The sequence below is a fragment of the Tinamus guttatus genome, unplaced genomic scaffold (assembly GCF_059628265.1).
Source record: "Tinamus guttatus ecotype Peru unplaced genomic scaffold, ASM5962826v1 Tinamus_guttatus_pri_ptg000045l, whole genome shotgun sequence".
In the NCBI taxonomy this organism is placed as follows: Eukaryota; Metazoa; Chordata; class Aves; order Tinamiformes; family Tinamidae; genus Tinamus; species Tinamus guttatus.
The window spans coordinates 1,033,314-1,099,474 of NW_028288579.1; the positions used below are offsets into that span (position 1 = coordinate 1,033,314).

Consider the following 66,161-nt stretch of genomic DNA (forward strand, 5'->3'; position numbering starts at 1 on the left):
AGGGGAAAACCATTTGGAAGGCTATGTTATTCCTCAGTGCTTCATATTGGAATTCATGTCACTGTAGAAGTTATTATTGTAATAAAAAGTAAAAATGAGCTCTCAAAATACACTATAGCATATTATTCCGGACAGCCTGTAAGCACAGTCTTAATGCTAAGCACATGCATGGGTCCCTCTGAAGTCAAACCAAAGGCTTCTGCTCTCAATAGGGATGAATTTAAGCTAGCTCTTTTCCTGACTCAGAACTCCATGCTGACCCTCCTGATAATATAAACAGACAGGCACTAACTCCTGGGGAAAAAAGTCCTAATCATATTAAACCAATGGAAAATTCCCCTTCACCGTCCTGCAGCCCAGGCCTTATCATTAGCTGAGGACAGGATAAATTTTTGAATTTGTTTTCAGAAATATTTCTTCAATGGTGCTTGCAGAGCCCCCATTGCCACAGCGATTAAACCCCACCTGAGATTTGATGAAGCTGATTTGCCTTCTCCCGCAGTATCCCAAGGATGCCTGACACCTCTCGGTTCTGATGGTGGGAGACCTTCCTCCAGCACCCGCCATCACTCCCATTTTCTCCCATGTTTTCTATCTGTCTGTATTATTTGAGGTGTCCTCCTGCAGTACTTTCATTCCCTTTCAGCTTTTCTTTTCCTGGGTTAAGCAAAACTGACACCTTCCAGTTTCCTGTTACAGCAGGAGTCTTAAGGCCAACTAACAAACCTTCTCTCAACCCATTCTGTTTCCAATTAATTTTACTTGAATTCAGTCACCACAACTGCCCAATTTTTCAAGTATGTCTTTATCTAGACTTTGCCCAAGGACAAGAATAGCCCCTTATCTCCTTTTGTGATTGGGTGGACACATTAGGAACTGCCTGTGCTCTGTTCATCAGAGCATAGTGTCCATCAGAGCATCAAGTTGCAGTGTCATAACTGTGTCATAAAAGTCTAATGCTCCATTTCCTCCTCTCTGATTTCCAGCTGATGAAATTGGATGGTCTTAACCCTGTGTCTGTGATTTTGTTCGACCCTTTACCTGTATCTGCATGGCTTCCTGGCATTTTATTGCCCATTCACACAGAATGATGTGCTTTGTCCACAAACTTTCTCAATTATTCTGATGAAATGGGATGAAACAAGACAAAACAAAACCAAAAACAGAAGGAACTTCAAGGGGATCATTAAGTTACCTGACTCTTTAAGGAGAAAAGAAAGAGAACAGAGTATATGGTTAAAGAAAGGTCCCAGAGACCCAGAATCTACTTATTCAGAAAATGTACAAAAGAAAATGATAATTCAAGCAAAACATTTTTAAAAGCCCTTTCCATTTTTCATCAAAAAAAAAATCCACACATATTGGAATCAGCACCATATATTTCATCTCTCATCTGGTTTTATTTCCATTGTCTTGAATTGAGAGGAAAAAAAAGTGTATTTCATTGGGAAGACTTACCAGGACAGACCTTTTGTGAAGGGCATGTCCCGGCATGCAGCATTTAGGGTTACTTGATACCACCAAGGCAGGAAGTTGGTGCTACCAAGGCAGGCACCAAGCAGGCTTGGATAAATGTAGCAGTCAGGAGACACATTTCGTTAATAAATCATGAAAGCATCCATACCAACTTAAGACTCTGACATTAAGTGTTAATTAAAATATTTCATTACCAAAAACGCATTGACTCAATGAAACAGGAAAGCAAAGTAGAAGTAGCAAAGTGTGTATCAGTGGATCTTCCCGAACAGGCAGCTTCAAACCACTGCTGACCAGTGTTTGTGTATCTTGGGATATTTTGCAAGATCACTGCCTTGTTAAATTCATAACCTGTTCTAGGTTTATCAGGAAATATGATGTGTAAAAAAACCTCACTATTGACAATTAATGTGATGCAAAGATGTAGTTTTCATCCTTTACATCCCCTCAAGATAGTTGCTCATTACAAGAATTTATTCAGGCAAATGTCAAGAGCGAGGTGGCCTTCCTTCCTCCTGTGTAATTTGCCGAAATACTTAAAGGAATTTTAGGAAAGCAGACGAGCACTGAGATTACGACTGACGGAGGCAGCGAGCTGCCAAGTTATTATTACAGCATTTTGTTATTATTTAATAGGAAGCATCCCAGACATCTTAACAAACAGGAGTCCCTTGCGGCTATTTTGCACAATATTGCTTGGATCCTGTGACTCAGCACTTCATTGACCAAGTAGCAAGAACAAAAATAGGATCTGAAGAAGCAGCAATTGCAGCAGATCACAGGCGGCTGGCAAGGCTGGGGGTGTCCTGCAGCAGGACCATGGTGGCCTTTGGCCCCTCTGCACTCTTCCTCCCCAGCAAAGAAGCGTCTGTCCCAAAAGGAGACCCTGTCCAGCAGCAGCTGGACAAGATATCGTATAGAAAGGGAGATTGAGGCACACTCATGCGGTTCCTAATCTCCTCATGGTGGCCATATGAGGGATGAAAACTGGTTTCACACCAGCGTTTGATGACAGCCAAATATAATGAAAAACATTTATATGAAACAATGTAGACCACATACTAATTGGCATTTTATGTAACCACCCTGAAGATCATAAGATTTCAATTTAGCATGGCTAATCACGGCATCGATCGCGTTCCCCTGGAGCTGGGTGTTACTGCGAGGCTGTGCGCGGCTCCACACCACATCCATGGAGGCTGGTCCTTGCTCTCCAAAGTGAAATGAACACAGGACACAGGTAGCCAGGCAAAGAACTGGATACAGAAACTGCACATGCTGTTGGGGACTGACCATGGCTCCTGGACTGGGCAAGAAAAAATGTGTTTCTCTTCAACTGTGCTTCAGCTTTGAGAAGCAACTCAGTCTTCTGAGCCATTTTTTACTAAAATATAATTTTGACCTTTTTTCTGAGATGGAATCAGTGGCCTGGAGTAAGAGAGAACCAAGGATTTTGATCTTCCTCAGGGATCTGCATGCCCTCCTGGTTTCATCAAGCACCGAGCAGCTTTTGCAGTTATGTGACAGTCTTCTCCATCATGGTTGGTGTCCAGAGGTCTTGGAGATAGATATAAAACTGAAATTAAAAAAATTTCCGCTAGTTTCCCTTGCATTGACAGGTGACTTTGCAGTGCTCTCCCCTGCTCCAAGCATTGCATCTTCCTTGGATAAGAGAACAGCAACAGCATCTCGCGCTTCCTGGACCCCAAAATTACCCAAGCTGGGTTTAATCCCTCCCCTGCTGGCCCAGCCCAGCTCAGGATACACCAGAATAAAAATATAAATAGTCAAGCAATTAAACCACTGAAAAACCCGGTACCGCCACAGCGACGTGCAGAGCCGTGCTGGGCCAGGCTGATGCTCACTTGCCGGGCAGGAACGCGGGTGGCCGTGAGCACCATCAAGAAAGTAGGTCCAAGGTAAGCAAAAGGAAAAACAAGCCCACTGCATCCCCATCATGTTGTTGTTTTCTGGCTGGAGCTGGAACGGGAAGTTTGCCGCCGGATGCACCGCTGAACTCCGCTTGCTGCGGTCACGTTAACACTTCACTCGCTTTTTCTCCCACAATAAACCTGTCGCTTCCTCCCTGGCATAAGAGCCGCACACTTCCAGGAAGGTGGAGGAAGAGCGCGGCATGGAGGCAGAGTGCAGTGCATCCTTTGCAGGGGCTTGTCCATGCTGTCCTGTGGTGGCCAAGGCTGGAGAAGCCCCTGAGGCAGCTCAGTCCAGGAGCACAGCTTGGATGAGCAGCTGGAGCTCGTGAGCTGAGCAGGGCAGGTGCTGCAGCAGCATGGGAGGACTTAAAAGGGCCTTTGAAGGGCAATAAACCATTGGTGTCTTGGAGGAAGAGGGAGAGGATGAAAGGAAAGAGGCAGTTTTAAAAGAAATTAGGGCTGGAACTCTTGGCTGATACTTAGGTAAGATTTAGGGAGGAAGCAAGTGGTTTTTCAGACTCTGAAAGGAACATGATGGGGCAGCAGTGAAGGATGAAGCATGCAGGGCCAGTAAGGCCTGTTGAAGACCTGCAGTATAAGAAATGCAACAAATAGAAGCAGGGCGATATCTACTGATAACCCAAGGGTCCTGGGTCAGGGATGTAAATCTGCTCCCTGTCACCAGTGAGCAGCTGGGCTTGGGCCACCTGGGGCTGGGGGGAGCTTGTCAGAACACATCCAAAAGTTTGTGAAGTTGCAAAAACTCTTCGTTCTCTTATGGACAAGTCAGAAAATACATCTGGGAATGCATCGTGTCATGGCAGGTGGGTGCTAAGAATATCATGGGGGAGCTTCCTTGATCTGAGAGACCTGTGGCATCTGTACGCTTGCTGGCCCAATGTACCTCTCTAGTTGAACCCCTTTAGATAGCACAGTGGTTTGGACTTACTTGCTACCAGCAATGATGCATGAGGTTATCCTAGTTTCCTTGGAGGAGAGGAAGGAAAAAAAGAGTGAAAAAATAGAAATTCTTTTTAATGAACAAAATGATTTTTTTTCCATTTAGGGCTAGACTGCAGCTCCATACATGCATTTCAGCCATAATGAAATTAGATATATACTGTCATAGGGCTGGGCAACGCACAGCTGGGGACACCTGCTGCTTCTGTGGCCACGTCAGGGGACAGTCCAGTCCCCCAAGGCTCATCCAGCTCCCACTGTCTTGTTTTAATTGTGCTTCCTGACAGGGGGTATCTGCAACAATTGTTCAAAAACAGGCGCTGGAAAGAGCGACTCACTTGCTGAGCCATTGAGGATGTTGTTTATATGCGAGATCCTGTTTTCTTCCTTGAGCACAGCGCTTCTCCTCCCAGGTGCATCTCCCACGGCTTTCCCTGCCACGCCAGCGTGCACGGGAGCTTCCGGAGGCCGCGGGGAGCAGGGAGTGATACAAGAGCCAGCAGGGCACCGAGTAGAGGCTATTGCCCTCCTGATCCCTGCTCGCTGCCCTTGGTTGGTTTGTGGATCTGGGTGAATTGCCCCAAGTGCTCCCACCTCTGCAACCCTGGGCCATTCCCATAGCCTATCTGGAACTGCAGCCCAATCAATGGGCTCGTCTCTGTGGTTTTGAATTCAGGACCTGAGTTAAGCATGATGCTTGCTGCTGTTTGACTTGGGGTGTTTTGGTTCATTCATGTACTTGTGTAGCACTGAGGCAGGACGTTGTTCATCCTCAGCAGGGGAATGAAGGCCAGCAGTGACAAAGGAGCAGTAGAGCTTGAGGTGGCAGCCCCACCATCCTGAGAGGCTTTACATGGTGGCGTGCTTGGGGATAGCAACCACCACCATGAGAGTCTTCCCCAGGACCAGGGAGTTGGAGATGCCAGGACACTAGCTGGGGTGCCCAGGGAAGAATTAACCCCTCTTCAGTGAAGGCAGATGGGAACGGGGACCAAAGTGGGGCGAGCTGCCAAAAGGAGAACGTTTGAACCAGGAGAGAAACCTCATTTAAACAAATAAATAAACACTCTAACATCCTCTGGGTACAGGTTTACGATAATAAAAACAGAGCGCACAGCTTGCAAGAGGAAAATACATCGTGTATTTTCACATCTCCCATTTCCTCCTAGACCGTCGCAAGAATTTCCTCCAAGCCCATCACTTCCTTCTGACATTTCAGAGCCCAGAAATCCCTATCAGAGCCTGGTGCCCTGGGCTCGCCAAGTGACGCAGGACGAGGTGGCTTTGAAGGATTCCTCTTGCTCAGGGCTTTGCGCCTGATTTCAACCAGTGCTGACCTGCATTGTACAAAGAGGTAAACTGAGGCACACACCAGGTGAGTGACTTGTTGTTACAGAATCCAAGAGGAAGCCCAGGGCTTTGGGTGTTATTTTCATCCTAGGGTGCTCAAAGCTACCAAAAAGGAGGGGTGAAGGTGTCCTGGCCTCCCATTTGCTCCCATCACAGCTAACCCAGCAGCTCTGCTCAAGCTGGATAAATATCCTTGGTTTGAGGACCAGGATAATGTTGGACAAATATTCCTCGTCTCTAAGCAATGCAATAACATCACTATCTTCCTGGGATCTCAGAGCTGCTTACACTCTAGCGGCATTTAGCTATTTGCATTCTGCCAAAAAACTTGCGTTTAATATAAAATCCCAGCTGTTCCAAAAAGGAGGAAAAAAAGAGAAAAGGTCACAAGCTAGTGGCAGAGTCCTGCAGGCTGCAGGGAATTTGTCCTAGCCCTGGTAGGTCCCCTCACCCAGCCAGGGCAGTGGGTTTTTTTTTTTTTTTTTTTTTTTTCCTCCTCCCCAGGAGTTCTTAATTTGGGCCCCTTTGCCCTGACGCTGTGACCTGCAGCTGTCACCTTGGGGTTGTGTTCCCAGGGCAGGGCCGTTCATGCAGCCCCAGGCTGGGCTTGGGAGAAATCAGCACTTCTATCACCAGGGAAAAAAACCACTGTCACCTTGGGAAGCGAATGCTTCCCAGTTTTTGGCTCTCAGAGGTGTCAAAGGAAGCAATCTGACGTCGAAGGGCCGGAAAAAAACAGCTTCGTGGCTGATGTTGCTCATGTACAGCGAGGTCATTTAGAAAGCTATCAGTGGCTTAAAAATAAATCCCGCATGGAGGTTGCCATTCAGCAATATCCTGTATCCGAAAGCTGCCGGGGGTATAAGCAGGAAGAAACTGGAATGACCTTCCCTTCCCCCCACCCCTATTCCCACTTTTTTTTTTTTCTTTTTTTCATGGTCCTGATAGTAAATCATGGAAATTTCTGCATTCAAGTGATTGCTTTAAAAATAGTCTGCTTGAGGCTGCCCGGGGCTGAGCGCGCGCCTGCTCTGCACGCAGGCACGGGGCTGTGTGCCCGCATTGTGCCCAGATTGTGCTTGCTGGTGGGCCGGGAATGGAAGGGGAAAGTTGCTGTATCCTGCTGCTTCAGCTAAGATGATAATTGCCTGATGGAGGTAGTTAGGCACAGCAAGCTCAGGGACATGTACATGAAAGCAGAAACTCCTCTATGTAATTATTTTTCTGTCATTTTCCATGATTTTTTTTCTACCAATTCCTTCATATCATCAGGAAGTTGTGTCCCCGCCGGCAGGTTGTTTGATGGCCCATATTTCTACTCTGTATCCTGGAATTTCCTGGCTGTAGGATGGCACTGCTCGTTTGCAGCACCTGAGCCCCTGGCAAAGAAGTAGCCCAAGGAGGGCAATGCTCATGCACTCTTGGGACAGATTACCCGGGTTTATCTGGGCGGCATGGAGACCAGGAGGGTTTTTTGGGGTTTTGCACATATTGTACGTCGAGTGATGATAAGGATCACTGGGACAAAATCCGTAGGCAAATAATCAGTTAACAAACTGGCTTGAATTTTCTCCTGGGAAACTTCCGAACACAGGAAAGCATTGACACCCAAACAGAGAAAGAAAGAGGAAGAAGATTGATGTCTCCTAGGCTGAAAGGATCAAAACCCGCTGTGTGGTAACGTGCAGCCGGGCCTGCAGGCCCCTTTTGATGTCTGCAGGAAGGAAAGAAGATGCTGAGAACTTTCGCAGCTCAGTGGAAGCCAGCCCGCACTTCCACGTCCAGGGTCAAGAGGTGGTGGAAAGAAAAATAAAGCCCAAGCGGGAAATAAAAAGTTAAAAAGAGCTCTTTCCTCCTTAGAGGCACTTGGGCATGGGCTGGGATGTGCGAGGAGAGTGGCGGGTGCTCTGGGCTGCAGGTGCCCTGTGCTGAGTGGCTGCTCCAAACAAACGATTGCAAAAACCTCCCTTAAAAACCAGCCCCAGCTGTTCCAGGAGCTTGTCCAGCTCCATGGCAGCTCCTGCATGAGCTGAGCTTTGCTCTGTGCTTGTGCCTAACGCATTGGGCTGAATCTCTGTCCTTCCAGTCAACACTGTGGGAGCTCATCCAGGAGTTTGGGAAGATTTAGAAAACTAAAACTAACTCTTGCACCTTCCATCCCTCTTGTTGGCCAGGTCTCCTCAAATGCTAGTCTGTGCACTGGGGCCACGCTGCTCGCATTCAAGGGGACCATAAATTTAGATATACTAGCTATGAGCACTATGCAAGATATTTAAGGGCCTATAATTTTAGACTAAGCATAATTGTGGGATGTATTTAATCATGTTATATCTGGGACTGAGCAATGCCAAATATTTTCCACAGTTATTCACATAGATCAGTGAATTAGCACAAGCCATGGACATCCTTTTCTGGAGGGAGAGAAGGTGAACCTGAGTTTTCACTTCTCAACATTTCATATTTGTGAGGAAAGTACTCGGGCACTTATCAAACCAGGAAAAATCCCTGGGTTGCATGGGATGGGTCTCATGACTGAGGCTGGAGCAGGCTCCGTACACCATCAAAGTAAACAAAAATCAATGAGTCAATAAAGGGGATTCATCAAATAAGCCAAGAAATGTTTGGAATTTTTTATCTGCTCATAGATTTTCCACAAGCAGAAAATGGGCTGTTGGGCCAGGTCAGTGACTGGGGTAAGTCGGCGGAGCTCCCTTGAAGTCAAAGTGCTAATTTATAACAGCTGAGCAAAGCTGGCTTGGAAGTCCCCGTGAGTCACCCACATCGTTCTGCTTATAGAGCCGCGCTATTCCCCCTCCATGCCTATGAGCAACAAGCACATGGTTGTGTGTAGGGGCGGATGACCATCCCTGGAGGTGAGAAGCATCTCAAAAAAATCCTCAGAAAACCTCTGACCAGCAGCTGCGAGGAACTGTAGTTGTCTTCAACCAGAAGAGTCATTTCTTGAACCCAGCTGGCACCTTCTCTTGGAAGGAAGATACAGGCATGACTTTTCCTCTGCAGAGGTGAATAACATGGATATTCCTCTCTCTGTATTTTTTTTTTTTCTTCTGGGCAGCTTGGCCAGTGCTCCAGGATTCCACAGCGCAGCTCCATCCAGGTCACCTAGGAATGGCAGGATGACACCTCCTATGAAGATTCATGAGCTGGAGTCCAGCAGCAGTGTGAGTTTGGTCAAGGGCCCAGTGCTGGACGGAGGATGCCACCAGTGAAGCAAGAGGCGAGTTGTGCCTGGCCATCACCTGTGAATTCAAACTGCTACTCAAGCCTTGCAGGAGACTTGTGATGGGCCCTTGGTGCAATGGATTTGGGGACCTCTCAAATCATCAACTGTCTTGTGTATGCTTTTAAGGACTTTTTTCAACACTTCCAAGCATTTTCCTAGACTAAGAGGTCCAAAAGAAGCGTTTCAGGCCCTCACTCCTTCAATTCTCCTTTTCCATGTTTCAGGCTTTAATTTTTTTGCCAGGGATACCTGGTTGCAAAACCCAGAGCGCCTCTATTTTTATAGACTGCTCCAGGATTGTTCCAAATCAAAGCTGTTGGTCTCAGTTACCAACCTTTCCAGACAGTGTTTTAAGTTATGTCATTTTTAATAAGTCACAGCCAAAACGCTGACTAGATCAGTTTTGTTTTGCTGGCCCGATATCCGTGAAGTCGCCACCTTTAAACGCCTGCAAGTTCTTTTAGAGCTGATTGCCTGTGTTTTCTTAAAGAATTCCGTCGTGCCAGGTTGAATTATCCCAGACAATGGAAAAAACACTCAGCATATTCCATTGTATCCTGCTTGGATTGCCCGGCATGCGCATCAGAGGCAGGGAGGTTTTACAAGCTGTACCTACAACACATGTTCAGATATACTGCAGCAACTAGAGGAGGAAAAATAAATAAATAAATAAAACCCAGCTTTTTGAGCATAATAGGAAAGATTGAGGCTGTACCTGTGGCCCCATTGGACCAGGACTCCCTGGACTCAGCACTGAGCAACTGTAGAGGAGAAATGCCCAGTGTCGCGAGCGAGCTTTCTGCAGATACAGAGGCAATTTAGGAGAAATGTCGCATTGGAAAAAGGTGGGATGCCTGGAAGAGCATCCAGCAAAGCTGGTGCAGAAGCCTTCGATATAAGAATGCCCCTACTGCTCTTGATACTGTTTGGAGCTTTTTTATAGAAAAGGGAAGTCTGGAGATAATGAAAACATTGTTTTGTTTCTTGGTAAGGATGCTCTGGCTTGACAGTTATGTCAAATCCAAAACCCTTGATGCTGCCCTGGCACTGGCTGCTTCGTGCTCGCTGCTTGAAGCCAGCCTGTCCCTACACCAGGCACATCATCCATCGTGATGGCAAGGGATCTTCTCCTCCTCCAAGTGTTTCCAGAGTTTAATGCTTGGTAGGCCAGATGCAAAGTCCACTGCAAGGTACTAGCTCCCAAATTACCAAGCCCCTGCTTGCCTTCCCCTTCTTTTTATCTTCTAGTGTTTCATGAGGGAGAAGAGCAGGAGGGAGAGGATTGTTCTGAAGGATGACGAGGTAGCGGCTCATACTGTGGCCAGCTTTTTGTCAAACACTCAGCACCCAGGCTCGTTTTTCACCATGCATCGGGAGGTTCGTGTTACCTTCTACTGCCTGGTGGGGTTGTAATAAGCTGTGCATGTCCTCTGAGCAGGTCCCATTTTTCCAGCACAAGTTCTCAAGCAAGAGCCAAACTCTGGCTGTTTCCGCAAGGGTGTTTTATTCTGTAGGTTGTTTTGTTTCCTTTTGCTTGGACAATGCTTTTTGGATACGGTCGCGAAAGCCTTTTCAGAACGCCTCGGAGGCAGCCACGGCCACGGGGATGCTGCCACCGTGCGGCCCTAGCCACCACGTCAACCCTGATGAGCCAGATGAAGCCTCCCCGCCCCAAAAGGCAGCAGGAAGGGCACAGTGCCTAGAAATGCAGATTGCTACTGGGGATGCTCAGCATCCTGGGGGCTCTCCCTGTGTGGGACAGAGCACAGGGTGGCTGCAAAGCGGGTCCTGCCCTGCTCTTTCTGCCTCATAAGGGCTCCTTGGTGCCCCCCCATGCCATGGGAAGCATCTTCTAGCATTTCAGAAAAAAAAAATCCTAGCACATGGACTTAAAAGCCACGAGGTCAGCCTCTGTGTTGAAATATCTTTGGAGTTTACAAAAGGGGGAATGTTGGTCTGTTAATGTGCAAAGGGCTGAGGCATCCTGGCAAAGGGCTGTGTCTTCCAGATTATGACCAGGTAGGAGATAGGCAAAGACTGGAGATCCAGGACTGCCTTATTTTAGGAAGCAGGCTGTGGCTCAAAGGAGGAATTTGTGTAAAGCACAAAAGCACCAACAGTGAGAAGTGGCAAAGTCTCCATTTTGGTGTCCTTGGCCTCAGCTTGTGGACCCTCTTCCAGCTCCCAAGTGTCAGCATCGTATAGTGATGGTGGCCAAGGAAGAATGGGGAAATGTCTCAGGCTTCAGGAGGAGGGCTTGCTTGGTTTGTAACATCATAACTGCACAAGGAAGCGGGAAAAAAAGCTGAAACACCTCAAAGGAAGGATAGCCAAAAGCAGGAATCCTTGCTAGCATATGAATCACAAGTACAGGCAAAGACATTTATCCACATTATGGATAACAGGCCTTCCTTAGCTGACTAAAAATGATTAACTTTGAAAAATTTGACTGCTTCTTATTATTAATGTTCAACCTCAGTGCCTGATATTTCCAAGTGAAATACATTTGGGTTGTTTTCAAATTTATCTTTCATCGTTTTCTCTTCAAGGTGTTAAGGATGAAAAGGGGGTTGCGAGTAAAACAGAGATTTTGCATATACTGATAATAAAATGATTTAATAGAAATATGATTCCCAAGCCATAGAAGATTTTTCTTTCCAGTTGTTGCATTTTTATATTTGTTGGTTGCTTTGAATAAAGCCTAATCTGGGTTGGGGGGAGGTTTGTTTGTTCTTCTGATTTAGGATGCACTAAAGTACACAACATCTGCTGAAGTTGTCTAAGCAGGTGGTTTAAACCTGCCTCAGAGCAGCTGCAAGTGTATTGTGCATATTTATCATGGAGAGGAGGATTACAATATAATTATGCACCACTAGTCAATAAAGCAGGAATTACTGTAACAGTTTCCATGTCACACATGGGATCACATTCCAATTAAGCAGGGCGAACACACAGTTAATCACTATAAATGCTTTCTGCGTGCTGTAAATGGTATCAAGGGAGAAGCTACAACCCAAAGATGCCACTTCCTGAAGGCCACCCGCTTTCTATCTGCTCTCAAGAGGTCACAACCATCTCCACCAGACATGGAGGCAATTTCTCAGCTGGCCACATTTTGAGCTACTACCACAGAATGGAAGAAGCTGTAAATGCTATTATTAATTACAGAGACAGCGAAGGACTTTTGACTTATTTCTCTCAGTTTGCTGCTCTGGTGGTTCCCGGAGAAGACATTCTGTCATCACCCAAGTTCATTTCCTCGTACTTCAAGGGAAAACTGCACTCATTTTCCAAAGCGTGCTCTTTTCCTATCGAGAAGTGTATCTAGCCATGGATGTGATAACTGTCATAACTGCTGTTGGCTCCGTGTTAGTTTGCTGTTGCTATAATAGAAGTTCAGTCCCCTTCCAAGCACAATAAATGTTGCAACCACCAGGCCCAGAAGTCTCTGTTCTAATTAAAGGCTTCAAGCATGGATATTCCAAGAGCTGCTGAGATTCAGTGGAAGCGAGACAATGTAAACACCTTGGAAAATGCCTCAGTTTCCAAATGGGCTGCCCACATAAAAAGAAGTGAATGTCTATCCTACCAGAACAGACCAGCAGTGAAGTCAGTACATTAGACCTCACTGTACTAAGCCATCAGTGAGATAAAAACTTACAGCATATTCATCTATTCCTAATCATTACTAATCAGGAGCAGTCTTGATAATGGATAGCTGTTATTTTTACCCCAGATTTTGCATGTAGGAGTGTCTATTGCTGTTAATGAGTCCTGTCATATTGCACTGAATTTCATGCTAGGTGATGGATTATAAGGCCTAAAAATCAAAAGCCTTCCTTGCTCTGTAGGCAAAGGGAACTGGAAATGTCTTATTCACCATTTTAATACCTTCCATGCACAGAATCTAGATTCAGAGAAGGGTTGAGGTTGGAAGGGATCTCTGGAGATCCTCTACTCCTCCCCTGCGGCTGAAGAAGGGCCACCTGGAGCATATTGCCATTGACTTGTGTGTCTCAGCTACGCATCCTCTCCCTGGGGACAGGGACCATCAGGAGTAGTAAAATCTGTTTTGCATACTCTACATCATCTTCATCAAAGAATCTCTGAGGCCTTTATACTGTGCCTTGACACTCACAAGCTGCCTGGGTGGTAGACACAGATCATCCACCTCAGGCCAAGCTGGACCAGGCAAATTGGCTTGCGAGAGCTCATGGAGCAAGGCCAGCAGGTGCCCTCCTGATCCCGACCGGTCCTTGCACCAGCACCATGTCCTCCTGCATCCTGTCACAGATGACACAGGGGAACCAAGGGAGCAAAAGCAACTGAGAACTCCTGCCTATAGCTGTCGCCTGCTTTCCCTCTTGCTTTTCCTAGTATCCGTAAGAGAGAAAGAAAAAAAAAATTTAAAGGCAACATGAAACCATTCCACATTCCCAATGAGAAAATAAAAATGGATGTTGCAGGCTCATGTGTTCTATACATTTCCAAATATTTCCATCTGCTCCTGAAATTTCCATGAGAAGTTGCCAAAAAGTCTTACAGAATTGTTAACACGATGGTAAATTTAGATTCTTTTTTATGGAGAGACGTTTCCCCACCCTCTTAAAAGTCTGGTATCAATTTGTCCTGTCACCGATAAGCCAAAGGTACTGCTGGAATTGCCCTCTTGCCCTTCTTCTGGCTCTACCAGTGCAGTCACTGCGACAGGCGATGAGGGAGAGGATGCAGGGCAGGGAAGTCACCAAGCACCACGGTGGCCACTCTCCTGCGTAGCATCTTGGATGACGTTGTGTCTCCAGTCTGGTTCATCGAGGAGGGGTCAGGCAAAGGATCGGCACTTTCTCAGCAAAGCGGTGCACTCTTTTCTTTTGGAAAACGCTTTCTGGGGAGTTGGCTCACGCACGGGTTCCTCATGATGAATTAATAGTTGCAGCATTCAGGGTTGATCAAGCCATGATTGGGATAACCCAGTAAGGGCCTAGCAAGTGCTCCCCCGTATTATTTTAAAGCAATTGCTCTCTCTGACCATTTAATAGCAGCTCCATTTCCACAGTGTAGAAAATCAGAGCTATTTTCCGTAGCTTCACCTGCCTTCTCAGCTATCATTGGCTTTGCTCAACGTCCTTTTGAATGCGATTTGTTATGAAGAGTATCCTGCCGCAACATCTAGTGAATAGGGATTTCTGGAGTGCTTAAAGACACTGAATAATAACTTAATACATCCAGATTTTACCTTTCCTTAGGAGGGAGCACCTGTGCACTGGATGGTCTGGGAACAAAAGCTCTCAGCTCGCCCCGTCTCATCATTTTCTCAGTTCCTTTCTTTTGTTTTGCAAACAGCACAAGTAAATACTTATAGGAATCTGCTCTGGTATACCCTGACTCAGCAAAGATGGGCGAAGAAGGCATGTTTATGCTGCCATGCATTTAAAGTAGTTTTATCTTAAACTGTTAATATTTCATAACATTCCTTCTTTTTAAGTATTAGTGACTATGCTCTTATCCAGATTTTTTTTTCATATTTGCATATTTGTAAGCAAAAAAAAATAGTATTTGCCTGAAGAAAATGTCAGAATTTGAACAGATGGGAGTTTGTACCAAAAGACGACTGTTTTGCTTCAGAAATAATTCCACTTCCAAAACCTCACATAAAGTTTCATATCTTTCAGCAAATCTTGGACTGGGATTATAAATTCAAAATAAAAATACAGAAATTTCCTATCTTGAGCTTATAAATGCCAGTTTACAACATTTTCTGGTGTCTTAATGAGAGCCATGTGACTCAAGTTGCATATTATAGGAAATAGCCAAAAGGCACATATTATTTTATAGGTATATTTTTAACCATAGAGCATTGCTTTTTAAAATGTTAACATAAGATGTTATTATCCTTTTTTAATTAAAAAATTACTGGGGTATTTTTTTTTCCTTTTTACTGCCCACAGCACCTTCGGGGGAGGCAAGAGACAAAGCTCCTGTCCCTGGAGCCATCAGAGCCCCACAAACCTTGGCCCCGCTGCTATTCCTGCTAACCTCGGAGCTTCCCAAGGCTCCAGTCACCCTGTTTGTCCTGCCATGAGTACATGCTGCGTGGCTTCATAAGGGTTTTCATGAGCATAAAGGTTTTCCAGCCCCACCACTGCTCCTGGATAGTAACAGCATCATTGAAACAAGTTTGTTCTACTTAAAAACACAGAAGTGCTAAGAGCAGGGAGTAAAACGGCACGAAATGGTATCAGAGGGGAGTGAATCCAGATCATTACTGAGCCTTGCTGGTTAGATATTACCCATTTAGTGTCACAGGAGGAGGAAATGCTCTCTGCTTCTCGGTGCTTGGTCCTTGCAGTTGTCCCTGTCAGCAGCACACTCTCTGCATCTCAAATCTCCATATCCTACCAGGGGATCAAAAAATATCCCTAATACAGTCCACAAAAGCCTTCAGTGGCACCAAATTTGCTGTAAAAATATTTGCATGTTTTCGATTATAAGTTACTCCAGGCAGACCCACAAGGATCTTTGCAGCACTTTTAATCTTTATGAAACCAAGAATGTGTAACGGATGCCTTATACAGCTCTCCGAAGCATTGCTTGGTGGGCCAGCAAGATGCTGGGTTTACAAGAGTTAAGTCTTGGGGGCTGGGGACTAATTGACATCTTCCATCTTCATGTGAACTCAGGTGGATACTTTATTTTTTGTCTTAGGAGGTTTATTTTCCTGCAGACTGATTGGATGAATTGTGTTCCCGGAGATCAGAGAGTTCAGATGGCAGAGGATCCTCTTACCAGGAGATGAAAGCCAATATAATCAACTGCACAACTTCAAAACATGCAGCTTGTTCTTGTTGGCTGCGCCTAAGTTTTCCCTGCAGAGAGGCTGTCGACAATGATTTGATATCAATCCAGTAACAATCCCTGGTTTCTAATAATAATTTGCACTTCAGTAGAAATGTTCATGTGAGGCTCTGAGAACATTTAGCAGATGGTCATTAGTGAAGCTCTGCAGTTCTCCTGCGAGGAAGAGATAACAATTATTAGCCTTGTTTTACAGATGGTGACACTGAGGTGAGGCACTGAAAGGTAAAATAACTCTCCTAATTTTCCATAATGAGCCAGTGGCAACAGATCTATGAATGAAACCCAGGCATCCTGCTGCAATTACTCTACAAATCCCCTCTCCTTATCTCTTACAGGAAAACACGGTCAAAGAGGTGAGCCTGGAAAGCAAAAAGAGAATGACTCAAAGGCAGGATTCATGACATATTTTTGGAAATAGGGAATTAGGTCTAGGTCAATAAATAACTGGAAAACCAAGGGGATGCAATTTGAGAGGCATGTGAAATAAGGATGGATGGAAAAGTAAGAAGATAATGGAAGGGAGGGGAAGGAAAACAGGGAGTAAATCTGACTTTTTATTTCCACTCGGTTTCAATCAGCATTGTAAAATTAAAAGTTAGAGCTATGAGAGAGAAGCAAGGGAGCTTCATCTGTGCCTGTGTGGGTACGTCTGGTGGGTGCGGCCTCAACCACGGTGTGCCAGTAACAAAATCCTCATTCCTGTGCATCATTTGATGCTCACAACAGAAGTGCTGGCAGGGACAAACAGCCAAACGCTGCCAACAGTCCACGGATCAGGAAAAATACGGATGTGCTCGTGGTGCTGGATGTCCACATGCCAGGGTGCTCAGTTGAGGAACACAAGATCTCAAGATGATATGAAGGCCCTGCCTCTCCCTGGCCTTGCAGGAGAACAGAGACAAGGAGGGTGGAAAAGGGGCTGGAGCTCTTGGAAACGCCAACGCTGTCTGGGCATACATGGAAAACAGCTGGGAAGCTGGAGGGATCTGGTCAGGCTGGAAGCCGCTGCCCCAGGTGCTCCAAGCAGTAGGTCAGTGTGGAGCTGGAGGTGCAACAGCGGGCGCTTCGGGGACTAATTTTAGCTTGCAGTGATACTGCCTTTTTCTTTCTCACCCAGAACGTCTGGACTGCTAATACTGATCAACTGGCTGATAGTACAAGCTGTCTCTCTAACATCACACACAGAAGACGAGGGGAACCCAGCCCAGCGAGCTGGCCCCGTGGTGAAGTTTATAAGACAGCCAAATGGAAGCCAAAAGACTCGAGTTTAATCCCTCCAGTTAAGTCATCTAGATTCCTTCTCGCCACCAGCCATCTGATCTCAATCAACAACTCTTGGCCTTCATCTCTTAACCTAGCTGAGGAGCGCAGTGTTCAGGCTTGAAGTAATCTGCGTGCGAAATGCTTTAGTAATGATTCCTTCAAGAGGGATTTTTTTTTATTATGATTATTCTACAAAAACACTTTGATGTGCAAGCAGCCTGCAAACAAGAAGGTGACAGAAGTTTATCAACATGAAGCTCTATCACTGGGTATTAAAATGGCATGATTTTTGTATGGCAGAAAACATTCCAATTTGTCTACTCTTCTCATCACATGAGCTATAACATTAGGATTGGCAAGCAAGTCAAACATAGAATTTGAGTGCCTACATCTATAAGATTTGTAAGCGACATCATTTCTATATTCAAGATATTCCAATGAATCGTTGCAATAGAAAACTTGGAGTGTAACCCTATGTACCTACGCGATGGCAGAGCCACAGAGCCTCAGTGGTGACCAAAGGCATGACGAAAGGGTGAAACGTCGCTTTGTGAGGAGGGATGTATGGGTCATTCTAGAGAGCAGAAGTGACATCTCCCTTGGAAAAAAAGAAAAATAAAGTTTTAAACCCCAAATTGTGCATGTTTAGCCACAAGGAAACCAATCAGCACTGGATCCAACCTCCAAAGCAAGGATTACATTTACTTGGGTACTGCCTCCTAGAAAGAATACTAAAGGTTCCCACTTGGCTGTGAGGAACCAATTTCCTCAGTTTCTTCTTTCCCTCATTTGAATGTAACCTTAGTTGTGATAGCGTATGGTGTTATCTCACCATTTCTTTTTCTGTACACATGTGAAATCCTATCTAGTAGGCAATGGAGACAGCAAGAACAAGATCTGCCATTTTGCCAACTAAAATAATATCATTACAAAGCTCAGCATGGCTTACATTACTGTGCTTTGTTCAATCAACAGCAGCCCCAAAGGTGCACACATATCGCTCGACCATTTTAGGGGTTGGCAGCTGCCTCAGCACACTTACTTCTTTTTATTTTTTCATCCTGGGGCTTTTAAAATTGATGGGAGGCTGAAGGCAAGAACTGATGCATTGTAGATGACAACAAAAGAGGCTCTGTAAAATTGCTTTTGGCATCTCATGTGCGTTCCCTCTACATCTTATAAATTACTGCCGCATTTCAGCGATAAAAATAGTTTTGTATTTGGAATTGATTACAGTGAGATAAAGCTCTAATAAAAAAAAAAAAAAAACCAACGCATAAATATTCTGAACATACTAGGGTAATTTGATTTGATAAAAGTACAGTTCTTAATTTCTTCCTTTTAAACAGAGCGCTCACACATACCGCAACGCAGATAAGACCTCGGCAGCTGTTTTGCTCAAGATTCCCAGCAATGGTGATGTGCCTCTTGCAGCTCTTGAGACGTTTTTATGGCAAGCTTCATACCACCACCAGCGCCAGGTACCTTCTTCAATCTGCAAACATTGAGGCCAGAGCACAGTGCTTTCCTCTGCGCTATGGACATGGATTCCTTTCCTGTGCCCCAAGAGGTTATCGCATTACCCAGGCTATTTCTGTTTGACTCATCCCTTAGTGCATCAGCTCAGCTGCTAGTGTTTTTGCCGGAGATGGGACCAGGGTCAGCAGAGGGAGCAGATATATGTTGTTTTCAGCAATTCTGATATAAATGGAAGCATAACTTCATCTGCATGAGCACTGGGGAGCAATTCCTGTTTTGGGATGACCCAGACCAGCCTACTTCACTCAAGCAAAATACCTTTTGACTGAGCCCAGTGATTTAAGGGCAAAAACTGGCTTTGCACCATGACAGATACACAGCCTAATGCAAGGCTTAAGTGAAGGTGATGGGCAAAAGACGACAAGCTGTTACAAGTCAGACGATCCTCAAAAATCTTCTATGCAAATAAGACAAGCAATAAAACAGGTGCTCCCAGCAGTCCTAGGCAATGTTTCCACCCTGGTAAACACAGATAGACTGACAGAGTGTTATTTTTAAAGTTCATTTATTCATTCTTGTGTACATTTTTCTTTATTTGACTGACATACCATCGCTATAAAGATGCCCTGCTCTTTGAATACTTAAACCAAGACCACTAGTTCAAGTGTGGTTACAAAAAGTCACGGCAAACATACGACTGGAAAGAGGTGGCTGGTTTCGACTTCCAGGCAGTTGTTTGAAGCGCTTCGCAGATGCACACGCCATCCAGCCGAGCACACACACGCACGCACGCACGCGCACACCCACACGCACATGTCTGCACAACGGCTACAGTGGTTGCAGTTTCCAAAAGGTGTAACTGTCCCTTTCTCTCAGCAGCAGTAAGTAACCTTTGGGTATCCTGAGAAATAAAATCCAAGCAGAGTAAAGAGCATTAACTCAGCCCACCAGTAGGGTACTGGGTTTTTTTGTTGTTTTCTTTTTCCTCCCGGGGTTAAATATATTCTCACAGCAATTGCTCGGGGTGGAGGGATGGAGTCGGGGCACCAGGGTTTAGTGACCGGTTCAGTTGTCACAAGGATGTCCCTAATCCAGCATGATGCAGAGCCTGAAAGCATCCCATTAGCACAACAGTGACCTTAAATACAAGCCTATCTGATAACGTTACACACAGGGCCCTACAGCCACGGGACCCTACAGCCACAAACACAGCAGAGAAAAGCAAGCCCGAGCCATGAAGAGAAGAGTGGGAGATGTGGCACAATGAGCTTCTGCTTGGAAACAAAGTCCTTAAGTGTTGATTTTTCTTACATCTCCAGCCTGGGTTGGCTTCTTCCCTCCACCTCCAAAATATGCACAAATACTTCCACCGGATTTGCTTCGGAGCAACTTTCTGGTGTACTTTGCTGGATTGCACCATGAGGAGCTTCTCAGAAAAGCTTTGGGAAACGCGAGAGCCAGCAGGGCCAAAGCCCCCATGCCAGCAACCCAGGGCTGCGCAGGAAGCGCCCCCCAGCATCAGCAAAACCTCATCCCCCCTCCTCAATGCCCACAGCACACTAGGTCACTTAAAACAAGAAAAAAAAAAAAGAAAATGGAGATTTCTATAAATATAATTTAAAATAATAAGTTTGCCGTCTACTGACATTTGCCATTCCAGCTGTCAGAAGATACCAGAGTGATTAAACGCGGCTCCAGAGCAGGCTGGGGAAACCTTTGGCACATCGCGGGTAGTACCAGTAATGGATCAATAATAAATAAGATGAGAAAGATAAATCAGCGTCCTGCACATGAGGAAAAGCAGGGGCTTTCACAGTTACCGAATAAAAGGTGTTGCTGTAAAAAATGAAACAAAAATAAAATAAAATAAAATAAAATAAAATAAAATAAAATAAAATAAAATAAAATAAAATAAAATAAGGAAAATAAGGACTTGCATTATAGCAGATGGGAAAGTCTTCTCTTTACTAATGCAGTCTAAATAGCTGCTTTGCCCATGCCCTCTTCATTACCTGCAGCCTGCTGGGAAGCTGTTGCATTTGGATTGTGCTCAATTTATTATTTTTTCCCCTTTCAGCTAAAAGTGTGTGGAAATGCCTTTTTATTTTTAATTTTTTTACAAATTTCCCACCATCTCAAGAAATAGTAGGTTTCACACCACAACAGGGGATCTGAAAACTTCATATATATAGATGCAAAACACGGGCTCATGCCAATAAAACTGTAAATGATCAGGTTGAAGATTCTGGGCATTTTTAGACTGGTCTTTTTTTTCGTCCTGTGTTTTTTTACAAGAAAGGACAAGTGTCATTCCAACACATTCCCAGTTTGCAAGAAGCTGCATTTAGCAGCTTCATCCCACTGTACTGCTGTTAAAAACAAACACTCCCTCCACTGTGCCAGTGCACAGGAACATCCGATCCTGGATGACCAGCCCCGGCAGGCTGCAATTTCTCTCCAAAAATACCTTTTTGACTCTTACTCAGTACGTGGGCTACGGACCTCCGCTCTTGCTGGGTAAATCAAGGACATCTGGTCCTTTCTGACTTTTCACAGTATCCTTTCTAAAAAACAAATATGCAACAAAACAAAACAAAAAATCAACAGGGCTGCAAAATCCTGAAAATCCTAATTCTGGATATTCCAGGCTGCAGCTTGAAGCTTTGGGCAGACCAAGGGCCCAGCTTTACCCACAGTAATGCGCTGAAGTCAGGACGGTGTAAGGAAAAGCAAGAACTTTCATTCTCATAAAAATAATAATAATCTGGGACAAAAAATAAAAGGAATGGATTAGGGTAAGCGCTGAGCTGGCCTGAATTCTTCCTATGAGAGAAACCAAACAGCAACTTTCCCATATGGGCCAGCACTGCTGGGCTGTGCGTGTTTTCTCTTGATTTAAAAATTACCCCAGTCTGAGCTGCCTGGATTTCGCTGCACCTAAAAGTGAAAGCAACGTCTCCAACCTCATGAACCTAAGTGCGAGGCAGGGTGTGCAGCTCCGGGGGAAACCACACAGCCCTGGAGATTGCTGAAAGCCGTCTGAGCGTGTGAGGCTTCCAGCTTCACTTCCCGAGTGGTTAAAATGCTTCCAAGCTTTTCCCAGCTTATCCTCACAGCACCTCAGGGCTGCTGGAGCCATCAGGCAGAGGAAGCTGGAGCCTTTCGAGGAAGGGGACAGAGCAGGAGCTGGAGGCACAACTGAACCACAGCTCAGGCAGGCTGGGATCACTCCAGAGCTGCTCCACTTCCAGGAAAGTGATGGCAATGGTGCCCAAAGGAAGATGCCCCAAAAGGCGCATATCCCCCAAGGATTAGCTCCTCTTTGCAGACTCCAAGTTGGACATTGCTACCATTAGGCTATTTAGAGATAATCTTAAAATCCTCTTCTTTCTCAGCTGCAGAGACCTTTCTCCTGCTTGCCCTACCATTTATGTCCAACTCTGGATCCTACTGACGAGCCCAGCAGTGCTCGCAGCTGAATCGACCTTGGCTGGAAGCCCTCCTGCAGGTGACTTTCCCAGGATACTTTTTTTCTCTGCCGCAACAAGGAAAAGGAAAATCAAGCAAAGGAGAGCTGGGTGAGGGAAGAGCTGCCCATGCAAACCCAACTGTTCACCCCAAGCAACATGTCCATGTTCAAACCGCTTGTGCCAGCCACCACCTAACAGGAACCTTTGTATCCAGACCGCTGACACCATGACCTCCGAGCCATGCCTAGGCTCATCTGCAAGTACATGACAGCTGAGATTCAAACAAGCAATCTCTGGGCCTCTTCCATAGTGTGGGGCTAGCTGAAGGAGCAGCGTCCATCCAGCTTGGAGCAGAGCTGTGTACTGTGCGGAGAGCATCTCCTCCAGAGAACCCAACTTCACCGCAGCACCCTGGCTGCCAAAGCACACGGCAAACTCCGGAGTATCCATCTGCTCCAGCAGCGGCTGGGCTGAAATATTAATTAGGAGATCTGATCCCTTCTCACCAGAAACAATCTGGATTTTATAGCTCAGGCAGAGGCCAGCACAGCAGACACCACTCTGCGCTATATCCTTTGCTGCTGCTTAACAGCTTTCAAGGAAACAACTGACCTGAGGGGACGACACAGACTGTAAAACATGTGGACATCTGGTCTGCTATGTCCATCTTTCATGTACTTCCGTGCTCAAACCCCCTTTCCAAAGGCAGACTCAGAACAGAGAGCGAAGACTCCTCTGACATAAACAGCTATAATACAGCTATAAAGATTAATGAGTAAAACTTGCCATTTTATGTATAATCCTTGGGGATTTACAATCATTAATCCTTATTAGTGGGTAATAACTGTTTAGACATTAAGGACAGATTCTCAGCTGGACACAGCTGGCTTCATTCCAGCCTAGCCAGCAGAGCGATGCCAGCATACACCGTGCCTGACCCTCATGCCGATGGGACCCATCCCCATTTGCAGGAATCCTATTGCTAGCAGTATTTCCCCAACAGCAGGAGTAGACCAGGGAAGGCAACTATTTGTCTTTCTCTGCATCTGAAAAAATGAGCTGCATGTGTCCAGGAAGCTCAACAATAGACATGTCAATAAACATGCGGAAATTCAATGAAAAAGCAACAGCAACAGAAGGAACCCCAAGGAGCAGGGAAGTGGATGATTTCTGAGGCAAGATCTGGTTTGGCAGAAGTATAGCTCTAGGAGGGATGTAACAATCTTTGGCATATGAAAGAGTGAAAGCACCAAGACGGGCTCCCAGAGTCCCTCTAAGAGGAACAAGATGGAAGAGAGGAAAATAAAAGCACATCTTGGCTGTTTTTTCTGAGAGAGGAGTTTGGGGCTTGTTTTTAATAAAGAAGAGGTCTGTTAAACAAGAGAGCTGGTGGGAACCTTGTCTGAACTACCTCGGACCAGCCGCTAATGCAATCTTGCATCAGCAGAGCCGAGTTTCCTCCTCTAAAACATCTAGGAAACAAGAGAGATGTGCAGGTAGGTTCTGGTTTGCCAAGAAGAGGCAAAAATCCCAGCCACGGGCCTGCGTTACCTATGGACGCCTCTATGCCCTCCCTCCACACCGAGACCAGGGGCTCTGCCCCAACAACCTCCCTCCTGCTCAAAACTTGGACAATGTCCCCGGCATTACAAGGTGGATGGTGCCAAAGGGGATGCCCAGCAAAGGCACATGGCTGGGCAGAGACACTCACCCCACATCCTGCCACAGCTGCCAAAGAAATGGGAGCTCAACTGCACTTTTCTTTTTCCAGAAAAAAAGCTATTTCTGAGTAGTGTCCCGCCAATCATCCATCCTGCCTTTTGCCAGGATGGGCCAGCTGCCTCTGGAAGTGGTGGTCCCACCTCTCTAACACATCAGAAATGTCTCCTTCCAAGCCCATAAGCAGAGCAGAACTCAGGAAAGAAGGCAGAAACACAGTACATAGATATCTATGTGAAGTTTTATCCACCTCGGAAATCTCCAGAGGAGATGGACAAGTCACCCATCGCAGCAACATGAATCCGGCACATAGACCAACAGTGACCAACAAACACTCTCCATGTTCTTAGCAAAGTCTAGGGGACCTGTAGGGAGCCCAGAAATTGATTTTCCGTAGCTAATCTGCAGGAAAAACACAGTTGGAGAGCACAAGCTAGTGATGGCAAGGCCTCAAAAAGCTCAGGAGCATTGGGAGCCACCAGGCATTTTGCACTGGCTCCCTCCAGGAATAAGGCAGAGAAGAGGGGGACGAGCATTGCACTGAGGCCACAGCTCTGGGCTCAGCTCCGAGCACAGTTTTCAGCTGAATGAAAGAGCAAAGAAACAGATTCTGATCTTGCAGCCCAACAGGTTTTCAGAGCTGCCAAGGACATGAGGTCTTGTCTCTCCACCTGCTCAAGTGTTCAAGAAAAACAGGGTCGGTGGAAGCAGTGATCACGTGGATCACCTTTCTAAGTCTCACTGGTCACCAAGATCCACTCATGGTGCTGACACAAATGACTTTTAAAGGAACAAAGTCATGAAGGACCGGGAGGAAACTTATTTTCTTGCATGCCCCATTGTAATAATGTCATGAAAACAAAGGGATGAGCCGACCCAAGCCCGGCAAGAGCAAAAAGCATGAAAGCAAAGCACTCAGCATGTAGTGTCGAGGCATGCAGGAATCATTGTAGCAGAGGGATACTAGCTGCAGACAACACTGACATTAATTTTCTATTGGAAAACGCTGGTGACATTAATATCTGCTATTAATACTGAACTTTGACAGTATCACATAAATTCAGCCCGCCAATTAGAATGGCACTGAAATAAAGGTGCTCTGAGGTCAAGGAGATGTGGTGTCCAAAGGAGATTTATATTCCAGGAGAAAAGTAGCAAAAACAATCTTTAACGAAAAGCATCAGATCCATATGTAGGAAAACCAAAGGGTGGTTTTAAATGTCATGTTTTTCAAAGGGAGAATTGATGCTGGAAGCAGCTCCCCAAAGCGGCTGGCTGGACTCTGCGCTGCAGCTGAGGACGAGCCATCACAAGGGCCCTGCACCGACAGGAAAGCGAGCGGTACCAGACACGTGCACCCAGCCCGGGAGAGGAGCGGACCTGCCAGGAGCCCCATGAGGCCTTTTAGAGTTACACCAAGAGGCGAAACATACCCAGGTTTCGCCCACAACAGCTCGAGACCTGCCCGTTGGCCTCTTCCCCAATGCACTGGCCCAGGAGCCCAGCCTGCAACACCAGCCCTGCTCTCGTGGGAGGGAAAGGTTTGGGCTCCAGGCTGGGCTACATCCCATGGAACGTCCACCTTGCCAGAAAAGGTCGGGATTTGGCCCCGAGTGTCTGCATTTAGAGACAGTCCCACCGGCAGACCTGGGCTTTGCAAACTGCTTTCTTCAGAGCCTGGACTCACTTCTGCCTATTTGCAGCAGGACGACCGAGGGCTCCTGCAAGCCCATCTCCTTGCCTCGACCTTCTCCAAGACTTTTCTTCCCCTATTACTGAAAAGACACAGAGGGAGTCAGAGCAGCAGGTTGTAGGGGAAAGTCTCCAACAAGAGGAACAGTCTGGGAGCTAGGGGAAGGGGACTGTCACCACGACCGGAGCATGGATTTTATCAAGGGCAGGAACCCACCAGCTCTACCTTCCCCCAACCCCCCTGGAGGAGCCAAATTGAGATCCTTGATTCTAAAATAATTTTTACGAGGCACATTAAATATTTCCCACCACACAGACACTTCTCTTCCTCCTCCTTTCCTGCAACACCTTCTCAACAGCAAAACCCTGCAACTATCCCCTTCTGCGGCCTCATTTAGCATTATCATCGTCACCACGCATTCATCCTCACATAAAACAGAAATCTATTCCATCAAGCACTTAACATAAATATTAAAATAATGGAAGGGACAAAATATAAATCTACATACAACTTCATGACTACCATAGCACCTATTACCATGACAAAGCAAATTCCGGTTCAGAAGGAGGGAAAGGGGGATGAGGAGCAAGTGAGGAAAGAGGGATCCCAACTGTCATTAAATATGTAAATCACTCTTAAAATTTTTTGTTGTTGCAGTTGTTTTGCATTTGTTTTAAGGTTACCAACCTCATTAAAATTCATTTCACTAACCAGCTCGTTCTATGTCACTACGAATACCAAAGAACCCTTTTAAAAACTTCGGCGAGGCGAGGGTTTCTCAGAATAAAAACAAAACAAAACAAAACACGGTGGCTCTCTGTTGGTGCTCTCCTGGCGAGTCCGGCCACGCGTCCCTCCCCGGCACCCACCAGTCCACAGAAGGGCAATTCATTTACAAGGATCCAGTTCTCAGTCTCCCAGGATGAGCTTGACAAAAGAGGCAACGTCTGTCTCTTTGGATTCGTGCAGGGTGAAGAAAGGATGTTGCTGGGAAAGAAGAGAAGGAGAAAAAAATGTTTTAAAATTTATTGCTCGCAATTCAAAGGACCAGACCTAATGGCTTTTCAGCCAAACTCTTAGACAGAGAAAAATAGGATTTTTTTGCTAATGTGGGGCTTTCTGAGTGGTCCCTGTCTGCATCCTCTCCCTGAGGTAGACGTGCTGCCCACTGCACCAGCAGCACTCGCAGGAAGGCTGATGCAGTGCCTTTTCAGTCTGTTTCCGGCTTTATCTGCACATTTACCCTCTGGTGACTCCTGAGCCTCATTTCTTCCCTGGGATTGCTCATGCTCCCAGCAGGAGACGGCTACTTCACCCCTCGCCACCGCAGAGGAAAGCCACCGTGGCTGGAAAGCCCGTAGCATGCTCTATGTTTAACTACTTAATCGTGACCAGCGTGGGAAGACATCCTGCCAGAAAACCTCGCCTGCATCTCAGCTCAAACGGAAAAATACATGCAAGGAGCAAAAACACCACCAAACCCCCACCCCAGCAGGACACAGGCCCTCGCTGCTAGGGCCAGCACCCGCCACCTCAGCATTTAATACACAGTTATTCATTTTTGCTAGTATTGAGCGCTGAGCCCAAATGGTTCAAGGAGGAATAAGAGTTCCAGCGTATCAGAGGCAACTGAGAGGTCCCAGGGTACTGCAGAACTCAGGCAAGTGGATGCCCTCTGCCTTGTGCAAGATGACTTTGTGCTTCCCAAACATCTGTCCATGGGTTCAATACATCTCTACACTCCAACCACATTTTTAAAGGCATTTTGAGATTTGCAGAGGTTCCCAAAGTTCCTCCCACAGCAGTACATTCACAGCTGCACTGTGTGAGTTAAAGATGGGCCAGCACCATGTCCCCCGAATCCGAGCCTTGCTCAACCACCCAGTCAAGACACTACGTAGCCGAGTCAACTCAACACGATTCCCTGACCACCAAAGGAGGAGTCCTGCAGTAGTTTCACGGTCCACTTCACCTGGGGAAGTGGGTTTTAAACAAAATTAAGCATCCATATCAATTTTCCTGATGCTCAAGATAGCAGTGAGTCATATTTTCCATGAGAAACCTCAATTCCACAGGAAAGCAAGTGAGCAGCCTTGGTCTAAATGACAAGTCCAATCCGGCACCGCAATTTAATGCCATAAGAGAGAGAGAGGAGGAAGTCAAAAAAAACCAAAACAAAACAAAACACTAATCCACAGCCACAGGACCTCACAACATTCATGTCAGCCATAAAATACCACAGCATTGAGATACTCTGGAGAGGTGATCCAAGAACCTAATTCAATAGAAATGCACTCGCTTGCCAACCAGTATTAATGCTGCAACAGACAGAGCTGCTCCGGTGAACTTTTTTGATAAAAGGCCATTTGGCAAACTTTAGAGATTTGCTTAAAATATATATGTATTTATTCAATAATAAAAAAAAAGGAAAAAAGCCATAAACCTTGGGCCTCCCTTTGTCTGAAACCAACATTTGAGCAAACCATGCGTAAATCAGACCTATATATAGCCTAATTGTATTACAGAGCCCAGTAAGAAATGCCACAGGAATTATTCATTGGTTACACTTCATTTTTAAAAGGTGCATGGATTTCCAGCACATCTTGCACCTAAAGAGCACTTCAAACCTTGGCACCTTCATGCCATATATGTCCCAGCACCTCCAGGCAGGTGTTAGGACATGGGTAGTGTGAGAGAGATCCCTGGATGGCAAAAGTCATTTGTCACAAGTAACAGAAGACATTAATGCTTTAGCACATTCTGCAAGGGTGTCCCTGCTTGGTCCAGACACCAAAGGATGGAGTGGACATAACGCACAGATGAAGCATTTGGGTCCAGACCTCCAGAAGTAACTAAGCCAGGCACCTTTCTGCCTTTAACAAGCCATGAATCAAGTGACAACTAAAAATGGAACAGATGCTTATGGGAACAAAACACCGACATAGAATCATAGAATGCTCAAGGTTGGAAGGGACCTCTAGAGGTCATCTAGTCCAACCCCCCTGCACATGCAGGGTCACTTAGAGAATGTGGCACAGGACTGCATCCAAGTGGGTTTTGAAGGTCTCCAGAGAAGGTGTCTCCACAACCTCTCTGGGCAGCCTGTTCCAGTGCTCTGTCACCCTCACTGTCAAGAAATTTTTCCTTAAGTTCCTGTGGAACTTTTGATGCTTCAGTTTGTGGCCGTTTCCTCTAGTTCTGTCGCTGGCCACCGCTGAAAAGAGGCCAGCACCATCCTCCTCACTGCCTCCCTTGAGGTACATATAGACACTGATTAGACATACCAAGTGCAAACATTTATCAGTGTTTTCGTCCTCTTTGTTACTTCTCTGTCCTAGCCATTCTCACATCAAACAACCTCTAAGCAGCAGATGAAATTCAAAAAACAGAGTTATTAGCTACAGCCTAGTCTCTGTCCCTGGAATTCAGAAGTCACTCTGTCCAAAAACTCTTCTCTCCAAGGCACCATGTCAACATGATTTTTGTATCTTTATAAAGATCAAGATGCCGACTATCCCAAATCCCCAGTCACAACTGGAAACCCTGGCTTCAGCATTTAATAATGTCTAAGCTTTTCAACCAGTACACTGCTTAATACACACTCACCATAAGCTCTGGGTATGTTGGCCGTTCTTTGGAATTCTTCTTCAAGCTTTATGAAAAAAAAAAAAGAAAAAGGGATAAGAAACCTTACATTCTGTACACAACTAAAGCAAGGCCATATAAATATATCTTTCCAGAAGATTTCAAGTGCATTTATAGTAAGTCCAACCACTCAATATATTAGATCAACAGCTTTAGGCCAACAACTTGCACACAGTACCAGTGCTGGGTATCACAAGTGAAGTGAACTCAAGGTCAAAGCCAGATCCAGAGACCCCATACACACAAGTCAATACACTGCACGTTGCTGAGGAACTGGCATAATTGGTCCTTTGGGTCCTGCCCGCTAAAACAGGGAGTAAGGAAGTGGATAGAGCTTCCAGCCTCCAGTTGGGAGTGGTAACCGAGTGGCTCTGAAGCACGTGTACAACTGTTTGTTTATCACCACGTTGTTATCAGCAGGGACGGTTACATGGGACATCCTCTTTTTCTCCTCTTCTACAACAGATGGCTCTGGAGGGTTGTAGCTGGGAGTTATTTTGGTTTCCCTCCAGCAGAAAATAGCTTTTAAAAGACAGGACGTAATCTCTACTCACTTCCTGACAGTGTATTTAGGGGAAAGACACTTGGAGCAACTTGAAAAGATCTTCACACACGTACACGTCGGTGGTGGGGAAAAGGTGTCACACTGAGCAAAACAAAAGTGAGAACCTCGGTGATGATAAGCCAGTGCTCTGCTGGGATTTGCCAGAGCCCAGAGGAAGTGGAGGACACACACTGAATAGATATTTCCTGCTGCCTGTGTGTAGCTAGCTCGTGTTTAGTGTCATGTTGTGAATGAACAGAGGAACCCAGTAACGATACGTGCCAATATTGCCTAATTGAAGATACGGGATGTGTCACATCCTTTGAGCTCAAAAGCAGCCCAAAATGAGGTGCTAAGGTGAATTTTAAATGTGGGGATAATCCTCTTAATTTAGACCCTCTACAAACAAAAACCTGGTTCCCAGGGTACTAATAGCAGGAAATTTGATGACAAGTTACTGAAATCAATGCAAATCTCCAGGAATAGAGAGCCATATTTGGATTACTTATTCCTGATGCCAGCTGGGACATCACAGGAACTTCCCCACATGGGCTATAGGCGGCAATGGGAGTTTTACTACCCCGGACAGCAGAGATAACTCTCTGCAGTCTCCTGAACCTGTGCTAACCTAAGCTGGGCCCCCATGTTAAGTGATCTCAAAACATGAGTTGACGGGACCTTGTTCAGTGTCTTGACTACAGTGTGAACCACTGTCCACCTGCCAACTTGCCAAGGAGCAAGTGCCACCACAGCGCCTGGAAAATCCGAACACCTCCACAGGGTAGGGGGAGGGAGCAGCCGCCACCGCACCCTGAGCCGTGAGGCGACGCGCGCGGTGGCACACTGGGACCTACCATTGCGAGGTAAAGTCAACAAACTCCGCTGAGAACTTGTCCGCCGGCAGCTGCGGTGATGGTTCCTCCACCACCTGCTTGAGCTGCTGGAAGGGTGTCCCCCAGGAGTCGTAGGGGAAGCGCAGGATGGCCAGCTCGATCTGTGGGGCACAGCACAGCGGAGTCAGCCACATGCCATCGACACCACGTCCCTGTCCCCCTGCCCGGCTCCTCAGCCACATCGGCTCCCTTGGGCAACTCCTCCAGTCAAGTTAAGCCAGATCCTCTGGCCTCACACTCTTCAGGAGTCAGTTCACAGAGCAGAAAGCCCAGATCAGCGCTTCCCGATCAACAGGAACGGTGCCAAGTGCCCTCTCCCAGGTGTGCAGGCTAAATACACGTGCTCTTGTCCCAGTCCTGTGTGAATATGGGCAGTTCCCCATCCCACATGGTCACAACTTTCTTTTGGGAACTCCTCCCTACCCATGGTTGTGTTTAACCTTCACCACCAAAAGGGAAAGGCCTAAGGAGGTCCCAAAGGATCTATCTCTCTGCTACTCTTATATTAGACTTCATTTAAGAGCGAAATTACAGAAAAATAAAAGCTTGTAAAGATAGCAGCACTAGCAAATGACTTGCAAGCAGATGGATTCCTGCTAAACGCCAGTTCTCCTGACATTTAGGAGATGCCATCGCTCCCTGCTTTCCAGAGGGAGATTTTGCTAATCGCTACAGGGTTTTTTTCCTCTTGGAAACCAAACCTGCTCCCAGGCAGAAGCTGCGCGGCACCAGACGTGCTGCACGCGCCCTCGCCTTAGCCCATGCTGCCACCTCCCGGCAGCCGGTGGCCATGGCCACAGCTGTCCCCAGCATCCCGAGGGGGGAAAGAGCAAGTGCAAGGAGAGGTGGCAGCCCACAGCCTCACACTCCCCACACTGGATGCTGGCATAGCCCCATTGCCTTTTCCTACTCCCAATTTCTTCCTCCCCTTCTGCGGTGGGAGATGGCAGCAGCTCACCAAGGAGCGCATGCAGCAGGGTCGCTTGCCTGGCAGGATGTTCTGGGAGGTTATGGATAGCCTGCTGCGGACATACAGCCTGTACGTCCTGTATGCGTCCTCTCCACGTCACCCTGTGAAGGAGCTTGAGCTCAGTTTGGAGGTATTATGGTTATGAAGCTACTGGCAAGGAGTTGGCAAAGGAGCTGCCAATTGTCTCCGCTGCACCTGGAGCGTGCTAGGAGTGAACGGTACGAGTTGACAGCTCCCATTCCTGCCCCCGCCAGCCTCACAGAGAACAAGTGCCACCAGCACCAGGAGGACCACGGGGAAGAAAACGATCTCACAAAGAACATCCGACCCTCCAATAACCATACCATTGTGATTCCCAGGCTCCAGATATCAGATTTGACGCTGTATCCCTTCTGGTTCAACTCTGGATTAATTCTTTCAGGCTGAAAAGAGAGACAAAGACAGTTGGAAAATCGCGAACGGTTCCAGTTCAGCGCTGCCGTACCCAGGGCTCTCCAGTGGGGACCACCACGCATCCTGGAACAGCAGGCAAATTAAGGCAGATCTTTTAAGGGTGACAGGCCAGGACTACCTAATCCAGGTCACTCAGTCTGCTTCCTTGGCCACCTTGGAGACAAAGCTGGTGGTACATCCTTGCCAGTTAAGGCAGTCAGAGAAATGACTCGCCAAAAGCTGGTGAATTCTACTCTAGAGATCGGAGTGCTGGAGCTTTGACATATTTAGAGGCGACAAACCTCAGTTCTCCATAACTGCTTCCCCTCTGTGAAATAGCTCTGCAGAGAGCAAAACAGGAGCGGCAGCTCCCACGGAGGAGCCTGAAGGACCCATTCCCTAGGGACTGTTTTTCTTCTCCCAGAAAGGAAACGCCATTGTACCCATACGGCAAATGGCAAAAATACAACACAGAGTAATTACAGGGGCCTCTCAAGGTCACAGAGGTGTTAAAGGAACAGGAAACAGTGCCCAGGAGACCTGATTCGACCTGTGAGACCTGTCTCCTCTATTCCCCTTTACATATAACTTCAGAGATATGTCTTCCAAATCGAGTCCCTAGGACACATGCCAGATCCTTCCCCTTTAGGACAACCTGATGCCCAGTCTCATATTCCTCCGGCTGCAGCAGGTTTCCCACCCGGCTTCTCCCCAGCTCAACTTACAGCCATGTACGGTTTGCATCCTGCGTCCATGGTTTTAGCTACCGAGTCAACGAGGTAACCGCTAATTCCAAAATCGCACATTTTCACCTGCCCCTGCGTATTGATCAACACGTTAGAGGGCTTTACATCTGCAAGAAGGAACACACACGACAGTCACTGTCACGCATGGGTGGCTGTACTAAGCCAAAAAATTAACGAGCTTCCTAACACTAGAGGGCACCCCCAGTGCCTGTGCAAACCCCACTGCTACTGCTCACCGGAAAGCCAGGAGCTATTACAAGCAAAGCAAGCGCTTCATGAGCCTGTCATACATCCTGGAAACGTCCCTTCCCTTTTGATGTGACTGCATGGGCCGAAATTGTGCATGTGGCCACCTTATGATAGCAAGGATTGTGATGGATCCTCACAGCGCTCACGGAGGAGCAACCTCAGCAGGGCTTAGAACATCTCCTAAAGACGTCTACAAAAGTCCAGCTCACTGCTGAGTCACCAGCTGGAGCTGCTCTCAAGGCAGCATAAGGAAAAACATTTGGGAAAAAGATGAGGAGTGGGTGGAAATGGAGGAAGAGAAGTGTGTGTCCCAGGGGAAGGAAGGAGCAATAAACTAAGACAGAAGGACCATAACTTCAGAAGCGCCCTCTGATTTTAAGGTTATCATGCATGAAGGCAATGGGAGCAGCAGCAGGCATGTGGGTGTCTCATCTATTACTGACAGATTTATCTGGTTCCTATCACAGCCTTACATTCTTGCTGTATTTGCATTTGCATCTTTCTCATGAAACCAGCTATGATCACCATCTAAGGGGGAAGTGAAGGCCTGGGAAGAGGCTACAAGTGAGATCTACGGGAGCAGGTCCTCTATTTATGCTGATGAACTGTTAAATAGAAGAGCTGAAACACTGTCTGAAGGTGGCCAGAAGCCACTTTTGAGTCGTGCCCATTAGAACTGAGTGGTTTGCAGTTGGTTAACATCCTCCCTCCAATCAGCACTCTGCAACCAAAAACTTCAGGTATCTGAGATCCTCTCCCATCTGCTTTTATATTAAAATAATACTATTTCAGTGGAAAGCAAACAAGCAAATTGAAATCCAGAAGCTGAGCAGTATTTTCCACCCACTTTAAATTATACAGAAGATAGGAACTCAACCCTAAGCCCCATGCATAATGTACAAAAGGTGACCGCCTGTTACAGCTGAACTCCTTTCACTTCAAACCGTTCTTTCCCCAGCAGTCACACACTCCAGAGAGGGCTTTTCCTTCCTCATGACAAATTGAAAATGATCCTTTAAAAACAAAGGTGTCAAGCAGCAACACTGCATTTTTTTTTTCTTTAAATATATTCATGGTCTTTTTGAGGTGCTCTAAGCAGGAAAATGCCAAAAGAGTTTAAGGAGGGTGTTCACAAGCTCATCTGATGCCATTTTAGACACCTCCCCATTCTGCCCCATGGGTATCAGGGCACGGGCATGGAGGGGACGCTGGCTGGTTTGCTGAGTGCATGAGTCACCATGCCAGCCTGGAGACACTGCTCACCTGCATCTTCCCCTACTATGCTAGGGGAGGAGCCTGCAAGCTTCTCATCCAAAGCCCACCAAGGTCAGAAAGTCTTTTATTAATACCGTGGGGGTGTTCAAGCAGAGCATGGATTAGACCTTCTGATTAGGGAAATGCAATCCAGGGGAACACAGCCAGGCTGCAGGAAAAAGCCCTCTCTCTCTGCCAGCAGAACACACTGGAGGCCACTTCTCTTACCGCTCAGCGGGAAATGCTGGGGAGAGCATGGAGTTCCTAAAGCGCACATCAGTGGACATCTCCTCGGACTAGGCCTTGCTAATCCTGAGATGTTAGGGAACATTTTGCTGTCAAAGCCCCATTTTATCCTGGCTACTTTGGAAGAACTCTGCCCAGCCGCAAGGCTGGGGAAAGAGCACGTGGCGCAGGACTGACAGAAGCCAGCACAGTCACCAGCTGCATGGATGGCACTTACCTCTGTGGATCACGGAGAGCTTACTGTGTAGGTGTTCTAGTGCTTTTACAATCTGAAACAGCAAATATAGAGTGAATCAGAGCTGGCAGCACCATGATGGGAAGAAACTGCCCCTTGCCTTCACCCCTTGCTAATCCCTCCATCATGTAGCAGCCAGAGATGACGCTGGGGACCCAGGGATCTCCCAAGACTGTCAGGAGAAGGCAAACCAGCTGTAGAGCCCTCCCCACAGCCAATGCTGTGCTGCCTCTTAGCTACAACATACCCTGGAACAACTGGGAGTATTTATGGCTTATAAAGAACATCATTTCCGACCAAATACTGAAAGCCACCTAGGGATGTACATATATGCTGATGGTGGGACAAAATCTTCTCAACGCAAAGATGGCAGGGACAGAGGGTCATGAAGGGTTTGGCTTAGAGAAGAATCCCCCTTCCCCTTCCCTCACCCCTTGCTATTACTCACAGAGACGGCTATTTTCCCTAAGATGTCTTCAGGAATTGTCAGGCCTTTGTCAATGACATGTTTGTAGAATTTGTCCAGTGAGGTATCCATCAGCTCCATGCAAATCCACACATCTCCCTGGAGGAGAAAGAGATAAATACCTGCACACTGGAATGGATTGTCCTTCCCCTTCACCTGCAAAGGTCTTCTCTGGCACTTGCCCCTTGCTGGCCTGTTCCCTGTCTCTTCCCTGTCTTTTAGAAGTCATCCACCAAAACTCCATTGTGCCTTATCTTTTTCCCTCGGCAAGCTTAAGTAATTGCTGTCCACCTTCACTAACATTTGGGGTAAAATTGGTACCATCTCTCCCCAAAGTAGAATTCTCCTGATTTAGGAGTTCTGAAAGTTAATAGGACTCCTAAGTGCTCAGGTCACTCCAGAAACATTGAGCCAGGAAATGCTCAGCTCCGCAAAAGCTGTGCTTAAATTCTCCAACAGATCTTGCTCTTCAGAGCTTCTCCTCCATGTGGCTTTCTCACTGCAACTCAGGACAATATTAGCACTGAACGATCACACTGTGAGTCAATGCTCTCAGCACCCGGTTGTCCCCATCAGTCAAAACCCCAACCAAGTCCAAGTGTCCCGGCACACAGGCCTTTCCATGGCCCTCATCTGCCCTCTGCTCCTCCTCATGTGGGAACATGTCTTTCCTTGTAGAAGAAATGACTCTAAGTAAAGTGCTCAGGCAGAAACTCAGCACATACAAATTCTATCAGGTCTTCATGCCTACAGGGAGATTAAAACCCTGGCACGGAGACTCGGAGGGAGTCCAGCTCAGAGCCCAGGATGGATCCACACAGAAGAACTGAAAATGACTTTTGATAGAGTCCAACCTCTTATTTTCTAGCAGTGCCCATGACAGGCCTCTTGAGCCCACGGGCTGCAAGCAGGGCAGGGTCTCCGGGATGCCATACCTCTCGGAAAAGTGCCCCATAGAAGGTGACAGTGAAGGGGCAGTCTACCGTCCTCATGGAGATATCCAGATCCATGAGTAACCTTTTCTGCTCCTGGCTATTCACCGTGGCTCGGATCCGCTGGAACACAAAGCATTGCAGGATTGGTCATCAGCATCTCCATACGACATTCTATAAGATCGTCCCAGGTGACCACAGTACCTTGACACTGTGCCTGTGCCGTACCCTCTTGTTACACCTCTTTGTGATACCCTTTCATCACTCCTCTTTGCTGGAGGCATGGCAGAAACACACCATCCACAGTGGGAGCACAGAAAGAGATGGAGAAGGGTCTTCAAATACCACCCCACTTTGCAAGCAATTTTATCTTCCCTGCTAATGCCACTCTTTTTACGACAGTCAAAAGACTCCGAGGTTTGAGGGAGAAGAAGGGAGCAGGATATCAAATTCTGGGCTGTTGCAAACCCTTGACTTCCAGGGACTTTGGACATAAGACAGAGCTCAGGCATTGCTACCAGAGGCCCCGTGCTCCCCACAGCTTTGGAAAACGGACATAATATTGCCCAATCTCCCAAAGAAGAGATGCTATTTATGAGAAACACCTGGAGATCCTCAGCTGTGAAGTGCTACATAGGGGCATGACACAGGTCAGCATGGGCCACGTATACATCATCTAGGCTCTTTGGTCAAAGCCACTCCAGGTAAATAACACGGTGGCATTAAACTGTTTACCATCACAGCTGCAAGTAACAGGCTTGAAGGTTCCTGCCAAGTCCTCTTCACCCCTGCTACCCTATTGAGAAAGGACTTTTGCATTTTGGCAAACACCACGGCAAACAAAAAGACAAAATGCATGACATGAAGGCCCTGAAACACATCCCCAGCATGTCACAACCCGAGGAGCTACAACCTCACTTTGCTCATAACTTTCAGCTCTTCATCTTTTTTTCACTTCTTTTTTTTTTTTACTTTTGACCAGAAATTTGAGCTAAAATTTGGCCCTGCAAAAATTGAAAAATTGTCCCTCCCAAAACATGTATCTTTCCCTGACTATTTTCTTAAACTGCAAGCTTATGAAACAAAAGTACTATTTTTCATAACAGCATCTATAAACCTCTGCCATGACCCTCCTGCACCAGACATTATGCAAAAAGCCCAACAAGAAAAAAAAAGCTCCTATTCCGAAGAGTCAAGAAAAGTTCCAGCTGAAGAATATTATGTTATGCAACCTGATTTACGGCACGCTGTTACAATTACAATCATTCCTGTCCTGCAGAGCCCTGAATCTGAGGGTTACTACCCTAGAAGAAAGTATGCACATTTAAAAAAAAAAATGATGGCAATCATTTCCTACTGGAAACGGGAATATTGTAGATACAGATGGACAGTATGTCTGTACAGTGCTAAAAGGATGTTACATGACAGAGTTTTCAAACATATCCATTTTTTTTGGTTAAACAGGGTCCAACTCTACCTTGTTTTTACGGCCCCTGTGTAGAGAGAGGATTGCACGCGGGAAGAAGTCATCCCCAGTAAAGGCATGCGTGAGAACAAGCAAGGTTAGAGAGGTGCCCGAACGAGCGCTCAGGGGCATCCACACACAACGACACACACAGAAAGCACCTCGGGAGGCTCACTCTACCTTCACTGCCATGATCTGCCCGCTCGGCATGTGCCGCATCTTCTCCACCACCCCGTACGCACCTCGTCCCAGCTCGGAGATGGGCTCCAGGTCGTCGGCTTTCACCTCAAAGTTCTGCGGGGGAGAAAAATGTCAGAGACAGGAGGGTTTCGCCTACAAATCCCCTTCAGTCTTTTTGGTTTTTTTTTCTTTTTTTTTTTTTTCCTTTTTTTTCCTTCTGTTCTCGTCCCCAAAACAATCATGGGAATATCCCCAAGCGGTTTACAGGCCTGGAAAAGCTTATTTCACCAGCCCTGTAGATGGGCCGAACACCAGCCGAGCATGCCCCATTTTGAAACCACGAAGCATTTATTTTGTCTCACATTCGCCATCCCTTTCTCTTGGTCTTTGGTGCCCTGCGTCCCAACCTGCCCCTCTCCTTGCTGCCACGACATTGTGCAGTGGCTCTATTTTTTGCTTATTATTGTTATTTTTGGACATTTCAGATGTGCTTTTGCTCCTAAAAATGGGCCACGTTGTTTGCTGAGCGCACAACCGCCTAAGTCATTCGCCCAGCAGAGCAATGCGGGCTATAATGAGCCGATTCACGGCACATCAGCTTGTGCCACGGGCTTGTGCGTAATTCCTTAAATTCAGCAGCAAAAATAAAATGGAGAAGGGGGAAGAGGCTTTCTGGAGAGATCTGGGATATGTTTGCAAAGGCCCATGGAAGAGGCACTCGCATCTTCAAGGATCTCTGGACGAGCACATATGGGTCCATGGGAAAGTCGAGCCATGCAAGATGCTGCCTCTCCAGTGACACCCAAAAGAGACAGAGCTCCAGGGCTATGTGCCACGTTAGACCACCCAGCACGGGCTCTCTGCCTCCGCACGGAGCCTCTCTGGAGCCTCCAGCTCCTCCTCGTCCTGGGGATCGCGGCAGGAGAAGTGATTTTCTTGGAAGAGGTGCCCGCCGCAAGGCCAGCGCTCTCGACGCCGCTCCCCCGTGCCATTTTGCTCCAGCGGCATCTCGCACTCTTTCCACCTTCCAGCCTCTGCTCTATGCCAGGGAAAATACAAAATCCCAAATGAAGGAAAGATAGACATTCTAAAATGCCACTGGGTTCGTGTTTCACTTCATAAATTAGCTCCCTGACACTGGGGCCTATCTTTTACACCTAATAAATTTGTTGTCTAGCTTTAATGTGCTTTCATGAATGCTGCCATGCCATTTTCTCCTATCATAATGCCAGTCCTTGATTTTTTTTTTTTTTTTTTTTTCTGCTGCAATTTTATACCATCAGAGGGAATGGTTTCCACACTGCTGCAGAATTTTGCTTCCAGGACTGGAAGATCCAACCTGCCCTAGACTCCTGATGAGGTGGCCTTCAATATTAGCAAGGGGAAATTCTCTGGACGAAGGCTTTAAATCAGTAAAGGGATCGAAAAGGAAAGTAAAATCTGCTGTTTGCAATCCTGTTGTTTTGTAACTGATGTTTCCAGGGGATTAGCTGCACCTCGTTAAGGCAAGGCAGGAATTTCCAAAGCTCAGATTTACCTGCATTCTCAGCAGCTTTGTTGTTGTTTGAGCAAAAAGGAGGGCAAAATGTCTGGTTTTATTCCCCTAAATAAACAGAGTGCCTGATTTTAAATACAAAAATCTTATGTGAAGACAGTACATACATAGCCACCAAATGCAATGCTGTATTTGAGCAATAGCAGCAACCTCAGTGGCTGCAGAAAAATTTAGGGACCCCTTACCCGAATACAGCTTCACTGAAGGAGATGCAGCCAAAGCTCTCTGAAAACAGCATGCGACCTTGGGTTATAACCATGAGGTATCGGAAACATGTGAGCTGGGCCTGATTTTGGTTTAGAAAAGCCGTCTCCCTGCGCAATGTGCTGTCACTGTGAGTGAGGGGGACACCCTGAAGGGATCCGAGTGTCCTGTGTGGAAGTGCGGGGGGTGAGCACAAGGACAGCCAGGCCAGACCTTCCTGGGCCTCATAATGACACCATAAGTCCACAAAAAAGGAAAAAGACAATTCCCGTCAGGGCCCCATTTGGTGCAGGAGGCCCTGCTGTCTTGGAAAGACTTCAGTGTGTGGGGAAAAAAGAGCCAAACAAAATTGCAACCTGCACTTCGCTGCCTGTGCCTTGGCAGCGAGGGCTCGGGGTTAAGCCAGGCAGCGCTGGGGCTCCACGCTGCAGCTCAGGGACGGCTGTTTTGCAGCAGCTGCTGCCAAGAGTGGCCCGGGGCCAGGGCTGAAAGCGGGGGAGCCGCTCCAGCAGCCAGAGGGGCTGCCAGGGCTCGCGCGAAGCAGCTCCCGGCCGCCTCTCCTGCCTCAGATCTCGCTCCTCCCGGACATGCCGTGCTCGCAGCGACGCAACGCTGCAGCTTCTCATGCTCATTATGCTCAGTTATCCCTGGGGGGGCAAAGGGGAGTCTCCAGGAGGATCTTCTTAACTGGAGGATTTGCTTACGTGGTGGCCTCTTGCATCTACACTTCCCAAGCCAGCAAAAGATCCAGCACCCTCTAATCCGCTGGCTGAGCCCCCCCGACTCATTTCATGCAAAATATAACACATTTCACAGACACTGTTTATGAACTTGCTCCTTTTTACCCCAAACTAGTTGGGAAACAAGCACCCAAGCAGCACGTCTGGAGAAGCACCCAGTGCCACAGCAGCTAGGCAGGGATGGTCACCTTCTCCCAAGAGCCTTCTGCTCACCACACCTCCTAACCTTACCTCCTCGCCAATGGAGATGCAGGCTTTGGAGTCTAGATCTCTGGGTGGCCTGCGGGAGAGAAAATGGAAGACATATAAACTGCTCCTGGCGAGGATCGAGTTAACTTCCATGGCCACGGGGTCCCTCAGGCTGTCCCCTCACACCAGCAGGTCTCCCGGCCTTGTTGGATCAATAGACGCTGCCAAGATTTGCAACATCCCCCCAGGACGGGGTGAGAAGGGAAGGAAGCTGCTGGGGCTGGAATTTCACACATCTGCATCCAACTCCCACGCGAAGGGACGCAGGGAGATTAGTGCCTCCAACGGGCTGAGATCGCAACCAGTTCCTATGGAAGGAAAGTGAGGTGGAAAGAATCCAATCTCTGTCAGCCTGCATAAAAAATGGATTAGAGGTCAAAAAACAAGCCATTTCCTCTCTTTTTTTTTTTTTTTTTTTTTTTTTTTTTGTATGTGTGTGTAAGATATGGGAATTGTTTTCAAAAGCATCTAAGCTTAAGGAAAAGAGATTTATTTAAGTCCTACACCTTGCTTTATTATTGTCTCTGTTTATTTCTTAACAGGCCATGGCAGAGGTAGGGCTGGTTTTTCTTTGGAATACGGCTTTCGGATGGACATGGATCTCTTCTGCTGCAGCCCTGGACACACGAAGATTGACACCAGAGAAGGCAAGGGCTCCTTGGGCACGCGGCGCTGAGCACTCCAGCCCAGACACATCTGCCTCGTTTCAACCCTGCTCTCCGTGCTCATGCTGGGCATGTGTCCAGGAGTGTATGGATTGATAACCCCTGCAGCTGCTCATTGCCAGACTTAAGCAGAGCAATTAACAGCCTGCCTTGCCTGAAACTTGTCTAGCTGGCTGAAGTGCCCTATGGACCTCAGAAAGTAAGGCCCTGGCCTCCTCCTGGTTGTGGCACTGGCATATGCCAAATGGCTGACAACTGAGCTGGGGACGTAGGAGGGAAGGAAGAGGAACAACTGGTTTTGTATTCATTTATTTCTGGAACGAAGTGATTGTCCTAAAATTAGTCCCACGTGAGGACAGATGGAGAAAGGCTGGGATCAGTCTCTGCGTCCTCGCAGAGTGGCCTCTGACATCTGCTGACTTCACAAGAGCTCCGGGGAAGTCTAAGAAGAAAGTGTGCTCTGCTGGCAACAGCTCTTTCAGATCACTTGGGGAGAAAAGGAAAATTACGGTCATCCTCAGCAGAAGCCAAAATCCCTCACTATCCGCTGGGGCGGCAAACTTGGGTTGTGCCCCTCCAGGAGATGTGGTTTTGCACAGCACTGAGCACCAGGTATGAAGGTGCCATGGGAAAGGGCTGCTCCACCCAAACTCCCTCAGTGCAGGGAGACATCCCTCCGCCTCCGAGCTCAGGAAGAGCAGCAAGAGGAGCTCAACCCTGAGCAGCATCTTTGCACCAAATGGCAATGGGGACCATTCGGTGTTTCAGCCTTGAGTCAGGCTTGCCCAGGGTCATCCTTGCTTGTTGAATGATAACGGAATGGGATGTGTTAGTTCTCGTAACACGAGCGGAGGGTCCGACAAGAATATAAGGGAGCCAGCGCAAAGGATGGGGAGAGACCACCTCATATCTGGAGCTATACAAGAAACATTAGTGCTGTTTTTCTAGGAGAAAAAGAGGCCAAGGGCCCAGAAAACAACTGGCTTCCTGGCAGGAACTGTGCAAGAAGGGCTGAAAGTCCAGAAAAACTGAATGATGGGAGCTCGGAGCCCTGGAAAGGAGCATCTCCCCTGCGGAAAGACCTCTCTGGAGACAGAGGCATTTAACTGCTGCGCCAAAATTAATCTAGGCAGATTTGCCTCTATTCCTCAGGTTGGATCTTCATCATCCCAGACCTCCAAGCACCAGCCCTGGTCCCTGCTGGGACACGGCTCGGCCATCGTGTGGCCACCACGGCCACAATGCAGGCACTGCCAAACACAAGAAGGCAGCTTGGGCTCGTGGTTTTGCTTTTTATTCTCCCTTTAGCCCTGGAGACTTACGTGGAGCTTGTCTGTGGTTGCTCAAAGGCTTCTTTAGGAATTTTCAGCCCAGGGTTTCTCTTCTTGCCTGTGAAACAAGAAAGAGGCAGACTTTAAATAAAAAAAAAAAAAGCTTTTTTTTTTTTTTTTTACTTTTCTTCTTTTTTTGGTTTTAATTTGCAAAATACAGCTTGCCTATATTTGTTGACCTTATTTAACATAAATGCCAGGCCAGGCTAGTGGTGCAGACTCAGGGCACAGAGTTCAAAACATAAAGTGTCTTTGTTCAGCACGGCTCCGTTCAGAGCCACGAGCGCTGGCTGCCAACCTGGTACAGAAAACAGGCAGGAGCTCTGGCAAAGGCGAGATGCAAGGAGAAAGGTATTTCTCCTTCATCAGCCCTGCCCACGTAGGATCCCTCAGACTGTTCCTTAGACAGGTTTTAAACCATTCCAGATATGCAAGTGTGAACCCTGGCAGGATTTTACATCTTTTAAAAAGGAATCTGATAATCCAGTACCAGATTCCGTTTAAACGGCTATGGTACCTTGGTCATTAAAGCTGAGCAAATGCACCAAAAATAAAACAGAATTAAGTTTTCAGGCTGCAAAACCATTGGTTTCTGTTAACACTGACCAGCCAAGCTTTTCTGAGCTGGATAACGCTCAAACGCCAGGGCGGTTCAAATGCAGCCTCTCCTGTAAATGGGGTCCAAGTCGACAGATGCTAGAGCCAGCAGACTAGAGAAATACAAGAACCTTTTTATGACTAAACATATACGGCCACATTTCATCACGGGGTTTTGAATTCATGGATAAAATAACCTGAAACATAAGTCATGTCAACAAAACCCCAAGGTAAACATCTGGCTGTCTGGGTGTGTAGTAAAATCTGTGGTCCCCAAAAAAGCACAAGCATCTAATTTAGACTTTAAACATTTTTAACCTAACAATTTATATCAATTACTGCCTTTCTTTCAAGCACAATTTTTATGCACTGCTTCCAAAACTCTCTTTTGAAGTTCACCTCTGCCTGTTTGAGTTTGTTTTTCCTCTTGACATGAGCGCAGGTCAATAGATGCCTGCGCATCCCGGTGCCACAGGGCTGTGAGATCAAAGGGCAGGTACCCAGGACTGAAAACGACCTTTTTGGAAGCAATCAGTCGATTCAGATTGCCATTCCCCTTTCCTAGCGCACTCCAGGAGACAAGATCACACTCGCCCCGTTTGGTGGGGAGTAACTCCGGCACGGAACAAGCTGCTGTGATGTAGCTGAAACCTCCTGGGAAAAGCATTTACTGGGGACAACAAATGTATTCTTGCTCATTGTCAACCATTTTCAGTGCTGCAGACTCGCATAGGAAGAAAAAAGCCAGTCCTTGGAGCTCCAAGGAGCCTCCCGTCTACCAGAGAACAGGCCACATACAAAGTTAAAAGAAGCCGGATTACTCAGAGGCATGAGGAATAGCTCTCAAATTTCTCTACAGGTGGAAGGTGGTCTTCAGGGAAACAAAAAAATAATTATAAGAACAAGTGAAGGAATTTCTACAGTTAGCAGGGCTGTTCATTTGACTCTTCTATTTCTAGTTGTTTTCTTAATTGTATCTCAAAAACAAAGGCTTTGCAAGGCAAACAAATAAAAATCCAGTTTATTTGGCAATCTTGGAGTGACATCCCAGTGACCTCCCTGCTCCAAAAACCTGACTCCATCCTGCACAAGCCTCACAGCCCTTGCATGGGACATCCTCTCAGGATTACACAAGCTGTGCCCATCTCAGGAAGCTTCTCGCAGGCAGCTCGGGTAGGGTGAAAACAAACCTGCTGGACATGAACCTAATTTGAACACAGTCCAGAGCAGACTGTGCCACAGTTAATCTTATCGCAATTCACAAGTGATGTCACTAGAAGAAGTAGGTAGCAAAATGTCCAACGCAAATAAATATTAAAAGCCTTCTGGTGAAATAAAATCTGCACTTTGGAGAGTTTATTTTCCTTGTCTCTTCTTAACAGAATACAATATTTTGAAGCTTTGCCATTTTTTTGAAGCACAATCTGTTCGCATTCTTGAGTTGCCAAGACACAGGCACAGTGCTTTGGGGTTTTCTTTTCAAGAATGAAGAAAGCAACGGCAATGACAAGAAGAAAACACAGGTTTCATGACAGGAGGAATTGCTAACTGGAATTACAGCAGTCGGCACTCGCACCTGCAGCACCAACACAATGCTCTCACTGCATCCTTGCATGAAATCCCTGACACCTATGTGGAAACACACCTGCAGTGATGAAACAGAACACGCTGCCCCTTTTCCAGCACTTCATTCACTTTGCGTAAAAATACATGGGAAATGCACAACGGGAGACCCCAGACATCTGGAGCAGATGTGCACTCATGCCAGCATGCCGGCCCATCCTCCCTGCGAGGAGCTTTCCCCCAGCTCAAGCACTGACACTTGGCGTGGTTTATTTTGCTTCTTAATTGGAAGTCCCAAGATGCGTCTTCCTCAGTAATAACTGCCAGGCAAGGATCTTTCTGTCAAAATAACAAGCCTCCAGTTCAGTACAGAAGATGTAGGCTTTGGAAGAACACACTGCATAGAAATTGCAATTTGGAGCAGAAAGATAATTTCTACAGGAGCTACAAGCGTGAAGGCACTTCACTTCCATTTATCAATAACCTACCAAATTTGACATTGCCTACTCCACCCACCAGAAAAAAAAACAGTATTTTTTCATATTTTTATGAATTGTTATTACTTGTAGTTTTGTATCCCAAAGTAAACCACCATGTGGGTGCACTTGTCAGCCTGGGTTCCTCCCAAGAGCTTTAAATTCACTGGCCAAAATAGCTGGAGCATTGTAGTTTGGACGGGTTTAATGCAAATCCTTGTTTGCAAGACCGCAAGCCCACGGACACCCACAGCTGCCGTTATACAAAGCATGAAGCTTCTTCACCAGGCTCCGAGTCCTGGCTAATTAACAGATGTGATCAAACATCTGCTTCCAGGCATTCAAAAAATCATGTGTTTCTGGCATAAACAACCACTGGTGGCTTTCTGGTCTCCAAGCCTGCAAGCTAAAGCTCATTTTAGAGCTTGTCCCTGCAATTTTCCACATGGAGACTTTCATAAACAGTTGACTCCAAAAGGCAAGTTTTCAGAATAATTGAGGGAAAAGAGAATGGCTTTGAGCAAGGCAGAGGAACCGCTTCAGAACGAAGCTCCGATTCTGCAAAACATTCAGGCTGTCCTTGACTTTAAGCAGAAGCTTAACTCCATCCTCGTTTAGCAAAGCAATTACTGACTCGCGTGGAGCTAGAGAAGTTGTCGCTTTCAAGAAACTTCAGTGCTTAACAGAAAAGCCCAACGATGCAGACAGCACTAATCCAAGGTATTAGTTACAACATCACTGCAATTTTCTCAGCGACAGCTACACACATCATGTGCCCTAAAAACGGGCATTGACTACCCCAGAGCAGGGAAGTCGATGCAGAGAATAAAATGAGGTCTAACAACAGAATTGTACCAGGAGAAAGAAAAACTGACTTAGCAAAAAACACGTTAAACACTTCCCTGTGAAGGTCTTAAACCTGATTCCTGAGGGAAGGGAGAAACATACAACTTCCAATAGGCTATTAACCTCTTTCCACTGCCACTGACAGATAGTACATGGAGATTAATGTTGCTAGCCCATTTCAATTAGAGCCATGTTAAATATCAATATGAACTGAGGAAACTTCAAAGTTTCACTGAAAAAAAAGTGAGAACCATAACAGAGACTAATAGAGAAAGGGAAGACAGAGGAATTCACTACCCACATGTGCTGTAACAGAAAATAAACTTTTACTTCTGGAGGACAATTCCATTCCCTGGTCTCCAGACTTCTCCCTGCAGTCAAAAATGTTTTTATATAATCCAAAGTAAATGGTTTCTTGCCACAAAAAGCTCCCGTTTCCTTCAAAGGATATTAACCAGTTTTGTCTCCACCACAATTTATTATTAAAGCCGTGTTCAACAGCCATGGAGCAATGCTTTCTCCCAAGTAATACTCTTCAGCATATGAGTCTCCTATAAAATTTCACAGGAGGAAAATGCCTCTTTCTCCCACTTCTCTAGCAGTGGCTCACTGCTATTCCTGGCTTTCCTAATGATTTTTTCTCTGCTTTTCTAGAAAGTTCTTGAAAGCCAAGTTATTGGTTCTTATTCCAAAGAGAATGAAGATTTTTGTCCCAAATGCCTACAAAATGCCCTGAAGGAAGCAGCTTTTGGGCTTGGTCCTTGAAGGCAAACAGCATCGGGCCATGGCTGAACCTCACACAAGGTGACCAAAGAGGGTAAAATCCCCCAATATTTTATATGAAAAAGATTAAAGATCATCTCACAGATTTATTATTCATGCTTGCAAGTTACACCAGGTTAATGTACGAAGGATGCTCCCATCTGCCACAAGCCCATCGGGGATCGTGCACTGGGATAACCCTCCCACTGAGATTACAGAGCAGTTGAGAAGGAGCTTAAATGCAAGGGACGCTTAAAAATTAGTGAAGTTTCAGCTAAAGGCCACGGCAGGAGATGAAGTGAACATTTTGCAGCATTTGCCACCTTGAGGCATCATCATCGAGCTGCCAAGTGCCACCACTTGGTGCATCTTCACCGCTTCCGGGGCGAAGGGGACAGCGCAGTGGGGAGGTGGCACCAGGGACGCCATGCCTAGCGCACGGCCGTTATCTGGGTCCTGACTGTTTGCAGTAACTCCTTGGAAACGGCAAACTGGAAATGTGTTTCCTTAACAACTCCTCGCAAGGCTGCTCAGGGGAAGGGAGTGCTGTATCAGAGATACGCGCGGGCCAGCCTGCAGGTCCTACAAATTGCTGGCACTCTGCGCGATTCTCAAAAAATAACAAAAACTCATTTAATGCTAGACCTGGCAAAGTCGCTTGAGTCACTTTTCCTGATCCTCCTCCCATGCCACTGCTCCGCAGAGCCAGCAGATGCTACAGCACGTTGCTCCAACTGGGGAGTCAGGAGGTGGCAAATGTGCTGGTGCCTCCAATGCAGCCAGCACATTCCCAAACGGAATACAACTCGGCTAGGTAGGCAAGGAGCGGGTGACCAGAGCCAGTCCTGGAGGCTGTTACATTCTCTTTGCAAAGCAGTTGGGGTGGTGAGGACAAGGGGAGGGAAAATCCCGCTGCCCAAATCTGGAAAATCAACACCTGGAACCGTGTGCTGGTGGTGGAGCCGGTCGGCCAGCAGGCCATAGCACTAGTGCTTCTTCCACGTGAATCCCTAACACTCCTGCAGGTTGGAGTAGAGCTCGTCTGGGCACACAGGCAGCTCTCGCTGTTCACGAGAGGTCCCAGATCCCTCACTGAAAGCAGCTGCTGCGGACGGCACTGGAGCGCGCATGGTACCGCTCGCTTGCTCCTTGCAGCGCTCGCTTGCTCTGATGACTCAGTCCTGCAACCTGTAATAAATCTGGCACAGGAGAGGCCCCGAACCAAAATAGCCGGCGTTTTGCAAGGAGCAACGGAGGTGCATGGAGCAAACTGTGTGGGGAAGGTTGTGCAACGCCCGCACCACTAGTGCCCATGTTATTTGTGTCTCAGGGCTGGTCCCTGCTGCAGGGGAGAGCTGTGTTTTCAGGTGGTGGAGCTTGCTGCCCCCAAAGTGTGCAAACACCAGCACCCCCATTCCAGCCTTCCAGCAAGCTCTGCATTTCAGTAATTCTGTTTTGAAACTGATTTCCTGATTCGGGCTGATTTCCCTCTCCTTCTGCTCACTTTTCACGCAGCAGCTGCTGTGGCAGCTCGCTTGCTGCAGCACAGAAGGAAGCTGGAGGGATGCAGCTTCTTCTTATTTAGCTGCACATTTTGGTTACGGGAATCTGTCACTCTGATAAGACAGTGCATCCGAATGTGAAGCAGGTTAGAACTTGTGAGCATGAAACAGAAGAGACGCTTTGATAGAGATTAGATGAGAGATCCTGTGCTAAAATGTGCCCAGGATGGCAGGGCTGGCAGGAGATGCGGGTAGGCAGCTAGCGCAGCATTTTCCTCTCCTGGTCCACAAGAGCTTGCTGGAAGCCAGGCGCTACCTGCAGAAATCACATGCTGGAATAACCTTCCAACAGGTTTTTATGAGGCAGGAACCCGTAACACCAGCTGTAAGATGCGGGTTGACCATCTGATGAACAGGATTACACAACCTCCTGGCCAGGCACAGGGTAGGATGGTTCAGGATGACCTTTTGTGCCCCATGGATGTTACTGCAACCTCGCTGAGCTGCTTTATGGACTAGAGGTTTCAGGATAGGGCACAAGATACTGTAATATGAAACCTCCTCTTCCAACACTTTGGCTGAACTGCTCCTGCAGGTGCCCCAATCCGCAAGACCTTCAACAGCCTGGAAGAAAGGGCAGGACTGCTCACGCAGAGCTATAGTTGGCACCTCTGTGCAAATGTGGCCCTGTCACCTTAAATAGAAGATGCTTGGGATGCAGCAGAGCTGGGCTTCAGCATAGCGCAGTTTCCTCATCATGTGCCATACTGATGCCCAGCTGCAGGATCCTCTCCAGAGCTCACCGTCTTCATCCTCAGCTTGGACATCTCCTGGGCTGGTGGGAAATGGAAATCCACAATCATTTGCCAACTCATTCCGAGTGTGGAGATATTCCATGACTCCTAAGCTCCTGCTGACCTGTAGGAGGACCCACAGAATGGTCTCAAACTGACCACATTTGGGTAAGGGGCACCAAAGACGTGGCCATGGCACCCAGTGCAGCACTGCCCAGCAGGAATGTTTTGGAAAGGCTCCATTGGCGGAAGGAGATCCCACAGAGCCACAGCCTGTCCACAAGCCCCCGTGACCTCTCCCACCACCCCAGTTATCACCAGAAATAACACTAATAAAACCCGAGCGATATGAGCAGCAGGGGGAGTCACTCCCTCGAGTCACCAGAAAACCATAAATCAACTCTGTGTTTTCCTTCTGCCAAAGTCCACTGGCTTCACTGTCTTCCTGTCCCGCAACTGTTTTTTTTTTTTTTTTCTGCATATCTCAAATGAGGAAATCCAGAGGAATTCCACGCCAAGGACACTATTTGCCAGGAGCTTTCCAGCCCTCAGGGGGATTTTTCTGGGAGATTTTTGGTTTAGTTGCTGCTTTGTTTTCTAAACCTTGGTCACCTGCATCCAGTGGGAGTTTGCTAGAATGGGATCTGCAGAAAGGCCCTTGGAATTTGCCCTGGGAACAACAGGGCTTTTGTGCCACAGGATTGGGAGGCCACGGCTGTTTTCCCTGCTGCTACTTCCATTTGCATTTCTTTTTTGCCAAAGAACACCTGCCACGGGCACCCAGACATCATGGAGGAGGATGCGATCCACAGCGGACAGGTGCCATTATGGAGCTCATCATCTCCTGCTCTTCCAGGCAATACGAGCAGGGCTTCACATGGCGAAAAGGGAAAGCTCTTTGCAAACTTCCATGGATGGAGCCATGCAAAGACATGCTGGATGGATTATCTAAAGTCTACAAATGATAAATAGGTCAACAGACGAGTGCTAACGTACCTCGCTTGAAGGCTGGGCTTGGTGGCATCCGACTTCCACCTTCTGCCCTGCACTATCCCCACTTGCAGCAGAGTCTCCCCAGGCAGATTAAAAGGGCAAGCTGGGCTTTCTGCTCCTTTCATAAAATAAATTAACAAAAGGAGAGGAAGACACTCAGCCCTTGCAGCTATCGGCCTTCTGGCTTCTGGAACCCTAAGACGGCTCCTAACCAAGTTCCCTGTGTCCTGCACTGTCTTTCCATGCCCCGGCTGATGCTCTCATGCTGACCATGGGAGAAAGGATGCTCCAAGTTCATCTGTGAGCTTTTAATTATTCTCCTTATTCCATTTGCTTGTTTCATTTCCTCTCATCCACCTCAAAATACCACGAATACAGCCCATGGGTGCCTTTTCACTCCTGGTTTCACTCAAGTTTCAAATTTTGGTTTTCAGCCTCCAAACGCGTTCAGCACAGAGGGCTTTTCATCGCAATGTGTTTTTAAATCTTGCACCACCATTTGGATGAGGACCTGCAGCAGATCTTCATTCCCCGCCATGGAAAATATATTGCCTTTGATATCTTTGGTATCTTGTATGTGCTTTTCCTTCAGTTCTGCACTGGGGCTCCCGATATACTAATGCACTTGAATCTTCTTACCAAGATCTCTCTGTCCACTAAAGAGGCATCCCTCCTTTTCGGAGGGATTTCTGTCTTGGTGTCATGACCTAACCAGTGGGATATAACAAGACATAAATGATTTCGAAGGGTAATCCAATCTACAATTTTAGGTCTGTTTACCATGTAACCCGGGCAGCCACAGGAGTCTCATTTTACCAAAAACAGAGTTAACTTCTTCAGCATATTGTAAATGCTGGACAGGTGCTGTTATCAAGGCATCTTCTACTGCTGGTGTGCTGCATATAAAGCCTTCCTGAATAGAGCTACTTTAGGGGGAAAAAAGAGCACTTTATGTTGCAAACACCACAGAGGGACAACAGGCCACTTGATTTTGTTCTGGGCATTGTAATTAGAGTGTCAATAACTTTTACTCCCAAATGAAGATATTCATGGAAATAGAGAAATGTGCCCCAAACCATTTCTGTAGGAAGTGTCTTCACCTCAAGTTTCCTCATCCCTAGAAGTACAATGCTAAGTTGCACAGTTGAACCTGCCACCATCGTTCTGCTTCTCCTGGGAAAACATTATCCATTTGCTGCTCACGTCAGCAGCTGGCAATTGTTTGTTTCAAGCAGAAGTGTTATATTGAAGATAATTTTAGGATCTCTTCTGTGTTGCAAACAACACTCAGATGCATTTAAAAATTACCACCTCCTCCTGGTTGCACGATGAGGTTATTTGCTGACTTTTTTTTTTATTTGCAGCAAAATCATTAGAGCCATGCTGGGCAGGGACCAGCTCCCACTGTGCATGGGCATGGGTAGCAAACTCTGGTTCCAACCTCCACAAAGAAAATCAAGCCAACAGGGCTTGAAGGTTTTGCTGCAATTTAGGGCACAGCTGAAGAACAGCCTTGCCACATAGCACCATGATGGGGGACACCATGGGTCCTCCTCATTTTTTCCCCAAGAAAAGCACCCCTAACGCAACCAAGTAGGTTTTGCTCTGCCCACATCCGTCCACGTGGATCGCATCCCGCTAGGAGGTTACATCCCTCCACCCAGCCTTCTAAATCAGGAGCTGGAAATACAAAACTCCCTTTATATGCCTTTCTATCAAAGCCTCTATAGAGGTCCCTGGGCAAGGTTCAGGACTGTAGCTCCAGTTATAAACACACATGCTCTCAAATATGGCATTTTTTACTAGGTTGCAGGACTAGATAAGCAGAAATGGAGAGGAAAAAGAAGGAAGCCAAGAGAAAGCAGGGTTGCATAAATCATCGACACAAACCCATAATGTCCATCCTACTTAGCAACCAGGACAAAATATATCCCCAACCTTATAAATTCTTATGTGTGTGCTCAACTGCAGGCACATTCAGTCCCCTGACTCCAGCAGAAAGACTAGCATGCCCTAAGTTCAGCACACGCCTAAGTGTTTTCAAGATCAGAATATGCAAAAATGAATAAATAAATACATAAATCACATTCAGTTTTTTTTTTTTTTTAAGGGGAAGCTTAAAAAAAAAATCGAGCCCCAGGCTTTCCCAATGAGAGCCTTATTGGCTGCAGCTGCTCTGAATCAGCTCTGATTCCCTCTTCCCACTCCCACTGCTCCTTGCAGCTCAGATACAGCAAGGCCTTTAAAAGGAAGGTCCCTAAAAGCTACAGCCCCTCTGCCTGGATGCTGCCTGGGGAGATGCTCTTGCAGGATGAGCCCTGAATCACCAAGGCAAAATAAGTACATTTGAATGCTGTGGAGTGTTGATTTGAGGTGTGCAGGAGGCTGCTTTCCTACTCTACGAAGCTGTTCCAGCCTCTCATCAGGCATAAAGCCTCTAATTTCTTTGAGGGGAAGTATCAAATAATTTTGAAGGTGGAGGGGAATGTCTTTAAAAACTCATGTGCTTAGCCCTAAAGGAATCTGTCCAATGACATGAATGAAACTTCAGTCATGCAACATAGAAAAATTTAAAATATCTTGTTCTTTTGCTGCTCTCAGATGGGCCTGCAAGGGCAGAGCCCTGGGATTTCCCTGCAGCTTGCTAGAGAGATGCAAGTCCAAAGGTCCAGCTCTGCCAAAAAGAGTCTACTATGAATTCTGCCTGTCTTATCTTCAAAAAGCAATTTGCTGCCAATAACCTGACTACTGTGTCTGTGTCACCCCCTTGCTGCCAGGGACAATTTGAGGCTCTCCCTTCTGTTGGGATATTGCTTTATCTGTGCACTGCTCTATCATGGCAATGCCCAGATCTGGTCTTTTAGCTAATTTGTACAACTGATGCCCTGGCAGTAGCTAATTTGTACAACTGATGCCCTGGCAGTAGTTCAAGTCCTCAGTAGAGATGTTCCAAGCTTTATTAGTAATAAGCACTTTACTGGTGTTCTTGGGAAAGGTAAGGAAATCAGTGTTGATTTTAACTGCCTTTTTGCCAGAGGGTGTTTGGTGGAGGACAACACTACAACACACAGAATGGGTTGCCTAAGTACCTGTATGTATAATGGCTATTGTGGCTTCTTGCAGAGATATCTGAGTAAACTTTGGTTTTAGGTGTGTTAATCATCTGATCAGGCTCTGCTTTATCCAATCCTAGCTCCCATTGTCTCCAAGTTGGTGTCTTGTGGTAGAAGTTATTAGGGGATTATGGTTTCTGTTTCTTATAGTTTAAAAAAAAAAAAAAAGCTGGAAATACTCTTGCTTTTTTCAGCCTATTCCAAAGTATCTAGAGCATTGCCTTTCTTCTCCCTAAATAGGCTACTGTCAACCTTGTGTTTGTTAAATGTGAGGAAAATCTGTGGGCATGCAGTGAAGGTCAATCTTGTGGTTTTTGAAAGCACTTAATTAGTATGGTTAACTACTAAGGTCTGCTTGGGAACAAGCATCAGCATCAACCATTAGCATCTCTAAGAGAAACAAACCTACATGAGGACACTGCAGGTTAAGGTGACATCTTCCTCTCCTGAACTTCAGTGAGGTTCAAGCTTGCAATGAAAATTATTGCAGTTGCTCTGTCCTGTTGTTGCTCCAAACTCTGCCTAGGGTTTGGAAGTAAGCTCAGATCTCTGCATATCACCAACAAAACCAGCAGAGCTGGCTGGTGCAGGAGCTGGGAGTTCTGTCCACTTCTGGGAACCCCATTATGGCACAGGGCTGCAGCTCATTGCTCCTGGTGAGGGGTTTTGGGATGGTGCTGGGACTCAGTGCTCTGACACATCTGCTCAAGATGTAGCTGTGCCTAAAGCGTTTTTGGTGCTTTCATGACAGAACATTAAGCCACTGCCTCAATGAAGGGGGGCAGCTGCTCTTGGATTGTACAGGTGATTCAGCTTCCCAAATAAAGCTGCAATTAATGCCAAACATTCCTGCGCTTCTAAACCTTGGGCAGTAGCATGCATGAATTTTGTGATCATTCTAATGCTTTCTTTTCTAAACAGCTGTATCAGCTGCTCAAAAGAAAAACATTCAGACCTTATGAAGCCAAACTTGACTTTATTAGTATTTTTGCAGCATTGCAGACCCTAATTGTAGGCAGTTAAAGTAGCACTAGAAAGAATGAATTCTGTTTAAATTAAGGCTGTAAACTGTCCCTCAACTGCAGCTGGCAGCACTGGAGAAGTGCCCCAGGGTGATGGAGTCTGTTGTGCCAAGGGCAGTGCTAGGTGCTGTACAAACCTCTGCACACAGCTGATGCTAAAAGGACCTTCTCACCTGCATCCCCTTTCTGGAGGGCTCTATCTGCACATAGTGTGACCACATGGGTCCAGTGGGCTGTTATGGGGTTCTGGAGCATGTTGTTCATTAGCAAATGAGTGGTATGTTGAGAATTGATGAGAAAGCTGGGATTTGTTCCCTTACATCCTAAGTTAGTAATCAATTCTGCACAATCCTTTAAGGAAAATAATCCCTCCACCTTTCTCCTCCAAGACCTGTGTTATTGAGGTTGGCTTGTTCCAGGTAGTTGCTCTGTCACTTCAGAGCCATTAAAGATGAGACTTTACGTTGCTTTCTTTTTTTGATCCTGGACTGCTGAGAAGCAATCAACATGTGAAATGGCAACATGGAGCAAGGCTGTATTTTTATAATGCAACTTGTTGTTTGAGTGTCAAACCAGTAAATAACTGAATAGGGAACTTCATCAGACGTGTTAACTATGTAAGTAAGTGTAAAAAGTTGTAGTGTGGGTCTTCCATAGCAAAACAGGCACATGATGTCCTAGGGCTGTGTAGTGCTGATAAATGTTGTTTCATGGGATGCCATTGCATATTTTTGTTTAGAAAGATTCTTTCACAAGCATTGATGGAGCCTGTGCTTAGGCAGCCCTCACAAATGGCCTCTTATGGCAGCCAGAAGTGTTGACTCCTGCACTTACTTTCTGCTGCTGCTTTATCCTTTGCACCTAGTCTGCAGCTTCTACTTTCCCCCAGCCCCATATCTGAGTGCAGGGGATGCATCTCAGGCTTTAGCTTCTTGTAATGATTTTTGATCAGTGCAGAGCAGCTGGGAGCTGTGACTATAAAATTGCAAGCTAAGTAGGCTAACAAAACAGCAACAGCAAGAAACTAGATCAGCTCGGGTCAGTCAAGTTTTCCTGCTCTGACAGGAAAAAAATGTTCTCTGAAATCTTCCTTATAAATATGAAACTGATCTGGGAAGACCTTGGGCTGTCTCTACTTTTGCAGTCCCATAAGGGATATCCATGGCCACCTCCAGCAATGGAAGCCTGAGCAGCTCCCATCCCAAACAGCCCATCTGAGGCTCCTCTCCCCACATTTATAGGAATTTGGGCCCCTACTTGGTATCAGGTGACACCCTGGAGCAATGCTGAGCTGGAGCTTGGCTGGCACTGCAAGATGGGGACATGCGGTGGCTTTCTGGAGCTCTGCTGAAGGATGTTGAGCATCTGTTTGCAACACCTCCAAAGCAAAGCTGACTCAGAAGTGTTTCAGCTCCCTAGAGGCTCTAATGACAGGATGAACTCTGAAATGTCAACGCAGTGTTTGGAGTTTCTGGCTTAAAAGGAAGGAAAGCTTCAACTTTGGCTTTGAGGCAAAAAAAAAAAAAAAAATCAAGAGTTTTGGGTTTTCCTCTTCCAAACTCTTTTCTACTGAGCCAGGATTACCATGCAAAAGACTTTCCTCCATTTTCACTTGTTGACATGAAAAGTAAAGTGGATTTGGGAGACAAAGCCAAAATTTCTTTTGCACACTGAGTAAACATGGACATTTTGCTGAGCGGCCTTCACTGGCCCTTACCATAGAACATAATATCTAATGTGGCATGAGTCCAGGGTCCTAGATCTGCTTTAGTGCTAACATTGCTCTAGCTGATAATGCTAATCTCTTAAACTATTCCCATGCAGGCCCTAAGGAAGGGAGCTAAGTAACTCTACAGGTAATGAAACATTTTTTTAATTATAGCTCTGGCTATGTCTAAAATTAAAAGAACAGTCCCACAATTTATCTTACCACCTGAGACTGACTCCATGTGTTACATAATGATGCTGCTTCTGTGAGCCCAGTAGTTGTATGGATACATTGCCAAACTCTTCCAATGCACCGGCTGTCCCCAAAACAGGGGTGACTGCAACAATGTCTGTGTGCACTTTCTAGTCCACTGCCCTTGCTGTAGTTTAGAATTAGTTTTTTTCCTACTAGTTTTATGCACTAATGTGCTGCACTATGTGCATGGTAATTTTCTGGAATTGGGGTTTCCTGGCAGGTGAGGGGCTTCCTGTGGGGTTTGGGTGCTGAAACAAGCTGCTGTGGGGGGGAAGAAGGGTTTGTGCAGACTGAATGCAGGTTTGTAGGGTGCAGGCAGGCAACTTGGGTGGGCAGGGGTGGGGAACAGCTGTGAACTGCATAATGATATTGTGGTCCTCAAAGCATCTTCCCAGAGACCTGAAAGATGGGTCATCCCACTTTGGTTGGACTTGATAATCTCCAGAGGTCCCTTCCAGCCTCAGTGGCTGTGATTAGTGCTCCTGTGCTATGGAAAAGGCCACCATATTGTTCTAAAACCTTAAAGGACAGGAACTTGTTTTAGATGAGCTAGTTTTAAATGTCTTTTCTCATGGAACCTTTCAATAAGAGGGGAAAAAAATGACATTGAAATCACATATTGCAGGGAGAAAACTATTTTTGGTTATTCGTAGCACACAATTGGGAAAGTCTGTGTGACTTTGAAGCTAAGTGTTCCCCATTAATGCCAATGCTTCTGCAAGAAGTGTCTCATCTTTCTTAATTGCTCCTGTGGTTTTACTTGTGTATCATTCACTTCACCTGAACAGCAGGTGTGTCATGGGGGAACCTGTTGCTCCAGAGGAAACTCAGGGGTTTTGGTGACTAAAGTAGTGACCACTGAGGGTGGTGATGAGAGAGCTATGGTCCTTGCAGTAGAGATGAGAAAAGAGGTCTTTACTCCTTTTCCTCTGCTATTTAATGCTTTTATTGCTGCAATTTTTTTTACAGTTTAAGTGCTTACAAGTGTGTCCCCATGGCTGGGAGTAGCCTGGCTAGCACCAGGGAACTGCTGTTCTTGTGCGTAAATTCTGTTTAAAAATAAAAAGAGTTGCAGGGGTGGTTCTTACTATCCAGGCCTTGCCAAATGGCACCTTGCCAATGGTGGTAGGTCTTAGGTCTTAATTCACTCTTCACTCTCGCAAAACCCCTTGTCCTGCCAAGAGGCAGTGTAAGGGAGGGTGTTAATGGTGACAAGCTTGGTGGTGCTGCTGAGCAGGTAAGCTGCATGTTGCACAACCCACAGAGATCCCCACAACACTGAAAGGCTAATGTTCATACTAGTGAAAACCTACTATCTACCCAAGGATGCCTTTAATTTACTATTCAGACTTTATATCTGTTCCATGGACACTTCTAGTTGAGAAAAGAGTACTTTAAAAAGTAGTATTTTAAATAGGTGCAGTGCCTTGGTCAAAGTCCATAGGGTGCATGCTCAGCCTGAATCACGTGGGATATTTCTCATAATTTCACTATCCCTTTTGAGCCTGAGAAGAAAATCATGTTTGAAACAGCCAAGTGCAAGAGTTAGGAATGAGATCAATGAGCAGCAATACTTTGTAGTTAAATGTAATAGCTCGTTTCAATGAACTACTTCTGAATTAGTGCTCTAATGGGAACTTCTCCCCTTCGCTTTTGCTATTTCCATGGAGAAATTTGCATATTTTCAGATTTTTCTAATGTGGGCTAAGTGAATAATTCATCCATTACAATGAATTTGGAAGTCTCCTGAATGTATCTGTTGTCACAAGAGTTCAGCTTTATGGCTTCAGACTGCATTTAGCTTGTAATTAATATGCACTTCTGCATTTTTTCTTCCAGAAAAATATCCTATTAGTTCCATGCCAAAAGTTCCATGTTTGGGCAACAATTCAATTTCTCCTGAACTGCTCTCAAAACCAAGTCACACTTGTTCAGCGTGAACTCAGCTTCAAAGGTAAGGTGCATGTCCTGTGCTTGGGGAAAATGTATTTTCCATATATTTCTCCATCCATCCAAACACCATTTTGCAACTGAAAAGGGGCCTGGAACTGGAAATGCCCATTCACCAAAATGCAGGTGCTCCTCCTGGTGATGGTTATTTCTGCCTTGGTCTGGACCACAGTCTTAAGAGGTCTCCCTGCAGAACACAGATAATGTGCCTGGGGACTGAGAGCCAGATGCTGTGAGCATCTGTTCTCTTCTGCTGTGGAAAGAAGCAGAGAAATATGCTTCCCAACCTCAGGTAGAGTTTTCTCTTTGAAAGTAAATTCCATGGTTGTCTTGAAGTAGCTCCTCCAATAGCAAACACAGGGTCTGTTTTGCCTCTCAACCAGGGTGAGATGCATTGCATGTAGGAAGTCTTATCAGAGAATGACCATCTTTTGCTGCTGTCCCCATGACAAGGTGCATTTTTAAAAAAAAGAAAAATCTGCCAACTTCACAACTTCAGCAACAATCCAAAATGAGAAGGCTACACAGCTCAGCAGTGAAATCTGTTTAGTATTTTAGAAACCTGAAGAGTGACCTCCTGTGCAGTACATGCAGCTGATGACAAAAAGCAGGCTATGCCTTGCTTAATTCCCTCTAAAGAATGAGACTTTTGGTGCAGACCCTGGCACTGCAACCCCTTCCCAAGAAAAACCTCAGCCCAAACAGCTGAACTTGAAAAAGTTATCTATGCAAGGAATTCCTACTTCAGGCACTCAAATTGCAGAGCATGAGATGGATGGAAAACTGATTCAAGAATGATGCCATTCATGGAGATCATGTTTTGTGGGTTGGCTACTTGCATTTCCCCATTTTTTCCTGGTGTGGAGGGAGAGCTGAGAGCAGTGCTGGGAGCTGTGGGGTGCAGGCACTGTGGGGGCTGCTCCCCCTTCCTAGTGACCCCAGCATGCGGCTTTGCTTGACCAGGGTCCCCCACCTTGGAGGCTTTTTGAGAGAAGCACCTTCCCCAGCACAGTCCAGTCCCTCTGAGCCTCCCACATGCAAAGGAGCCCCAAGCAAATGTGCTGTGGGTATCATTTTTTGTTCAATTTTGCATTATCAAACTTCCTTGGCTCTTTCTCCTGGAAACTTTTACAATTCGCTACTTGGCTGGAAAAGATGACTGCAGCAAACCCAAATTAGGAATAAATTATACAACAACTTTACATTCTTCTTGCAAAGGAAAACTGTGTGGCAAGAGCACCTCCTTCCTACGTGCCCCTGGGAAGCCATATAGTGCAAGGCCACCAACTTCATGCATGTCTGTTAGAAAAGTTATGCAGGGAGATTGCCCTCCCATCTGGGCCATGCGATGGCTCTCAACCCCCTGTTTCCAACACCCTGCAAAATACAGGAATAAGCAGTTGCAATATGAAATCCAAATGTTTAAAAGAAGCTAAGAAAGCTGCATTTGCATTGCTGTGCACTGACATATGTGCATCTGTGGCCACAATGAATGGCCAGAGCAGCTCCCTCTTTAAACTTGCAGCCTGCTCTTGCAAGGACTATTACATTCCTGCAGCTTTTTTTTTTTTCCAATATTAAATCCCCCAGCTTTCCCTCTTTGCAGGACACAAGGCAAAGCAACTCCTGAGGAATCATAAGCTTAAAATCAAGTTCCAGCCTTCCCCACCATGCTGGTAAAAAATCACTGTTGTCCTCTGCCCAAATATCCCCCTCCTGCTCCATCCGGAGTGCTGAGCCCCTGCTCCGAACTGCTAAATAAAGCTGCCTGCTGCTGCATGCTCTTCACGAGCTGGTGTTACAAATCACACTGCTGCCTCTGACCAAAAGTTACCAAATATTAAGGAGGAGAAATCGGTGGAAAATGATCTCAGTCCTGGCACAAGAACAATACTTTCCCATGGAAACATAGGTATATATTTAATTCCCGGTAACTCCACTCAAGTTTCACCTTTCATCTCCTCCCCAGACTTCTTTAAAAGTTTCATTTAATACTGCGCTGTAAATCTGCAATTCACATGCATTGTGCCCATTTTGCATGCATATGCACAGTAGCGAATGCATCTGTTCTTCTGCACCCTTTATCTGTCCTGACTGTGCAAAAGGCAAAAAGGGCTCAGTAATCCCCGCAGAAGAATTCAAATAACGTCAATGCACAGCTGAACTGCAAGCCCTGCCTTACAGGAACTGTGTGTGTGAGTGTGTGTGTGTCTGCAAAAAGGCACATACTAAACAGGAAATGCAACTGAGAGCCATTGAAAGCCTCAAACTTCAAAATGCAATTGCATCCCGAGAAAATGCATGCATGCACTTGAAAATGCATGCACGGCTTTTTGCATATTTGCAAGGAACAGAAGCAGGAGCCTTACCTCTCGCCTGAGACATTTTCCCCTTTGCTTTGGTGGGGGAGGGGAGGCACAAAAGACTTTGCCTCCCTCTCTCTCTCTCTCTCTCTCTCGCTCTCTCTCCGGGAGCTAGTTTTGCAACAAAGATGCAAACTGCACCGCGCTCAAATCTTCGTGCACGGCACTTCCCGCAGCTCCCCGTGCAGCGGGGGAGCGCCGGGCAATTGCACACTGTGCAGGGCCGCTTGCACGGCGGGGGGGGGCTCTCCTCCCCCCCTGCTCGCAATGGCAGGGAAGGCTCCGCTGCACCTACATGATGGGCCAGGGCTGGCAGCTCCAGGCTCCAAACTTGGAGCGGGGGCGCGCAGTGCGCACGCGCGCGCCCGACGCCCGCCGCGCGGCGCTCTGGGCCTTGTAGTCCCCGCGGGAGCGCGCGCGGCGCTTCCTGCAGGGGCCGCTGCGCGGGGGCGGCCGCAGCGCCGACACCCCCGCCCTGGCGCCCTGCGCGGTGGGGGGGGAGCGCGCGGAAACTGCGCCGCGAGGGCGCGGATTGCCCGAATTGATCGTGGGCATTGCGCGGGGCGGGGGACCGCTGCGGCGGCCAGCGCGGCCATTCGCCTTTTTTCCTGTTTTTTTTTTCTTTTCTTTTTTTTTCATGATCTTTTTTTCATGATTTTTCCTTTTTCCCTTTTTTCTTTTTTCTTTTTTCCCTTTTTTCTTTTTTTCCTTTTTTCTTTTTTTCCTTTTTTCTTTTTTCCCTTTTTTCTTTTTTCCCTTTTTTCTTTTTTCCCTTTTTTCTTTTTTCCCTTTTTTCTTTTTTCCCTTTTTTCTTTTTTCCCTTTTTTCTTTTTCCCCTTTTTTCTTTTTCCCCTTTTCCCCATTTTTTCCCCTTTTCCCCCCTTTTCCCCTTTTCCCCATTTTTCCCCTTTTTCCCCCTTTTTCCCCCTTCTCCCCCACCCTTTTTTTCCCCTTTCCTCATGGAACACCTTGAAACATACCCCCCCCCAAAACACCACGTTTTGGGCTGTGACTGCAAGGGAGGGCAGCACCATCAGCCTCTGCCAGCAGGGACCCTTCTGAGGCTGCACAAGGAGCACAAGGAAGGCTGCCTGGGGAAAGCAGAACACGGAGGCTGCATTTTGTCTCTGTTAGTTTTATATATATATATATTAAGCTTTGCATATTTTTTTGTTAAAGCATCCTTGGAAAGGAGCCTCTTCGTCTTTATACAAAGTCAAGTGCATTATATAGTTTTGCCCAGCACAATGCCAACCTGTGGCTCACAGGCATGTTATATAATATTAACAATTTCCTAATCTTTTTTTCCTCTTTCTAATTTGAGCGAGCAGGAGATGCTCCCAGGACAGTGGGGAGCGGTGGCATCCGCAGGGACAGGCAGCGAACAGAACATCCCTCTAACACCGGAGTGTGTTGAACGGGCAGTAGCACGCGTGCCTGCTTCTGTGCTTGCAAACTCAGCCTTAAAAAATGGTTAAAAAAAACACAAGACAGGCCTTCCTCCAGCAACACTTTACTAATTTTTTTTTTTTACAGGCACACCGGAGGAGGTGAAAATAAAGACAAAAAGGTGGGGATAAGAGGTGTGAAGAAAAAGGCCCTTTAAAAAAAAATGCTATGTTACTGACAAAGATGCCTGTTTACACCCCAGCAAAATACTGATGCCAAAGGTATTAAAATCGTGTAAAAAGGTTCTGCTGAGAGAACACATTTGTAATTATAAGCAATGCTACTAGTGCTGAGAAACATGTATTGTGGCAGATTTTTATACCGCAACCTCGCACTGTTTTGCTTCCCGGCATGCCCCAATGACTGAGCCCATATGAGGCTCTAAGTCATCAGGGTTTTGCCAGTTTTAGCTGTAAGGGCCAAAACATAAAGGAGCCTGCAACCCTCAATTAGCGATATGTTTTTAAAACTTTCTGATGTTGAAAGTGATTGTTTGGGGTGAGAGAAATATGTTGCCGTATGTGATCTTTCATGCCAAACTTGCAACTAGAGCAGATCTTTATAGGCAAGCAATAAATCCCTGAAATGAAAGGTTTATGATGGAAATGCTGACAAACCCTTAGCTAACCCATTAAAAATGACAGTATTACAATTCAGTAGCTATAAGCTAAATTAGCAGCAGCATGGGTAGCCTTCAAGTACTGGAAGTGCAAGCCAAGTGCGTCCTGCAGACCTTCCTGGTACGAGGATACGTAGTGGAACTATCGGTGCTTAATTTGACTTATAATCTCTCTAATGAGTGGTTGGTAGGCTAGCTTGCTTGTAAGGGCAAAATGAGTGCTATTCCTTTGATATTCATGAAGAATTTTTTTGGATGGCCATTCGAAGAACATCCATCAAGTAAGAACAAGAACCCAGTTGTTTTAATGCATTTTTCCTATAGAGGGTGGAGTCCTTTTTCTTTGCTGTGCTACAAAGCATTCTGCTTGCCCCCTCGCTGGCTGCCGGACAAAGTCCTGCATTCCAGGACATTTTTTTTCATTCACAGGGGCTGGGGCAGCACAGCAAAACCCAGAATCATGTGGTGAACTGCTGAAATCCACCAAGTAAAATCTATATTTTAATTGTTTTTGAGGGGGAGGGTTGTTGCTGTGTTGTTTTGTTTTGTTCCTTTCTGAGTTTGTTGTTGTTGTTCAGTTGTTTGTTTGTTTGTTTTGCATCATCTCTGTTCCCCCCTACTCCATAAACATGCAGGGCAACTTGAGTATTACTGCAGTACTGCCTACACTCTTCACCAAAATTAGGGCGCTCCGGTGCAGTATGCTGCCAATGCTGCGTAACATTTTCTCCAGGCCTAGTTTAGTCTGAGCCCGGAACCTGCAAAGACTTGTCCGTGTGTCATGTGCTGTGCGGTAATTCATATGCATAGGGTTTGACTCTGTATAAAGTTCATCTCGTGGACAAGTCCTGGCAGGAGAAGGTGGGATGGAGACGGTCGGATGCCGAGATTTGGGCTGCAGAGCAGCTAAGGTGCTACCCTGGAGCTCCTGATCTGCTCTGGGTGATTATAGAGAGCAGCCACCTTCTGTGGTGCCTGCAGTAAATCCATCCCTGGCCAAAACACAAATGATGATGTTGAAGTGTGACCTGGTAGAACTAGAACTAGTCTCAATAGACAAACTCCTGGGGGCTTCCATAGAAATGGCATCAAGCCCATGGCGCCGTGAATGGGTTGATATGTCAGCTTTGAATTAAGTGTTACTAGAAGACTTGTATTATCTCTGGTGTTAAACAAAGCAGCATTGACAGCAAGATTGCTCTGGTGAACGTGGTGCCCAGCCCTTATGTGAACTCTGTCTGAAGGCCTCTGCTTTTAGCTTCCCAGTGACAGATCATTTTCATTTTTAAATTCTAAGTTCTGTGGATAATATGACCAAATTTCTTATTTCCCTAGCTAGGATTTAGCCTGTTCCTCTTCATTAACAGGTTCAGGTCTCTGTTTCTCAAACCGTCTATTCTGGTCAAAAGCATTTCTGCAGTGTGGAAAAGGCCATTTGTCTTCCAAGCATTTTTAAAGTAATTTTTAAATGCAGCTTGAGTTGCTGGTTGCTGGTTTTGTTTACAATAAAACACTTTGATTAAGTTGTATAGCAGTTCATCAAGGCAAACATTGAAGGAGAACAGAAAATCCTTTTTTGCATGGTTACGTATCTAAAAACCAAAAGCGATGGTGAGAATAGCTGGGTTCATTAGGCAAGCCTATATATTCGTATAATTAAATTCAGCGGGAGCATGACTTTAATCACTTTGTTGTGTCAATAAGTAGCGTCATGTCTGTATACATACCTTTGCAATGACTTTCTATAAAGCAACTTACCGGTTTGTCTGCATGAAGTGTATACGTCAGAGCGTAGGAGATGTTAATTCTGTGTCACAGTGATAAAGCGTCAGAGGATCTGCTGCTTTTGTTTGCTTTGCTTTGTGGTCCCTTAACGTTCACTGTAGGGCATATCTTAAACACCTGTAGTGCTTATAGCAGGGTTGCTTTTGGTTCTGATCTCCATTTGCTGGTTCGAGTGTTTAAGAATGCATAAAAGTTTCAAGCAATCATTTAACTAAAGCGTATCGTGTGAGCTGCCTGAAAGCAAAGCAGCTCCAAGGAATGAAAAGAAAGTTAGATTTATGATTAAACTATAAGGCTGAATGAAGAATCTGGCTTCTAAATCTGTCAGTAATTTTTTCCTATAATGTTTGCTACCCGTATATAGTCACTCAAAGGGGCATACATACCTATGGTCTGTTTATTCCTGCTTCATTGCTATGCTAAGAATGAATTTGCTGCACGGAAATTTGATAAACATGCTGTGGCTGCAGGATGCCACTGAAAAACCTAATCACATTTGCAAACATTCACACTCAAATACATACTTGTTTTAAATACGGAGGCTTCATTTTCAGTGTTCGCTTTGACCAGGGTGCTTGGAAGGCATGCGATGTCGTGTGGCACTTCTGCCCAGTAAATATACAATTAGAAGCTTCAATTTGTGTTGGCTAGAATGATTGCTTGTGAATAATCAACAGGCCAAAAAATAATTCCAGCAATCTGTTCACACACGGTGGCAATCTTAGAGGAATGCTGTGTCTTTGAAATGTTCCCACTCTCCGCTTGCATGACTATTGTCAAGTCTCTTTATCTCTTTGTCTTTCAATTTCTTACATCTCAGTGGGAAGGAATATGTTTTTCCTTAGCTCATATCCCATCATTAAGGATTCTTATGTTGCTGTTTAGAAAACACAGATCCTGGGCTAGCACATGCTGTTCACATGTATAGGCTATAACTGCTAAGGCATATACGGTGTGAAACAGAAAGGAGCAAAATTGGTATCTGAAACACCTCTGAGGTTCTTATACACTAAAACCAGATATTTGTTCTCAAAATATCAGGTTTTACAGAATGTCACATGGTGTAAATGTGCTGTAACTATTGCCACTGTAAAGAGGACCTCTGAAGCTGTTGTGTATTTTGGATGACAGCTGTGTGCAGGGAAGTTCAGGAGTCACCATGCATGGGAAGCAGGATCTTCCAAAAACAATACAAATTACCAGTAAAAAATCAAGCTGAGCAAAGGAGCTTTGTTAGCTTCCAGAGGGCTGGGAGATGGGATGAGCTCCAATAGTACCTCTAAAGAATCATGGATGCCTGTTTCTGTTTCCTTTATTTACGGTTTCATTTTTTATTAGGTTATGTTGCTTCCAACCATCATCTCCTCCCCTGGGAATGGAAACTATGGAAAAGGAAGGATATTGTGGGGCAAGTTTAAGAGGATTTGTCGTAGTCGGTTCCTGTGGGAGTGCAATGATGGCATTTAGAAGCACCAAGCAAGAGAATGACGTTATGTGAGATCCTGTCCCCTGGACAGTACCCCATGACATATATAATATATATAATATATATGTGTGTATATATATATTTTTAAAACAGTTGGAGTGGTGAGCTACAATAGAGAAGCAGAGACAACTGGATGAGAGGGAGGATGTATGCCCACCCCAACTAAATGCTTTCTGGATTCCTCTCTGTTTAAGTGGATGGCTCTGGCTTTGAAGAAACCGAAGCTCCTAAGAAGTGCAGCAGTGCTGGCCAGCATGCCTAGAAGGTGTGCAGCAGCTCCTAAGCTGCTCCTTTCCTGCTGCTATATCACGGCCGTCAGCAGGGTACCAAGCTCTGATACAGAAGAAAACGATAGTAGGAATAAGCACAATAAAAGATATGTTTGATATGGGGCAGGCAGACAAGGAAGTCTCTTTGCTATGGAAGAAAAT

General features: G+C 46.3%; 1 protein-coding gene across 1 annotated transcript; it reads right to left on the reverse strand.

Annotated features, from left to right (window-relative positions):
* Positions 1-25,475: 25,475 nt before the first annotated feature.
* MAP2K6 (mitogen-activated protein kinase kinase 6) lies at positions 25,476-60,615 on the reverse strand. Its single transcript, XM_010211537.2, has 12 exons — positions 60,398-60,615; positions 42,439-42,505; positions 40,434-40,482; positions 37,704-37,817; positions 36,062-36,181; positions 35,109-35,225; positions 34,643-34,694; positions 32,656-32,783; positions 31,843-31,920; positions 30,490-30,629; positions 29,053-29,098; positions 25,476-26,433 (listed from the first exon to the last, which is right to left on the reverse strand). The coding sequence occupies exons 1-12, from the start codon at positions 60,411-60,413 to the stop codon at positions 26,356-26,358; spliced, it is 1,005 nt and encodes a 334-aa protein (XP_010209839.1). The 5' UTR covers positions 60,414-60,615; the 3' UTR covers positions 25,476-26,355.
* Between the last annotated feature and the right edge of the window lie 5,546 nt (positions 60,616-66,161).

Excerpts from the sequence above, each read along its gene's own strand:
- MAP2K6 (XM_010211537.2), bottom strand. Across the intron at positions 37,818-40,433 it reads GCATCTCCATTGGCGAGGAG|AACTTTGAGGTGAAAGCCGA; the intron begins GTAAGGTTAGGA and ends TCTCCCCCGCAG. Across the intron at positions 32,784-34,642 it reads GCTCTCCGTGATCCACAGAG|ATGTAAAGCCCTCTAACGTG; the intron begins GTAAGTGCCATC and ends TCCTTCTTGCAG.